Source organism: Buteo buteo, chromosome 5, assembly GCF_964188355.1.
Source record: "Buteo buteo chromosome 5, bButBut1.hap1.1, whole genome shotgun sequence".
Classification (NCBI taxonomy): domain Eukaryota; kingdom Metazoa; phylum Chordata; class Aves; order Accipitriformes; family Accipitridae; genus Buteo; species Buteo buteo.
In genome coordinates, this window is record NC_134175.1 from 35,680,772 (window position 1) to 35,742,328 (window position 61,557).

At 39.9% G+C, this 61,557-nt stretch overlaps 2 protein-coding genes across 2 annotated transcripts in view; one reads left to right on the forward strand and one right to left on the reverse strand.

Annotated features, from left to right (window-relative positions):
* The first annotated feature begins 1,712 nt into the window (after positions 1-1,712).
* On the forward strand, positions 1,713-49,792 carry LY75 (lymphocyte antigen 75). The gene is made up of 35 exons (XM_075028595.1): positions 1,713-2,525; positions 4,843-5,217; positions 6,220-6,393; positions 6,667-6,831; positions 7,361-7,471; positions 9,231-9,371; positions 11,120-11,308; positions 11,999-12,156; positions 13,088-13,198; positions 14,486-14,574; positions 14,930-15,102; positions 15,275-15,471; positions 16,868-17,010; positions 22,350-22,431; positions 22,999-23,070; positions 24,455-24,578; positions 25,460-25,495; positions 25,765-25,940; positions 27,004-27,068; positions 28,255-28,331; positions 29,461-29,597; positions 30,629-30,734; positions 32,714-32,874; positions 33,539-33,668; positions 36,126-36,352; positions 38,112-38,280; positions 39,470-39,631; positions 40,567-40,689; positions 41,118-41,312; positions 41,680-41,900; positions 43,033-43,207; positions 43,733-43,900; positions 45,185-45,307; positions 45,771-45,938; positions 46,954-49,792. Exons 1-35 carry the CDS (start codon positions 1,934-1,936, stop codon positions 47,136-47,138), a joined length of 5,700 nt encoding a protein of 1,899 aa, XP_074884696.1. The 5' UTR covers positions 1,713-1,933; the 3' UTR covers positions 47,139-49,792.
* Positions 49,793-55,641: 5,849 nt separating this feature from the next.
* Positions 55,642-61,557, reverse strand: part of LOC142031695 (unconventional myosin-X-like) — a 95,778-nt gene continuing 89,862 nt past the window's right edge. Inside the window, exons 37-39 of the mRNA XM_075029389.1 lie at positions 59,516-59,965; positions 58,522-58,713; positions 55,642-57,941 (exon numbers count right to left, since the gene is read on the reverse strand). Coding sequence (XP_074885490.1) covers positions 57,828-57,941; positions 58,522-58,713; positions 59,516-59,965 — 756 coding nt within the window. The 3' untranslated portion in view covers positions 55,642-57,827. The remainder of the gene's footprint in view (positions 57,942-58,521; positions 58,714-59,515; positions 59,966-61,557) is intronic.

The window sequence follows — 61,557 nt, forward strand, 5'->3', positions numbered from 1 at the left end:
TCTGCTGCTTGGCTGGGGGCAGAGGGAAGGGATGTACTTTGGTGGGCTCACCAGGGCTGTACATTGTGTATTTCCTCTTATGTTAATGTATGACAGAGTTTAAGTGTAGCGCACACACATGCATGCAAAACTGAAACTAAGAGGCACCAGTGCAAACAGGGATCTTTCCTACCCTTGGGCATTCTTTAATTTTTGAGTCAGGATCAGGGTCTGATCCTATGCTATCCAACATGGTATGAAAATGGACCTCAAATTGGAAGTGCATATTGGAGAGCATATGTTATATATGTTAAGATACCTTAAGAGAACCTCCCCTCTTATTAATGTACGTATTTGCTGATACATGTTTGGTAGATACGATGCCGTTAATTTCAGAGTTGCTGGTCTATGTTCAATAAATATGCACTGCACGCTATTAGTTTCAAAGTTAAGCTCTTTATGACTCTCCATACCAAAACTGGGACAGTCAGTTATTACATTGAAAATAGCATGCATTTGGAAAGGTTCATGGGGATGCAGTGTTCACATCTACTGCTTCTTGTTATGACGTTTTATTTAAAAAGAGACACACCATCCCACCACATATTTAATTTTAGTTTCAATAGCTTGCTTTTGTATCAGGCTCACCAGTGGGGAATTTCTGCCTCCCGCTCTCTGCATGGAAACTTTAAAGGTTTGCTCTTCCAGAAAACGAACTGTTTCTGGTAGCACAGCTTCGATTTTGCTGCAGCTACGGACCCCTCCCTGCCTGAACCTGATTTCTGATTTTTCAAATTGCCAAGGCAGGAGCTGCCAGGTGTTCCTCTGCTGTTTCCAGCAGGAGAGAACATTTGCTCACTTACAGATGCCTGGTTTTGTTCACTGTCTTTCCGTCCAGTTCCCAGCCCAGCACACCCTCAACTCCTGCATTCCCCAGGTGTCCAGATTCCTACATGATGGGCACATTGGAAACGTGTAAAACAGACTGCACATTGCACTTCCCATGAAAATCTAGTATTTCTTTCCCTGAACGACTGCTCCTCCAAGTCTAATCAAAATGGATTTTCCTAGCCAAAAATTTTTTTCTTGTGACTTTGCAAGCGCTTTCTTGCACAGCTGGGGTTCGAGCTATACAGCTTTTCCAGGTCAGTGCCGAACCACCCAACGCGCAGCTATAAACAGACACGACTATTTTACACTCAGTTCCCCTTCTTTCTCTTTTCCTCCTTCAGGCCAACCATTTCTCTGCATCTTTATGTTTTTATTTTTGGTTTATGTAACTTCCTGTAGCCAGCATGGTAATTTTCTCAGCAACAGTTATTTCAACAGCTCCCAATCTCATCCCCTCCTCCCCCTTCCCTGGCAGCAATGGCTCAGGCAATTGCAATTTTAGCTGCTAAAAACTCTTAGAAAGTATGGCAAGGCTGCCCGCTCCGCTTCTGTTCCCTCTTCAGCTTTGCAAAGGTCCAGTTAGCTCCTACGGGCAAATATGCAGAGGCAAGTCTGTAATGGGGAGGGAGGGGAGGGCTCTGAGGCCTGGCCGTGGGGGTCCCTGACGCTCCCCGCGGCGGTGAGGGCCATGGCCCTGCACCGGGCGCCTGCTGCCAGCCGCTCCCCGACGCAAGCGCTGCTGCGGCACGGAGGGACCCTACGGTGACACCAGGCCGCCTCGGCCACCTCCCGACAGGGCGGCGACCCCCGGCCCCTGCCCCGTGGGGGGGACTGCCACGTGCCCCACAGCCCCTGGCCGGGGGCTCCCTGCCTCGGGGATGGCGTCGCGGCCCTCACGCCGGGCCTGGCCGGCACGTGGCCCGGCAGCCAGAGGGGGGTGAGGAACGCAGGGAAACGTTTAGAAATGTATTATTTGCTCCATTTTTAGGTATTTTACTTCAGCGCCTGCCATTACTTATTACTTTTGGTTTATAGTCTCTTCACTTCTTCGCTTTTACCACTTATGCTTTCCCTTTCTTTCCCAACTGAACTCCTAAAAACGCTTCTTTTAGGTCTGCTTTTCTGGTTTTTCTTCTTTTTTCCTCGGGTTTTCCTCCTTTTTTTCCTCCTTCCTTTTTTTCTTTCACTTTTCTTCTTTTTTTTTTTTTTCTCCCTTTCCCTCCTCATTTTCCCATGTTCTCCTCGTCCTTACTCTCCCGTTTTCGCCCGCGACTCCCCGTCCCTCTCCCGCGTTTCCCTCCCCTCAGCCGTAACCTCGCTCCCGCCGGGGCCGGCCCTTCCCCGCCGCCTCGACCCCTCACACCCGGCCACCGCCCAGGCGGCCCGGCCCCGCCCCACACCTCGCCGCAAACCCGGGGCCGCTCTTCTCCTGGCAACAAGTGACGCTCCCCCGGGGCGGGCCAATCCGGCCGGCCGCTCGCCGTCCCGGCCAGCCGGCGGCGGGCGCGACGCTCCGGCAGAGCGAGCCCGGCAGCGCGCCCGCTCCGCGCAGCCTGCGCGCCGCGGGAGGATGGCGCGGGCGGCGGGGCTCTGCCTGGCCGCCTGCGGCCTCGCCTGGCTCCTCGCCTGCTGCGCGGCCCGCCGACAACCCTCGGGTAAGCCGGGCGCCCACCTTGCAGGGAGGGAGGGAGGGCGGCGGGGCGCGGGGGGAGACGCTGCGCGGGTGCGCGGCGGAGCGGGGGGCGCGGAAAGCTCTTTTCTGCCCCGGCGGGCGCCTGAGGGGGGAAGGCGGCGCGGTGACGGGCCTTCCGCCCCGACGCTTCCCGGCGCCTCCGGGCGTTGCGCTGGGTGGCAAAGTCCAACTGCGTGGAAGCAACGTGGGAAACTTAGAAGGAGGAGCGGAAAAGGGAGGAAAAAAAAAAAAACCAAAACCAAACCTTCCTCCCGGACCGCGCGCTTCGACTGGGGCGTCGTGAAAGCCGGCCGCTGCCCCGCCGCCCCCGGGTGCCAGGTTCCCGGGGGTGCCCGGGGTGCCGGGGGCCGAGCCGGGGCAGCGCCGGGCCGGCGGCGCGGAGCGGAGCGGTGGGAGGGAGGCGGGCCTTCGGCCTCTTACCTGGAGGGGAGAAATGACCCGAACTCGGGCAGGTCCCCCGCCGGGCGTCAAGCCGTCGTTTTTATTCGCTGCTTTATGCGCGGAGCGGGAGAGGCAGGAGGCTTACCCAGCCTTTCAGAAAGCAGGTGGAAAAGTTTGACGTTGAGGAAATTCTTGTAAGCCAAAAGCCGCTAGCCTGGGGAGAGCTGCTGGGGAACGAGTTCAGCTCTTTGCTGGATGGTTGCACCTCGCGTGTTTTTGTATCCTTTGACAGTAGCAGGCTCGGGTTTGTAGCTAAAGGTGTCGGGTAAAACTGCGTGGCAAGAGTGTTGAACTGGAGTAATTGAGCACCGGTATTAATAAATTGCTGTATGGGGGGATTTGGTGAGACGGTATCAGCAATTTTTCTCAGGGAATTTTAAAAAGTGGTTTTCTTCCTGATGTCAGAACGAGGTTTGTGGGGGAAGAAGTGAAAGAAGATGAGGAGAGGGAAGATCTGAGAAAAGTCAGAGAACACATTAAAAGGAATTGAAAAGGAGAAGAAAGTCAGGAAGGGAGAATAAAAAGCAAAAAGCAGATATAGTGCTGAAAAAGCACAGGGTAAAAAGATGCCACAAAAGCAGGACTGGTTGTTAAAATCTCTTGTTTAGTTAATAGAGAAGATGAGGCAATTGGTTGAAATGTGCTATTTAGAAAAAGTCACTCCAGTAGGTGGCTGACTGAAAGATTTTTCTTCACAGTTTGACCAGCTCAGTACTATTTAGATACTATTTGGCACTTACACAGTGGAAAATTCATGAGTATACTGGGAAGTAGTGGTAAAAATCACTGCATAACATCACTGAATATTTTCCTTGCTGTTCAGCCAAACCTATTATTAAGTCATATTAAAAAAACGCAGTAGGAATGTGATTGACAGTGCATTACTACTAAATACAAAACACTACTCAGCAGATTCCTTATTTAAACACCAGAGTAGTAGCCTTGTGGGTTTGGGACAGCCAAGGTCCATTTTAGCCTGGTTAGTGAAAGTTTTTTACAGTGGGGCCATCATTATTGTGGTATAGAAATAGGTTTAGGGCATTTTTTTTTCTCAGCTTAAACCTACTGCCACTTGTCATAGAGACGTTCTTGTACTGGCAGAGGTGTCAGCTTGTATCAGTAGGGTGATCCGTATCTTTTAAAAATTGTATACTATGCTTTGTCAACTTTTTTTTCCTTTTTAATAACAAGCTATGTCACAGCTGAAAATGAAACTAGGGTTCCTGTATAATTTTGAAAATGATACTCCTAATCTTTGTGTGGCATCTTTGGTGGGATATTCATTCTAAAACTCTCTCCCGAAAGCAGTGCCAATTATTTCAGTAATACTGCAGTTGCACCCACAAACTGGTTCACGTATGAGCCTGTCATGCTGTGTGTTACTAAGTGATGTTTATTACTTACATTTTATGGTACCTGCTGTGTGTTACTGCATTCACAGATAGGCATGAAGTCAAGATTCTCTACCCAGTAAGCTTGCAAATTAATCAGGGGTTGATCCAATCAGTATGTGTTAAAATGAAAGGACGAATTTTCACTCATAGGATTGGACCTAGAAAACAACCTCGTTTTATCTCCCCTGATTTTATAATAACTTTGAGAGAGGTTCGTTCCCTCCCCTTCCCCCCCCCCCCCCCAAAGTAAATAATACTCTCTAAAGAGCAGGAAAATGGACTTAACATGGATTATATGAAAGAAATAGTATAATGTACAAACAGCAGTTGCTGTACTTTTCTGGTAGCATGTCTCAGAATGTGACTACACTTTTAAAAATGAACTTCCTGTGAAAGTGATACTGAATCATATCCATATGTGAATATTTGTTTGTTCTTATACAGGCAATGAGGCTTTTACCATTCGCCATGACACACTGAGCAAGTGTATACAAGTTAAAAACTCACGGATAGTGATAGATGACTGCAAGGACACAAGTGAAGCTTTATGGAAATGGGTATCCCAGAATCGCCTCTTTCATTTGGGGTCCAAGCAGTGCCTGGGACTTGATATATTCACCAAATCACTGTCTCGCCTGAAAATGGTTGATTGTAACTCAGAACTAATGCTGTGGTGGCGATGTGCTGATGCTTCTATCCTTGGTGCATCTCAGTACAAAGTGACTACCAAGAGTAACTATGTAACTGCAAGCATAAATGCAACAGACCAGTGGAGAAGCAACAGTTCCTCCAATGATATATGTCAGTATCCTTACCATGGTAAGTTTGCACAGAGGACTGGAGGATTTTTTTGTTGTTGTGTTAAGGGCTTTTTGCTGTATATCTGTGCCAGTAAATTCTTAAAATTAATCATATGAAAAGACTGATTAGTAAAGCAATAGAATGTTTTGCTGTAGAGAGATATTGATATTCAATTATGAAACTTTAACTGTTTTTAATAAAAAAATAAATATGCACAACTGCAGAAGTTGTGTTATCCAGTGGCTGGCTTATCATGTTTAAATCCCTCCCCCATCTTTTAGTAAGAGCTTATTTAATTATGAAATATCAACCACCTTGTCAGAACTGACACTGTCCTCTTCACAGTGATGGGAATTTTGCTGTTAGCAGGGTTTGAGGATATTTTCTTTGCTGATAGGCTGTAAAATCAAATTCAGTGTATGCTGCTAGCTTGCTGTCTGTTGGACTGTCAGGAACCATCCGTTTGCTTTGGTCTGGTAGTCTGTCCACTTGTCATGGAAGCCAGTCTCATCTGAAGTCTCATGCTTGCTGGAAGAAGTGGTGAAAACTTGCTTTACCATATCTAAGAGCAGAATTTTCTTGGTATTTGAATTGTTCAGAGTGGCCAGTATGAAGACCCCAGTAGGCTCGAGTTTGAAATGTTTTACCTCTCCTGTATGTGTTGACTCCTAGAGCCTTGTTATGTAGTACGCTGTACAAACCACCTGGATTTCAACAGGACAATGTATTTATCCCTAACTTACCAAGAAGGGGGGAAACGAGTTTATGCTGTGTTATGCCCCACTCAGAAGAAAAAGTACAGAAAAATATTTTCCTCTCGTTTTTTCCAGTTCTGGCTTTGCTGTATATTATCTGTAACAACAAGAGACCGTGTTTTAAGACAAGTGTGATTTGCATGCTTTTGAGTTAACTATGTCTATACAAGCAGTAACATTGATTTGTTGTTCTTTCCTCCCCTAGACACCTTGTATATACTTCTTTGATTATTTTTTTGATATTTTTTTTTTTTTCCCTCTGCAGAGGTTTATACCAAAGATGGGAACTCGTATGGAAAACCCTGTGAGTTCCCCTTTCTGTATAATAAGACGTGGCATCATGACTGCATTCAGGATGAAATGCATACGGGTGGGAAATGGTGTGCCACATCTGAAGATTATACTCACGATGGAAAATGGGGAATCTGCTTACAACCAGGCACGTTGGGTTTCTAAATAGCTGTCCTAAAAGTGTTCTGTCACTTTACGTATGTACAGCTCCACCTTGGTGTAGCACATTGCTGTTAAGCTGAGTAAAAGCAGGTCCCTTTTCTGTTGCAGCATTGACAGGACAATCAGTACACGCTCTGCAGTATATGTGATTACCAATATAAAAATCGGTAGACCTTCAGTATTACAACTTTTCTTTTGAAACTTTCATGATGTTTCAGTATAGTTGTAGTTACAAGTACTTTCTGCTTCCTTTAAACAGAGGATGGTTGTCATGATATCTGGGAACGTGATCCGGGGTCTGAAAGCTGCTACCAGTTTAGTACACAGTCTGCTCTTTCTTGGAAGGAAGCTTATATTTCATGTCAAAGACAAGGGGGAGATTTACTTAGCATCCAAGATGCATCTGAATTAAGTTACATACAAGGTAGGTGTAATTATTCACATAAGAATATCAGGATATCTTGACAAATTAACATAAAGTGAAGACAGCATTTTAGTTTCGGTGCTTTCATTTGTGTAGCAAAAATGCTAATCTCATTTCAGAGATTTTTTTTTAAGTTTATCTGTGTGATTTCATTGTAGTGGTTAGCTGTTGCTCATATTTATAATGAGAAACGTCCCCAAAATCTCCAATACAGGGCAGAGTGGATGTTGGTGTTTCAACAGCCTGTTACCCACTTGTTATGAAATTGTCCTCACTGATGTTCAGGCTTGGCCTGGGGGAATTACCAGTGTGCCTTTGGGAATACAAAACCAAAGGACAGACATCTGAAGGTATTGGGAGGGAAGACGTGTGTGGGTAAATTCCTCCTCAGTTCAAGAAAGTTTGCGTGTCTGATGATAGTAGCAATCTTTCTCTTCTCAAATGCATGGCCTTTCAGATCACATTTTTAACTTAAAGGAGACCAATAAAAGATGAGCATTTTGTACTAATTGTTTTCTTAAAAATAAAGCTAAGGATGGCGTTGCTGAGATCTTTTGGATTGGCTTAAATCAACTGGATGTTTCTGGAGGTTGGCAGTGGTCAGATCACAAACCTTTGAATTTTCTCAACTGGCATCCAGGTAATGATGTTTCTGGTGGTATTAATGATATTCACAACACTAACTAGTATTTTACTTTTTTTTTTTTTTTTTTTTTTACCACCCTTCTCTATCAGACTTCATCAAAACTATCGTTGTTGTTCCATTTCTGTTAAAAGTTTGAAAACATCTTTTCCTCCTAGCCAGTGAATCTTTCTGCACTTGTTCTGTATTTATGGATGATTAGGTTAATAAATCTCTAAAAAGGTAAAATTTAAATAGTATCTTTGAGGTCCATTTTAGTAAAGAATCTACAGCTTCTCTAGCTGCTAAATTTTTCTTCCCACTGACAAAATGGCATTGGCTTCCCTCAAATATTACAATTATTGATGTATGTGCAAGGCCTGACATTACTTAGAAGCCTAACTCATTTTTAAACTTCAGGGTTGCTTAAACTTGTTTTGAGGTGAATACGAAAGAAGTATAAAACCTTTGAAAAACCTTTTTTAATTAGTCTCAAGTTCCTAGTAGAATTGGTGAGAGTCTTGTTTGTTTAGAATTTTCAGCATGTATTTGTAATATTCTCACAAATATGCCACGGATGTGTATATATGAGAATCCTGGAGGAATAATAATCAGCAATACTGAAGCTAATAATGTTCTGTCATTCAAGCTGAATTTCACCTTTTTAAAGTGGAATTCTCTTTTTCCTTCAGTTTCTAGAATAGTGCTGCAACATGAATTCTGTGAAAAGATAAGTGGTTTCTGTTAGTTCTTTGAAAGCTTTACTAAGAAATTTCTGTGAGATTTTCTAAATGTAGTCTGTTGTTTGGAAAGGTTAAGGGCCTTTCTTCTGCTTGTACTACTGGCTGCACCTTCTTCTGGAACTGTGATGATGCTGTGGCACTGTAATGCAGAGCTGGAGTCTAGACTATCCTGAGTTACAGTGGCATAATTTAGTCTGCAGTCATGGAAGACATACTAATGTCTACCCGTCTTATGAAAAATACTTACTGGTATCTAACAGGAATTTTGCTAGCGCAAGTTGATACCAGAAAACTTGATACCCATTACTTCTTGTCCTTTCACTGTACACCTCTGAAAAGAGCCTGGCACTGTCTCCGTTGTACTCTCCCATGAAGAACTAAGATCCACCCTGAGCCTTTTCTATGTGAGACTGAACAAACCCAGTGCAGGGGGGGCTGGGGTGCTCTGTGTAGGACACAGCTCAGGTTTGCATTGGGGCTCAAAGAAAGAGAAAGCCAGAAAGTGTTAGTGGAAAGGAGCTCCAAGGGAAGCTGGGAACTGCAAAAAAGAGTTCTCCTCTGTGACATTTTTAATTGGGGCTTTGTCTCAGGTTTCTGTTAAGGTAAGGGTTATGGTTAGCATTGAGAGAAGGAATGCAAAGCTGTGTTTGGAGTGGGGCTGGAAAGGGGCTGCCAAAGGAAACTGAGGGCTGCAGAAAGGGTTCTCCCCTGAGATGTTTCTAGTCTGGGAAAGTGCTCAGCCAAGGGTTTGTTGTATTGTAAATAGAACATTCCTCCTGGTTCTATGATTAAACATTGGAAGAGAAGTCCAGATTCCTTGATTCTGAAACTTTCTCTCTTACAAAAAACTTTCTGTGGGTCCTATGGTAGGACGGGTACCTTCATTCAAAGCAAGTTATGTTCTTCAAATACAAAGTGCTGTACTATGCAAAGTATATTATTCTTGTATTGAAAACCAATAGGAAAAAGAAGAGTCACTACCTTACTGTTTGATGACTTGTACTTTTCTGGTTTTTATTTGTTCCTGTCTATAGATATGCAGAGTTTGTCCCCACTGGATGGGACTAGCTGTGTGGTGATGAATGCTGCCTCAGGTCAGTGGCAGAGTTACCATTGTGGGACTCCACTTCCATACATTTGCAAAAAGTCACTCAATGAAGTTTCGAGCCTTCCAGGTAGGACAGCTTGCAATTTTTTTTGTATGTTAATATGAGTGTAATGTTCACTTTGGAGTCTTTTTTTCCCTCCCCAAGCCATCTTAGGCATCTCTGCCAAAACTCTTTTGCAACAGCTTTGGATTTTTTTAGCAGAGCAGAAGCAAACTCTGTATCTTCAGTGTTAAGCTGATGCATCACAAACAGCTTCCATTTTTTGCAGCTTTCTCATTCACATGTAAAGCATTTCCCAGCACAGTCCTGCCCTTTTCATCATGTTTTCCTCCATGGCTTGTGTCTTCTTTCATGTGTTACTGAAAGTCTGGAACTGGCAGTTGCACCTCGAACCTTTCCATCTCTGTTTTAAGCCCATTTCTCTCACTCTTGGCGTATATTGCCATAAAATGGGACCTATCTGGGGCTTGGATCAAACTCTGTTGAATTCAAATAGAAGTAGTTAAATGACCTTACTATCCTTTGAAACCAGGCCCAGCGCTGGAAATCAGGGTGCAAGAATTGGTAGCTTGCCCAGTGTGTAATCTTTACTGGATCCATAACAGCTCTTATGAGATATTTATTATCTCCTCCCTAAACACACACACACACACACATATAGAGTCCTTCAGTTTTTACAATGTCCAGCTGTGACGTACAACTGCTTCCATGCTTTTGGCCATTTACCTACACCTGGATGTCCCACCCTTCCCATATCCATGGCCTGTTCTTCCATGTTCTTCTTCTTTGGCCTTACCCACTTTCCAGGGCTCATGCTTGTGGGGCTCTCATGGGAAAATTTTTACTGGAAGGTGATTGTCCTTGGATGAGGGGGAGGACTAGGGGATAAGAGGGATGAAGCAGTGTCGTGGAGGTGGAAAGTGTCATGGAGTGTCTCTGGCTAAGGTCCATTCTCTTCAGCTCCCGCAGGAGGGGTGTGTGCCTTGCAGGGAAAAAAAAGTAATAAGCCATTTAAATTTAACTAAACTGGTTCAAATTTTTCAATGATTCCTTGAAAACTAGCTGTCAATTAACCATCCTTATCTGTTCTCTGGCTCCTCAGTGGGGTATGTGGAGTTGTTACCAGTATTTATACAGTGTTTTATTAATTAAAAAACAAAATTCTTGTGATTGAAGTATTTTATAGTGTGTTTCCAACCAGAAAGGCTATTAGTATACACCTTTTTCAGCATGCATTAAAAACAGTTGGAATTCTTGAATATCTTCATTTTCAGAAGAAAAAAATATTTAAAACTAAGCATTTGTTTCATTGCAAGTTATTCAAAATTGGTCTTATGCGTGATACTGCATATAGATAATAATGCCCTATGAAAGTGCAGACCCTTGCTAGAACAAAACAAGCAACTTTTTTTGAAGCTGCTGTCCTGTAATGAAGTAACTTGATTTGCCTTTAATTGCTTTTGAAATCTTGCTTACAATTACTTCTGAACCTTTCACTTACACTAAGACCAGCTTAATGCAATGCATTCCAGCTTTTTACTTTCATTCCCGCTAACTTCTCTCTCCTTCTGCCAGCTTCACGGCCCCAAAATATTACAAATCCCCATAACGCTGCTCAGTCAAGTCTATTTGCTTGACTAAACTGTGACCCTTTCTTAAAAAGTTAACCCTGAAGAGATGTGAACACATTCTGATTGCTGCTTTCTGGCTGGTTTTCAAGGTGCTGCCAGATTTAAAACATGAAGAAAATGCCAACCCATCACACTAGCCAGTGTAAAACAAAAGCCTCTAATTCCATTTTTCTTCACTATTAGAGTTTTGGAGACACTTGGATACTCGCTGTGATTCAGGCTGGGTTCCCCACAATGGTTTTTGCTACATGCTGATAAACAACCAGGCACCTTGGAGTACAGCAGATGAGTTGTGCAAAGCAAATAAGAGTAACCTCATCAGCATACACTCATTAGCAGATGTCGAACTGGTTGTTACAAAGCTTCATAACGGTGAGTTGAGATACTTGTGAAGGTCAAGCACCAAGTGCTGCACACCAAAAATTACAAACCGCTTTCCATGTTCTAGCATATGATTGTCATAACTTCTAGCTTTTAAATGAAGGTGTTAATGCTGAGCTTGTACACAGGCTGGTGCTGAGTGTTGCTGTTCAGGTCCAGGCCCACTGTGTTAGCTCTTGTTTTGGTTTGATCTATTTTACTTATTTATTTATTTATTTATTTACTGGGCTAACCTACCTCTGGTTGCTTAGTACCTTGTGTTTAATTTTCTCATTCAAAGAGAGTAGTAGATAGTTGGGTGAGTATTTTGACTACTGGGTCACTGAACTAATGAATGTTATCTGTATCCTTTGGTCTTATGTTTTTGTCTGCACTCCAAAAATTACACTTTGTTGAGTTTTTTTGCTTGTGTGTTCATTATTTCTGGGTTGGGGTTTTTTTCTGTTTGTTACCCTCTCTGTGAAACTTACTCATATCCATAAACATAAGTTAAGAAACAAGATAATGAAAATACGTTGCACTTGTCTCAAATCCCCTTTCTCGCTGTAAGAAAAGAAATTGTGGCATTTATGCTGTGCAGTATAGCGATAAAAACCCCTAATTTTGCTGATTTCACATTCCTTTCCAATTAGTTTGAATATTATTTTGAAACTACAGTGTTCTCCTAATTTTAAATTACAGATGCTAAGGAAGAAATGTGGATGGGTCTCAGGAATGAAGATGTACCAACCTTGTTCAAATGGTCAGATCACTCATCTGTGGTTTTTACATATTGGGATCAGAATGAACCAAAAGTTCCTTTTAACAGCACTCCTAACTGTGTGTCATATTCAGGCGAGGTAGGAATACAGTGTTGGGTTTTTTAGGGTTTTTTTTCAATCATACTAGAGGCAACATTGATGTGTGTGAAAGTCAAGGAGGGGGTTCAAGCAGATAACTGATTTTATTTCTGGAATAATCTTTAAAATACAGTTAATCATTTTTCTACAAGCAAATTTCTTAAAATTATGTAGCCAACACTTGGTCGCTGTGTACTGCAAAGAATGGAAGAAATTGCTCACAGCTCTGAGACTGCCACTGCTGTTGACCAGTCGGTTGTCCTTGTCACTCTGCATTTTGGGTTACCGTATTCTTGCGTGTCTGGGGCAGGGAGCTAGGAAGGAGGTGGGCCGAACTATTGAAAGGAAAAGCTGGGTTCAGTCATCTCCAGGACCAGTTTGGGCCACCCTCTCTGAGGATGGGTAGTGAGATACCTCGGTAAGAGAAGAGAGGGTAGACACTGGGGGGATACAGTACAGAAGGAGCAAGGGGTGGGTGGGGGAAGGAGATCACAAAGGTGAGTGAAGAGGAAAGCAGGCTATATCCCATCTCCCAGACTGAGTAGAAAACTGGGGCAAGCGTCTGCTTGCTGTGCTCTCAGGCTGGCAGTGGAGCTCATGTGCCCAGCTCCTCTGAGCTGTCTCGTCCCCATCTCCGCAGTAAGCTGAGCACACCCCCTGCACCCATTCCCTCCCTAATCTGGGAGAGTTGGCACCACCCTGGCCTTTTCTTCCCTTTTCAGATATGATCCAGAATCCATCCATCTCCGCATTTGTCAGCTTTGTCTCTTCCTTCCAAATGTACACCTATGCATATAATCCAGGGCATCCCACCCGCAGTATTTTTGCTGGAGGCATTTTGGCTTTTCCTCTTATGACAACTCAGCCCCCATGCTATGAAAATTGAGATTTTTAGATTTTAAATACTTTTTTTCCCCTTTCCTTCTCACAGCTGGGACAGTGGAGAGTCAAATCCTGTGAAGAAAAATTGAAATATGTGTGCAAGAAAAAAGGAGAGATTTTGAATGAAACAAAATCAGATAGAAGTTGTTCATTGGAAGAGGTAATAGGAAGTCTATTTCTTACACTTTCACTTGGTTCAGAAACCTGCAAAAAATCACTTACTTCCTCTACTTCCCATTTCCTTCTTGCCCGTACAATAAAATCTATGGAACGTTTTAGCTGAAAAAGGGTATTTATATAGCATGAGCCAAATTTCATATTCTCCTAAGCAGGCTTTGGATGTACTACCACTCTATTGATGAAAGTATTATGAGCTTGGACCCAGGAGATGATGTGGTTTATTTATTTGTTTGTTTGGAAAAAAAAAATTATTTTACTAGATATGTAATCGCTAATGCCATTTGTTCTGTGGTTTTTGATTTAAGTATGTTTTAAAATTTAGGATAAGCACTTTGCAACATAAAGATATGCAGAAATTGATAATCAAAATTAGGTTTCTGTTACACTTCATTTGGCTCTCATTTTTGTTCTTTGACTTGAATAAAGGTGGGCGGTTTTTTTGGTTGTTTCAGCTTTTTGTTGTGTTGTGGGTTTGTTGGTTTGTTTTGGTTTTTTTTACAGTATAACATGTTACAGCATAAATAAGTCTTGAAAAGAAGTCTTTTCTGTTTTGAACAATCTTGGGATGGTATTACTAGCTACTTTGGAGTCCTTTGGTTCAGTTTTGTGTGGCATACTGCCTGCAACAGGAAACATGTTTACCTCCTGTCTGTCTTTCTGCACAACCTGGGGGTATTTTTACTCTGTCTCTTCAGAGTCGGGCAGCATGTAGAGTTACAGCTTGCTGTGCTGTTCGGACACTGGTGGCATTGGTAGGCTAGCAAAGAGGTAACACATTAGCGTTCTTTGAAATTTCAGTGTAAATATAGGGGAAAAGATTTGAATAATGTGTGAACTTAAAAAAATTCTCTATTTTCTGTATGAAATATTTTTTTCAGAAGTAAGGAAACACTAGTAATACCCTCTTATTATTCCTCTGTTTGAATCTTGGCATTGGTGGAACAGCATGAAAACTCCTATTGTTTTGAATAGGACTAAGCTGTTGCCCTTGTGTTTCTCTCTTTAAATGCACATAGCAGTCAGAAGACTCTGCACAGTCGAGCTAAACCAGTGGTGTATTTTATTCCCGTGCTTGCTTCATTTCTTAGAGCTGTGAATCTGAGACTTGATGATACTGCACCTTGTATGTGATGCACTGCATTTCTTTCTTTTATATGCTGTGCCAGCTCGTGGGCACTAACCAATGTTAGCAATGATTTATTTTGTCCTGTAGATAATGCCTATATTAGGTGGTTATGTATAAACATGTTTTTTGTTCTTTAACCAGGGATGGGAGAGACATGGAAACTACTGTTACAAGATTTATAAAACAGAAGTTTCATTTGGAGCACAGTGCAATCTTACAGTGACGAACAGGTAAAGCACATCTCTGTACTTTATGGGCATGTATTACAGTACGATCCTGGAGATATAGTCAGAGATTAAGACCTCTGTATGCTAATTAGTGGTTTATAAAGAAAAAATAGAGCTAGAATTGCTTTTGCAGAGAACTAGCAAACCGTGTTTTCCATGGTGTGACAATGGTAAACCTACAGGGTACAACCTTCCTGGAAGGATGTGTATTCACAGCCTGCTGACCCCACATTGAATACGGGACTGCCTGGACAACCGCTTGAACTAACTCATGTAATAATATGCCTGGTTTTCAAATTGTCTCAGTAGTTTCAGATATCTTTCAAATATTGACTCAAATTAATCTGTCAATTTTCAGATTTGAGCAAGAATTTATAAACAGTCTAATTAGAAAACACACCAAAGTTGAAGAAAAATACTTCTGGACTGGTTTGCAGGATATTAGCCAATCAGGAATATATTCCTGGGGTACAGTGGATGGGGAAAAAACTGAAGCTGTGACATACACTAACTGGAATTCCTTGCAACCAGGTAAATTTAACAAAAAAGTATGTAAAAATATTATCATTTTACGTTGAGCGAGCATTGGAGTACCATGTTACAGAACTCCAAGCATGAAATAAAATAGTCATTCAGAATTCTATGGACTTTTTGGAAAATGAGCCAATAGTTTTAAATATGTCTTTGGTGGCTTAAATCTTAGCGTTTTCAGGAGGATGTGTGGCCATGCCCAGTGGAAGTTCTCTTGGAAAGTGGGAAACTAAGGACTGTAAAACCACTAAAGCATTTTCTGTCTGCAAAAAATACATCGGGCTGCCCAAGGAGCCAGAAGTGCTCCCAAAGCCAACTGATCCCTGCCCACCTGGGTGGCACAATGGATCTGGCCTTGCCTGCTACAAGGTAAAATATTATTCCTGTTAGATGTTGTTCATTGCTGTCTTGCAGCAAGTGTGTGATAAGCTGTTTTGTGGCTTAGAGCTGCTCTGAAGGGTATTTCAAAGATGTTTTACACTGGGAGGAGGAATTCGTGTTGATTCAGGCTGACTGCCTCCAAATGTTCTCATGCATCATCCTCTGCCGATTCCTGAAAGATGCAGTGTGCCTCTCCCTGCTTTTTCTGCACATCAGAGCTGAGTGGGGCAATAGCATTTGCCCTGTGCTGCCATCTTGGGAGCCTGATGCTGATTGAGAGTGCCATGTCTGTATCCTAGCCTGCCTGCCATCATCTGGCATGCAGAGACACCTGAATAGGGAAGGAAAGTGCTTTGCATTGCCTTCCCTTTGTCCTTTTTCTTTCCATATTCTAAGAGTGTAGATAGCAGAGGTGGGATTTTCTCTGGTTTAAATATGGATATTAAACTTCATCAAAAAAGTGCAGCCTCAATTGTGTTTTACTGGTTTTGAAGTAAATAGTGGAAGCGAGCAGCCATGGTGTTAGCTGGAATGGCTTAAACAAGTTTGTACTTAGAAATGCAGGTTTTTCTCCTCCTATTAACAATCAAATCAAGTTAAAACTGAGGCTGTTTATTGGATTGTTTATTCATTATTTCTAGACTTCTGCAATGAATTGTCTTGTAAACAGCTCATGTAGCAAAGTGGGGAAACCCAGCTTGAATAACAAGGCTGTGGGCAAGGATCCCGAAGGGATGGGTCTAGCTGATGTGCAGCACAGCTGTCCCGTAGCTGATGGGATGTGACAGCTGGCCCTGGCAGTTTCTCCAAAACTCTTGTTGACCAAGTACAGCATGTCTGTGCAGAAAGATCCAGCTGATGGGAGTTGGCTTGGACTGAAGTCAAGGGGATTAAGTGGACATGTTAGCTGAGGTGTATGAGCCAAGTATGCAACTCTTGATACATACAGGTAGCAAAGGGAGTGCCAAAGAACTTTCTTCCCCTGCAGCACCCAAATGGGCCTGGTTTCAGTGAACATTGGGCTTTGCATTTCACCATAAATTTGAAAGAACAACATCCCCTAAAACATATAATTTGGCTTGCAGTTTTGGAATGAGTTGGGTGTTGTTTTCTAAAATCTTTCTGGTAAAGAAAAACAGAGAAAGTCTGCCATATGGAGTACGTTGCATTTGAAATAAATTTTGTCAGCTAAACTTCAGAGTCTGCCTGTTGTCAAACAAACTGAAAAAAAAATTAAATAATTGTTAAGAAGTCAAGCTCTCTCCCTGTGGAAATACCAGTTATTCATTCCTACCTAGGGTGGCCATATTTGAGTAGTACAGGAGTGTTTCAAAAATGCAGTCACTTGTGTCATTTTCTACTCTGATGTTTGGCTGTTGTAAAGTTCTTCCACAGTGAAAGAGTGCTGCGAACCAGGACCTGGGAAGAGGCAGAAAGGTTCTGTGAAGCACTTGGAGGCCATCTGCCTAGTTTTAGTCACTCAGAAGAAATCAAGGCACTTCATTCTATCCTGAGAAAAATAATCAGGTAACAAACTAGCCATGTGCTAGAAGTTTGATTTTGGTTGCATTCTTCTGCAGTAGATAGCAAATGCTGCTGCTGACCCCAAATGGCAAGTATGAGATAGTGTGCAGTGGCTGTGTTTCCCACAGTAAAAAGGGCTAGATGTGGCATTTGAACTGCTGGTCATGTCACTGCCTTCCTGGAAAATGTCAAGGGAGTACAGCGTGGGCAAATGTTTCACATTGCTAGAGAGAGCACAGGAAAAGAGAGATTTGCTTTGAGCGTCTTCCATTACATGAATTTAAGCCTGTGTTGTTACAATAAGTGTTTCCTTCTTTATGTTGAATTTTGGACAACAGGATGATAGTTGTTCCTATTCTTTACCGATACATTCTTTAGAGATTAGTTATTTCTGTTTTTCAGATAGGTCTCATCTTTATTCATGAAATGCTTCCTGACTAAACTGGGTTCTGTCTTTTGAAAATGTGAATAATGTAGTGTCCAGCAATCTGGTTGGCATGGATCCCATTTGGCATAACTGCAATAACACTATATGGGCATTAGATGGGTGTGTTGAGTTTTCTGGTATCAACAAATTAAATGCTACATAATTTATGAGTCTAAGGCTCTATTTTTAATGAAAGGAACTGTCACTGCAAAGCTTTATTAGGCATTGGTGTGATGTCAGATCCTTGTGTAATATGGTTTTTTTGATTGGCAGCCTGGTTTTTCAGAACTTTTGCCAGCTTAAACTCAAATGCTGCCAGTTAAATGTTCTAATTTTTTTTTGATCAACAAACTAAATCAGGATTATTTCAGAGGCTGCCAATGTACAACACTGTGATTAAATTTTAAAACTTGATGACTGAAGAGATGCCTTCTTGAAAACCCAGTGAACTTTTTTTAGAAGTGCACAAGTCATGAAAATTACTCAATGTTTATATAGTAAGAGACAAAAACAAACTTGTATGCTCTATATATAGATGGTTTAGCTTGTATAAAAGCCACTTGTGATTCCTTTCCTAAAGTGACTAAAGTCGATGAGATAAAAATTAGTGCACAAATTATTTTTAGCTATACATCTTATTATACTGTTTTGCAATTACAAATTTTGTTTTAGTATACCTAATCTCCTATGAAACATGAATAGAGAAGTAACTTTATTTTCCTACAAGTACTTGGAACTGCTTTTCAGCTTGCAGACCATCTGAGGTACTAATTATAGTTAATGGCCATTTTTTGTTAGGAGTTTAAAGGTGGAGACTTTTTCTGTCTTTCCAGAAAGTCAGCTAACACATGATGCTACTGCAGTTCCCATATTTCAGAAAACTTGAACTTAGCCTGGAAGAAGGAAAGTCCTAGTACTTCAGTATTATTCTAGCAGAACTTAAATAAGGGGCAGTATATTGAGCCCAGTATAAATTGACTTTGCAGTCAGTGTTGCAGTAAGTGCATGTGTCAAATATAATGCAAAACACACTATTTCCATCCAGGTTAACCCCTTTTCAAGCATTGCAGAACTTCCTGAACAGAAATACTACATACTTGATATTGCCCAAAGTCTTTTAAATAATGTTTGTTTGTTTAGATAATGTAATGAAGTGTTTAAGTTAGTTATGCTCTTAAATTACTCAGAGGTGGTGCTTGTATTTTGGAGATCAAAAGTCAAGGGTAGCTTGTCTGAAAATAAGCTCATCTGAGAAAGGAGAGAAGAAACCAGGTGAATTACTTAAGGAAGAACAAATAATTTAGGTAACTGGGAGAAATCATCCTAAGATAATGTTAGATGTGATTAGCTGCTGGAGTGTGCTGGCATGCAGTTTGTCTGTGCTCCCTGCATTTACTTAGTACAAACTCTGACCTGAACTATTCATTCAGTGCACTCATTTCAGCTTGGGGAAGGAGCCACACCTTAGCTTTTTTAGTTTCGGGCTCTTTCCCCTTGCACAGTTCTCTGGTGACTCATTGTGAACTGTTTGTTTTTAAATGTTAGCAAAAGTCAGTTTGGTTCACCAGGAAAAGGGCAGCTTGCCTAGTCCATTCTGTTCTTTACTCAGATTCCACCTTAGAGGCAAATAAGAGCTAGAATTGCTTCAGCCAAGTCGGGTGATTGCCATTGGAAAGGAAAATTAAATTTGCCTGCCAACCTTCCCCTGTCTGGAAGAAATAGGAGATAACCTCTTTTCATTTTGAGGGACATCATACAGGCAGAACAGATCCGGTTCAGTTACTTCCATTCTTTTAGGATTGTTTTTGTGAGCATTCCGCAGCTTATAGCTGGCAGCAACGCTGGATGCAAGGAGAGTAACAGCTTGGATTGCTTAGAAATAACATTTCAATGAGAACACCTTACTGGAAAGAAATCAGTTGCCTTTTATATGCACAGCTCTGCTGCTGTAATTGTTCTGAATCTAGAAAGCCTCACTAACACCTGAGTTTGCAAGAAAAAACTGATCTTATTCTCAATGCACTGACCAAAACAGCAATACAGCTTAGATGCAAGTTGTAGTAATTGCATTAATACAACTTCTCTTTTCTTCTGCTAAAGAGTAGGTGATTAGCAGAGTGGGAATTCAGCTAGTGGCAGTAGCCTGTTACAGAGGGAAGAACAGGGTATCAGGTGGGCTTCATATATACTTTTAGGCCAGCACTGCCTAAGATTAGATGGTACCTTAAATTGCACCGTTAGGGAGTTGGCCCATGGAGATGTACGCATGTTACCTCTTGTCAAGAACTAGGTTGAACTACAAGCCACTTCACTTAGGCTCTTAATCTTGTGTTGGAGCTGACATAAGGGACAGAAAAAAATCCTTTTTCTATTTCAGCAGTTAGAATATGACAGTAGAAAAATTACTGTTTTATATTCCCTTCACATTGGTCTAAACTGTATTTATCCACTCCTGCACAACATTGACTTTTATGAAGTTTTACTTCTGTGTGAGAGAAAAGCCACTGGTATTCTGCAGGGATTGCTGGAGATTTAGAGTCTTCCATTGTTAATCAGCATGGAGTCCACTATAAAGCACAAATTGCACCTATTTTTTAGGTTGAAACTCAGGATAATCTAGGTTTTAGAGGCGGTTCCAGGAATGTAGCTCAAAGAATACTCCGGCACTGATAAATCCATTTTGATACCAGTCCCTATGATGAATTTTAAATGCTTTGCAATGAGGAGACAGATACCCAAAGTACAAACAAATTCCTTGCTGCAAGCTTAGTTGCAATAGAGAGTCTTAATTCATATTTGTCTTAAATAGTTGGTGGAATTCTTTTCTGTGATGAGATGATAGTGTAATTTCAGAGGGCTATCAAAAGACTTTACTTAAGCTTAAAAGTGCTATCAAGGATACTGTAGCAGTTACTGAATTACTCATGGTCATGTCTGAACAGTTCCAAAAGAAGCAAAAAATGTACATTAATGTGTAAGTGCCCAGTCAACTGGAAAATGTTATGTTTGCAGGCCAGTAATTGTAAATTAGGAGATAAGCTGGAGAAATTCTTGACCTGGCACACTTTTTAATGTATTTATTTATTTATTTATTACATTAAAGCCAAATACAAGTTGAAAGACACTGAAAAATTGCTCTAGTTCCTCAGGTAATTGCTGCAGATCTTTCTGGAGTGAGTGTCTCAAATTTTCTTTTTAGTAGATATTCCTCTGTGATGATCAATTGCTTAAATTGCACTAAGCCTGTAGGTGACAATTAGGGGGGTAGGGTTAAGCAATGTCTGATTCAAAATTGGAAAGAACAATCACAGAAGACTAAAATCCTAAAGGCAAATTGCCAAAAGCCACTTAGCTGCTTGACAGCTGTGAATGTTTGGCTCCCAGTTTTCCCTCTGGAGTGATACAGGGCATTTAGGCTCTTTAAAGGCTCCTTAGTGATATCATTAAAAGCCTAAAGACTATTCAGTATGATAAGATCACACTAGTGTGATCACACTATCACACCGATGTCGGAAAAGTAATACTGGAGTTGAGCAAAAGAGCAAAAATGAGATTTGTTGGTGGCTGATGCTTTTCTTCCTAATGGGAACCCTACCAAATAAAATGCTGTTGCCCTTCTTGGATTTCATGTACTTAGCCCACATACTCTGGGCTAGCTGTTGTTTGTTGGTGCTGCACTGTCAGCCATTTCAGGCTCAATTTAGCATCTTTATGGTGATATGTGTGGAAAGGTAATGGCATAGTCTTACCAAAGAATTTATTACCCTGTGATTTCATAACATTGCTTATGCAGGTAAGCCCGGGTCTGAGTCCATCCCTCCATGTAATAAAGTTATTTTCATAAACTGTCCAAGTTCTGTCTTAAAATAAGTTTGTCAGCTCTACCCTTTTGGGATCCTTTTCCAAACTCTGACCTCTGCTGGTCAGACATCTCTTTCCAATTTTGAGCCTAAATTTATTTCTGAGTTGTGGTTCTTTCAGACACAATATACTTTTTGCTCAAATAGCTCTTCTTCTTGGGGGTCTAGTCTCCTAATATATTGTAAAGAATAATTATATCCTTTCCCTGTCTTTCTTTGTCAAGGCTAGACAAGAAAATCTGTAATTCTTGTTAATAACCTAAACTCTCATTTCCTCAAATATCCCATATTCCTTCTCTGTATTTGGTACAACATGAATTTATGGAATAGTACTCCTGATACAGTTTTACAAGAGCCCTGTACTGCAGCATCAATACTTCACTATCGCTGTCAGACCACCTCGATGAGAGTGCCTTTTCCACAGCTCTATTGCAGTAGGGTTTCACGTAGTCTGTGATTTCACAGAAGACTCATGGTCTTTCTCCCCTCTGCTGCTTCCAATTGATACCATTAAGTACCTAGCACAAAATTGATACTTTGAGAAGTAGAGGTTGCAGTACAAAACTAACCTTGCAGTTTGACTAGCACATATTTCATTTTTTTATAGTATCTTTAGATTCATAAGCAATAGTAAAGAGTATGGTAAAGACTGTTACTGTAGATTTAAGTATTTACATTGTAAACCTGGTTTTTTTGGCAACTGTATCTTGGAGCATAGCTGAAATTTTGAATTTAAGCATCCCCTGCTTATGAAAAATGAAGAAGTAAAATCTAGAAAGAAATAAAGTTCTGACTGTAACTGCAGTGAACAAAGAAATTACCTGATTTAGTTAGTTTTCTCTGTGGTCAGGGAAAGACTACCTACAGATCTTAAAGAAAAGTGCAGAATTGGTCCTAGCTTTATGCCCATTTTCTCTTTGAACTGCTACAACTTGCAGTAGTAAACCTTTGGTTTTGCTGCTTGATCCTACGTAATGCCGTGACATAGGTCAGTCTTCCTATTAAATGAGCTGAACCATAGACTTGGCTTAAGATTTTACCTTGTTTATTTACAGCAATGACAGATGGGTATGGATTGGAATGAATAAGAGGAGTCCTGATTCTTTGGGAACCTGGCAATGGAGTGATGATAAACCCGTAAGTTAACTTTTAATGAGGAAACGTCATGTCCTGGTTTGTTTCAGCTTGGACTGGACTGAAAGTAAATTGATAAATATTTTAATTAAAATATGGCAAATCCTTCAAGAGATGAATAATTCAGAAGAAGATTGTGCACTTAAGAGCTGCCATCCAGGCAGATTTCCAATTAAAAGCCTATCTTTAATAAGGTTACCTGATTTCTGTCTCTATTGCATTATAATATTTTAACAGAAATACAGTAGTAAACATCTAAGAGAGAACAAGATGTCTTCATGCCACAACAGAGGGGAGGGTTTATTAGTTCATGTCCTTGATAGGCCAGACTTCTCCAAAAATATCTTCCTCATTGTAATTGATGTATTTGCGTGAAATTGTGAGTTCTTCCTCCCCACCCCCAATAATAACAGGTATGCAGACTCAAAACTGCTCCAGTAATTGCCATTTAACACATATTTTAATAGTGATAAACATAATAGGATCCCAGGTTTGAATGTTTATCTCTGGGGATTACCATAGCAAATATAGTCATAAAATAATGATTCTTTTATCTTGTCCATCCTGTAGGTAACTAGTGTTGTTATGCCACTTGATTATCTGGAAGATGAATATGATACAAGAGACTGTGCTGCATTAAAGGTTAGTTTTAAGGTTTTTAATAACAGCATGGATATTTTACATGGAAGTACTTGCAAAAAATAATTTTGCCAGCCATACATTGAATTTAGGTTGACTGCTGAGATGTTTCCTTTGCATAGTGAAAAAGTTGTTAGTGTTCCCTTTATCAATCTACACCTATTACCAATTTTCCCTTACTCAAGCATTTTTTTATGAACAAAGCACTGTGCTAATGATACCCTTTCATAAGACTTCTTTTGAACTACAAAATATTTTAGTAACAATGCTACTCTCTATTGCATAATGTCATACTATGTATCTCTTGTATATTACACATAACACTTAAGGATATAACATGGAGTCTAAAACAAAAAAGCAAACAGAAATGAAAATCTAGATTAGTTTTCTGAACTGCAAATTAAGAAAATGTTTGAAACATAAAGTAGGGGAATGCAGTAGCCAGGATAGAGCATGTGTTTGTGTTTATTGTGTGTATTTCCTTTTTTACTTGTGAAAGAGACTAAGTGCTGTCTTGGTTTCTAATTCAAAATGTTAGGCCTCTGCTTAATTCCTAATTATGTTCTTCATTGCTTAATTTAGTCTTGATGGCATGAGTTTTAAAATGGCCTTTAACTTCTCTGAAGCATCACCTGACATTTTATAAGATCATTCCAATATGATCCCTTCTTTTAACCTAGTTAGAACCACCTCTGCTTTTAGGATTTACTGAAGGAAAGGATAGTTACATCCCTTTGCTTCTGTTCACAACCGTTTCCCCTCGTTCTCTCCTCCTGTGTTCATGACCCCAGGCTGAGAAGCTGTCACCATTAAGCTACTAAAAATTTTAGACAAGAGGAGAGCAGTTTCAAGGTGACACTGTGAATATAGTAACCTCCCTCCACTACCTGCTAGGTATAGACGTGTTCTTTCACTAAATGATAAAAAATTATCCTTGTTGCAGAGACCAGCAAGAGTGAAGTCAGATTTTAAGCTTGATTGTAAGAAATAATCTTAAATAAGAAAGACTATTTCTGTGCCAGTTCAGATGGGTTCCACTTTGAGCAGAAATGAGCATCATTTCAAGGCAACAAGTTGCAACAAATAATTCAATAATAAGCATCAGTGAGATCCTGTGTGCTACAAAAAAAAAACAAAGAACGAACATTGCAAGAGACTTTTGTATGTAGACTTATCTTAAGCCCTTTACCTAATTGCTTCACAAGCTTGGCTAGCAGGGGGAGTTATAATTGAAGATTTACAGTTATATCTGCTAATTTTTTGCAAAATAATTTGTGAGACTAGCACCACAGTAAAATACACTGATTTTGCCAAAGTACCTTTTTCATTTCACATTTCGGAGGCCTATGCTATACTAACTCAGTTCTCTGTTTCTACTTTTATACAGACCTCTCAGTTTTCACGGAGATCATTTTGGAGATTTTATTTCCACGAAGGCAGAGACCTGGAATTTTACTTCAAGCCTTTTGATTGTGAAGCTAAGCTTGAATGGGTCTGCCAGATAACAAAAGGTAAACTGCAGTTATATCCATTTATTCATAGAAAAGAGTTTATTACTTGTTACCACTGACTTGTCATTGTTGCCCAATAATAGAAACTTTGCAAACAATATTTTATCATTTCCTCTCTGAACTGTTAAGGGGACAGTACATGAGATGTCTCACCTATGTCACATACAAACAGCTGTGCACTTAGAATATTCAAAGATCTATCAGAAAATGACCATGAGGAGGATGCAGTATCACTGCTCCCATATTCTTTCTTGTCCCGTGAAGTGAGAAGTGGCTTCTTACTAAGTGAGGTGATATAAGCCACTGAGTTGCAGCATTTGTGGACTTCACTTAATCTTTCTTAGTGATATTTGTAACTATATGACCACAGACATCTTGGGTGTACGGTTTGTTTCAACCTGAAGTGAATTCTTCTGGTAAAACTGGTGAACTAGCTCCTCACTGTAGTGAGACAGGGGAGTGGGAATACAATAGAATGGCATGGCGTATCTGCCACGTCAAGATCCAGGTTTTTCCATGCAGTATGACAAGTGCTGTAATGCAATAGGCTTTTACATTTTGGTCGTTCATTAAAAGGCATTTCAGGAGATAAAATTTTCTTCTTGTGGGGAGATAGGGGTAGATATACTGCTTTGATGCTTATATTCTGCTTGGCAGAAAAAAATCCACAGGTGTTTAAAACTGAGGTATGCAAAACTTCCATTAGTTTTACACCACCTTATTTCAAACTATTAAACCTGTGTATGATTTCCTTCTCCTTTTATTTTTTCCATCATGCATACTGAGAAGCATGAGTACAATCCATCACTTCCGTTACTGGTGACCACAGTCTTGTTAGAAGTTGAACTTGAAGTAACTATTCCTTTTTTTCCTCTGGACAGGTAGCACTCCAAAGACACCTGAGTGGTATATACCAGGTAAATGGACTTTTTGTGTATGCTTCTGCTATGTGTTTATAGTTGTTAATACTCTATATCTTTTATTAGTTTTGTTATATTACTACTGTAATACCTGTTTGATACCAGCAAAGGTCATGACTGATAGAATTTGATTCTGAGAGAGCTCAGAATGCAAGGAGTGTTGCTTCTTCCCAGTGTCAAACTAAAATTTCTTAATACGTGCAGAAAAAGAAAGGATTTGGTTTTCAGAATTTATTTCTTACGCATGTGGTATTTCTTCTACGTAGATGAAATTGGAATTCATGGAGCCCCACTTGTAGTTGATGGAGCAGAGCTGTGGTTTGTACCAGATAAAAACCTGACCTTCCAAGAAGCTATTTTCTACTGTCAAAGAAATGATAGTGATTTAGCCTCTGTGGAGTCTTATCCAAAACTCAGGACAATACTGTCTCAAATAGAAAAGGTAAGGGAGTGTAATCTGTCTAACAGATAGTTTCCACTATAGGGAAATTTTCTTGCCAGTTTTTCCAATATAAGAAAATGTTAATCCTTAATTTCTTTCTTTTCCCTGTTGTCCTTAATAGTTTTTAATTGTACTTTAAAGGAGAAGATGAGTTGAAAGAGAATTACTTTAATGTCAGTTTGTAAAATAATTTTTAAATTTAAAGGTAGCCTTAACAACATGAAAAAAAACCCCCACCACCTCCAAATGGAGAGAAAGTGTCGTAAAAGGACCACCATGTAAGCACCCCATTACCTGCTAATACTTCACTAACAATTCTGCCAGTTCTTAATTTTATGCATGGGACAGCACATAATTTTTCACCTGATGAGAGGCTTTAACCAGAAATGCGTGGTCAGATAGCCTTTTCTGAAAGGGGTTTGTGGTGCTCATAGCATGAAAGTACATTCTTTTAAGGAATCTTACCAAAATATTTCAAGTTTCAGCACCTCTGTTACTACCTTTCTTCAGTGCTAGTGCTTGTGACACAATACTTTGTGAAATTAGCAGCTCACAAGCTCTTTTCATGAAATTTCTCCTGACAAGAAGTTACCTGGAAGGAGAAATTACAAGGCAGGAGAAATCGAGGATTTGACCTGCTACACCTCTAGCCTTTTCATGAACTATTTGTTCTTAGGCTATCTACTGGAAGAACAGGATTATTCTGAGGAAGGAAGGAAGGTCGTGTGGAACCACTTCAGCTTTAGGCAGCTTGCAGCTAGTTCCTGGTTGTCTGGTAGAGTTTGTGGGAATGGCATATCTAGCACACACTTAAGACAGTGCTGCAAGATTTCCTGTAGCTTTATCCAGCACAGTGGAAAATATGGGCTTTTTTTTCTAATGGGTGCAGGGATCCATCAACATGGCATATGAGTCTCAAACCACTGAAGAATAGTAATTCCTGCATATTTTAGAAACATTTTAAATCAAAATTAATTTTGTCATTGATTTATCCTTGGTAGAGTCTGGAGCTCTTTCTCCGTGGGTTGTAAAATACTGGGTTTTTTGTTCTTTGTTTCCACAGTTATCAAACAGCGAACAGAAGTGGTGGCTGAAGTTTATTGATTATGGTTACAGCTATCATTCACCGTATGTAGAATAATTATGGGATACTTTACTGTAAGCTTTTTTTGATGTGCTTTTTAGGAATATAGTTAACTAGAATAGTTTCCAAAGGAAAATATTTTATCCTCACATTTATAAAAGGTTACTTTTTCTTCATCGTCCCAAAGAAGCAAAATAAATAATTCGAACTAAGCTAGATAAAAATATAGTATTATTCAGTGACCACTGTTCTCCGCTTTTGTTCACATGTACCTGCACCTATTCTTCCCATGCTAAACTTAGACCATAGAGTACCTAAACCAGAGAGACTAGAACTGTGTAGTGCTCAGACAAAGCAAATAGTAGTTAAGACAGTAAGGATGTACAATTAGAAAGTGGGAATATTTCAAAATACTATTGAAATATTTTCATTAGCTGCCAAATTCTGAGTTCTATTCCCATTGCAAGCATTATTGACATAAAAAATTTAATTCATAGTAACTTAATAATAACTGAATTCATAATCCATTTCTTATGTGTCTGTCAGAGCCTCTAGATTTCAGGCTGTTGGGTTTGACATCTTAGTCTTATCACGTGAATCCTAATGTATTCTATTGATCTTTAAAATGCTTTTACTGGATTTTTAAGCCCAGTTCTATGTTCTGTTAATAACTGGGGAACTGGAAAAAAAATTCTTAAAAAACCCCTGTCTATTGGCTCTGAGGATATCTGAGAAATACCTGAGAACAGGGAATGGGAAATTGGAGGGCTTATAGTATAGCCCTGTAGAGCTGACATGACTCACAACAAACCTTGCATCATGCCATTCATGGCTGCAGCAAAGGATCATGGGCTTCTTAGAAGGAAGATTCTTCACCTTCCAAAATACTATAGTAATATAGTACTGTGAAAATAAAACAGGGGCTATTGCCTATTCTTCTCACTCGTCCTGACAATGTGCTGCAATTGCAGCATGGTGATAAATAACCTCCTACCCTGATTCTGAACATCCCTCAACAAAGTTAATTTGGGTATGGTACATAACTACTGAACCTACCACATATTCGTTCCTAGTCTAGTTTTTCCCCCTCTGTCCTTTCTAGTGTGGCAGGGCATCTCCTAGAAACAGCTACCAGCCCAAATTTTTGTTTGCACTGGCTCTGTTGCTATCAGAGTTTCCACTTGAAGATCACATTGGATTGGAGATTAACTCTGAAATGTTTATTTCCAGTTTACAGTTATTTTCACGCTTCCATGATCGATTCCTGAGAGATTGCTGGTATGTTTCTAGAAAGAACTGGTATAGAGGTAAGGCTGTTTTTATTTTTTTCCTCTCTGTCACTATTATATTTAAAAAAAAAAAAAAAGTAGTAGTAATTACTGTTCTGCCCAAACTCTTATATTGAATGCAAATTGATACTGAATTAGGAGTGAATGGCTTCTTGGTGATAATCTGATTGAATTTTGAATCACTTATTTCTTCCTCATGGTAGAAGCCATGGTAATATTTCTTGATGACCAGAGGCAAACCTGAATTCAGATGACAAATTTTTATCATTGATTGTCACTCTTTTTACAGCATAAATTAATTAGGTGAAATCTGGTTTTGGTGGTTACCTTTCTGTGTTTATGCTACATACTGTGAGATCTGCAAATTAAGTCTTAGTGTTATGTTAGTTAGAGGAGCTTAACTGAATACTTGCAACTGCATGTGTATCTGGAGATGCAAATTTCATTGAGCAGTGGAGTCATACTGGAAGAGGTACACAAAGTAATGGAAATGTCACCAGGTGGTACTTGAAGTTTCTTATTTCCTTTTTTCAACGTTGTTTTATATTGAGGGAAATGTATAACCCCTGGAGAACAAATAGTTCCTCCTGGCTACTACCATTTCCACTTTAAAGCACATTTCCCCTGTTATTCTGTTGTATGCTGCTGAGCTGTTTTCATCCCTATTAGCCAAAAATTGTTCTTGACTAGGAAGCCAGTCCAGTTACTGTAGGAGTCATGTAAAGTAGTACAGGCCAGACATTCTCCATATGGATGTTAAAGTATTCCTTTGGACTTTAATGACCTTTAGGTCACACACCCTCTATGCCAGAATATGGGATTAGTCCTCGTATTTAAAATCTTCTTATTTCATGATTTTTATCTTTTTTTTTGAAGTTGTCTCTGCTTATATGAAGTGTTACCACTGGAAGTAAGGGATCAGATTCTGGATCTTTAGGAATATTATATTACTGTCTGATATAAATATTTACATTTTTTTCTTTTGCTCTGTTGTTATTTTTAATGCTTTAGATTGCATAGTACTTCACTGGTTGCACTGGAAAGGACTTCACTTCAGATTGGCCTTTGTCATGTCATAAAGTATGGATGGCAATTGGAGTGTGACAGGCATTACCATAACTGTTTTATAAAACTTCTGTTTCTGCAGACTACCCAGTGAACTGTAACGTGAAACTGCCCTTCATCTGTGAAAAAAAAAATGCCTCTTTACTAGAGAAACATGATCCCAGTTACCGTCCTGTCAGAGGAGGTTGCCCTAAAGGTTGGCATCAGTTCCGGAGTAAGGTACAGAGATAATACAAATCAATTATCCTTACCTATTTTTCATAGTCCAGTAAGCTGGAGTGACCTACTGAAAGAGGTGAAGAAGTAGCACCTGTGTTCAGGAGTGAACTAGAAGGTGGCTTTTGAAAACTGTGTGTAGTGATTAAAATCATCTCCCCCACTTCTCTGTCCCTTATTCAGGATTGATGGTTTCTTAATTTCAAAGCAGTAGTTTTCAGGTTTTTTGCTTTCCCATCACCACATGTTTAGGTCCAAGAACGTTGGTTGTATTGTCTAATCTTGGGCTCTGCTTTGAAGGAAGAGAAGGATTAGAAAGGGAGAGGATGAGACTTCTGTGGCAGAAGCATCTTGATTCTCTCGCTGAGTAATCATAGGCAGTCAGCAAGCTGGCAGACACTTTGCTTCCTAAGTTGCCTTAAGGACTTAAGTCACTTAAGAATTAGAAGCAGCTTTTAAGAATGAACCAACAGGTCAGAAGCCACAGTGTATTATGTTTCAGTACTATTTTTAAGGCAGTCATCTAAAGTCTTAGTGAGACTGATTCCTGTTATTTGGCCCACCATTATTCTGTATATGAGAAGGACCAGATCTGCACATTACATTATGCCAAGGTTTGCAAATTTACTTACACGTCATTGCAGAATATAGCTTTTGAGTTCCCATGTAGTTTCTCCCCAAAAGTGACGGATTACAATACAGGCTCCTGGCCCAACCCTATCTGACTTTAAGAGTTCATGTGTGAATTCTCATTCTTAAAATGGTACGTGATCCTGATGTAGCCAATTAAAAATTGCTGAATTCTAATCCTCAGTAAATGAGGACTTAGTCAGTGGGATCATTTTATATTTAGCTATTCCATTGAATCTAGTAAGAAATGCATGCAGCTAGTTCCCTTGCTTTCTGAGAACTATATGTTATTGCAGGAAATGAGAAGTGAGTTTTTAGGGTTGGCTGAAGAACCTTTTCTTATGAGTTATTTCTTAGGAAGCCATGGTGTGATGAAAATCAGTTTCATTATGTTTATTTTGCAGTGTTTTCTAAAGATGAAACCTGAATATTTAACATTTAATGCAGCTAATGAAAAGTGTGTAACTTTTGGAGGCTCTCTTCCATCTATCTCAAATCAAGCTGAGCAAGGTATGATGGTGAACTGGGGGCACTTTTAGTATGTAGTTTCTCTTCCAAATTCAGTATAGTTCTGCTTAAGAACTTGAGCATAAAATCACTTGGTTATCTACAGGCATACTGGGAACATTCTGAAAATCCAAGACTGGTTAAAAATGTGTATGTCTATTGTTGATTGCATCACTGGAAACATAACGTGGAAATGCAGTCAGCAAACATTTGAGCCAGTTTGAAGAGCAGCTTCTCTGTATGATCTTAACCTGTTTGCAAAAATTGCAAAACCTTGCATTAAAGGTTAAGGATAGAAGGGTCACCACAGAATGAAGAATTCTCCTGTTTTGCTTTGCATGTTAAAACATAACTGAGACTGTAGACTTGGCATTGTGAAAATCACCCTGTGAGCTGCTTCCAAGACAAGCTCAGCTGTCTGTATGGGAACAAGATGGCAAACACAGTGCCCACTGGAGCACATAGGACCCTCTGTGTCTAAGTGTGCTGAGCAGCTTAATGTGGCAGTCTAAACCGACCACCTGCAGGTTCTCCAGGACACTGATAGGAGGATAGAAGGCAGGGGGACTGCAAAACAGAGTTGTTCCACGTTTGGGACCTGCCTCTCAGCTGTCATGTAAACTAGAGTCATTGAGGTAAAAGCAGTGAGGAAGAAATGCGTTCACATTGGCTGCAAGTAATGTTCAGTGATAAACTGCTGAATGAGACAGCTGTATTTGCATCTATATTGTGGATAACTAACAGTTCTGTGCAGGTATATCTGAAGTAGCTCAGTTGAATTCTGCAGCGTGCACAGTGCATATTTTCTTTATAAGCAATTAACCTCTTGCCAAATGGAATATGGAAAGTGGACTAGGGAGGCCACTAGTGTACCTGCAGGCAGCAGCTGAATGGTAACTTTTTTTTTTTACTGCTATTATTGGGGAGGAATAGGGTTATAACCATACAGGAATATGCATGTCTGAGACTGTGGTTTTGGATGATTTTAAGATCGCAAAAGCATAGCCATTCTGAAGTGTTACATAGCAGGATCTTTTGTCTAGTTTGGTGCATATGGAAGTGTTTGTTACTGTTCCTTGTTTGCTTTTTCTTTCCCCCCTGTAGTGAAGGCCACCTATATGGAAAGAAGGCACAGTCCTCTTAAAGCAGCATGCCTCTTTCTGTAGGCTGCTTCTACTCCTCCCAGTGGCATTAGGTGGCTGGCTAGCTCTGACATGTAAATCTTCAATGACTTTGTCTAGCTCAGAAAATAGGCTGTGGCTAGTCTGGCATGTGGCCAATAATTAAGACATGTCAGCAGTAGCTAATTACATAGTTTCAATTTGTCTTCCTAATCTAGACAAACTCAGAGAATGCCTTTGGTGCCTGGGGTGTTACCAAAACCTGTTGTTTTGTGCCAGAATGCTCACCAAGAGGGGTCTGATTTAAGGTTTTCCTGGCTGAATTTTTTTCCAAATAACTTTACTTCCTTCATCCTGTCCTGCTTTCTCTGATGGTGGAGTGGGCAAACTCTGCCAGAATTCAAGAAATGGTTCTGATTTATGGTATACATCAGTAGGAGAGAAAGATGGGAGATAAGACTTCCCCTGTCAATTCAGAGAAGGCAGGAGGGAGCTCTTCTATTATCTCTGCAGGGAGACAATAGAAGATCTTCCGGACCTGTGGAAAAGCAGGTTCTGAAATTCGGATATAAGTGCAAGAATACAAAGTAGTGTGCAGAGAAACAGGTTAAACCTACTACCTGCTCCTCAGCTGAGAATTTGGAGGACAAATACCAATAGTCTGCTCCTTCAGATAAAATCAACATGAAAGGTGTTATCTTATGGAAGGAAAGGACAATAAACATTTGGCAATCATAAAGGTCTGGGAAAATTAAGTTAAATCAAACAGGGGCTGCATTATCTTCTTTATGTGAAGTGTTTTTTTCAGATGTTTACTGTTTTCTGAACCACAATATCTACATTTACTGTTCTGCCCAACAGATTATATAACATCCTTGCTTCCTGGTATGCCAAAAGATATTTGGATTGGTTTGCAGTTTCTATTCAGCACAAGAGAAAACAAATGGATAGATGAGAGTAGACTGTTGTATAGTAACTTTCACCCACTCCTGACAGGAAGATTAAGGAAAATTCCACTCGACGTAAGTTCTGACTTTTGACTTCTCTTGACTGTTGAGTAATGAAACTTGGAATATTGACTGTATAAAAAAAAAAAAAAAAAGCCAAAAAATACGTAACAGACCAAATCCCCCGGTTAGTGGTTTTAATTGGCAAACAAGGTGACCGACAGTAATGGAGCTCTGTTTAGTTTATTTGGATGACAGCTTCTGAACTGAGATGGGAAACACTGAAGGGTGAAGGAGAAAAGCTGAAACAACTATTTAATGACTCTTCTGGAACTTCTGTTTGCAATTTAAAGACTACATGAAAACAGTCATTAAAAAGATGTCGTCAATAATTCTTGGTTCAGTTACACTTAGAATGTATCTGCAAACAATTATACATTGGTATTTTGCTCCCTGCTCTACCCAAAGTGGAGCATAATAAATGTAATTGAATCACACCTACAAACAAGATTTATTTTAAGTGTTGGATCACTTAATTTAATATTCTCTCCTGTATTTAACTTATGAATTCTTTTTGAGTCCAGGCACCTGGTAGTGTTTGTAAAATAAGTAAGCTGTTTGAAACTTCTTAAACAAGTTCAGACAGCTCGAGTTCCCCTAACCTCGTGTTACTTCACCTTCTCTACACAAGTATGTTTATGCCTCATTTGAGTCTGATAAGTGTATTTCTGGTTTTCAGCTTTTTGATGAAGAATTTAACAATCAGTGCGGTGTAATTCTTAATGATCCCAAATCACAGTATGTTGGAACATGGAATTTCACTGCTTGTGCTGACAGGCACTTCTTGGGTATATGCCAGCGGCCTATAGGTAAGTCTGAAGAGTCAAAATAAATTACAGCCAGAGTTTGCAGTTAAGATGCGAGTGCCAGGAGACCTTTTAATGCATGTAAATTGTTGCTCTTGAAGAGCAAGATTCTTGTGGAGACTGAGCAAGTACATTTTGGAAAAGCAGAGTGTGAAGGATGATCTGGGACCTATTTTGTCAGCCATTCAGAATTTTCCCCTTTGTTTTTCATAGCCCAGTTCAAAGGGAATCTGTTTTCCTGAGAGACTCTGTGTAGTTTCAGTGGAACCATAACTTAAGCAGACAGGGCTTCAATGTTCTGTGGGTATAGAGGTCAGGTAAATCAAGGGGTGGAACAAGTTACTCCTTTTTCCTCTTCAGAACTGTGGAAGTGAGAAGCCCTGGGAAGGAATCTCACAGTATTTCCATCCTCCTTAAACATATCCTGTGGTTTTTAGCACTATCAGAATATGAGATATCATATAACCTTACTGTTGAAATTGGTCTCCCCAGAGGAAACCTTGAGGGCATACAAGAAGAGTGATAATCTGGAGTGATGCAGCTTTCCCTAGCTTTTGTACAGATCTGTTGGCGTGAGTGGGTTTTCTTAATCTGAACTAAAAATAATATTCTGATGTAGCCATGTGGGTTGGTCGATACCAATTACTGGAATCAGATCAAATGCATATAGCTATTGTACACATTTAATTACTGCTATGGGCTAATGTTCAGCATACCCACTTCTGAGTATGTTCCTCTATGTAAATAATCCTTTTAAGTAACTAATGTGCTATCTTCAAAAAAAACCACCAACAAACCCCACCCCAAAAAACCCAGGTGTGCAAAACACCCAAGAATATGCCCACCTTCTTCATTCTCAAACAGGCAGAGATTTCCCTGTCCCCCACCCCCATTTAACACAAAAAAATCTTTATTTCAGTGCCAAATACTTTAAAAATTCCAAGTGTCCAGATTAGAAGTCTGGATGGAAGAGATGTCATAAATATTCAAAAAGGGGATTTTTATTAATAGGAAGTTGACAGTATATCTGTGTAGATCAATATATTATTAGTCTGAGCTGACTAAAATACTAAGCACTTCTTCCTTACCACAGCTGTAGAAGGTGTAATGAGAAAGGTTTTTGGACTGCCAGAGATTGTGTTCTGGTATGGTCTGGTTTTGTATCATCATTGTATTAGGGATCTAAGGATAATTCAGGTTGGAAGGGACCTCAACAGGTTGCAGGGACAGCTGTGAGAGAGTCCAGGTTGCCTAGGGCTTTATCCTAGGGAAAAAGACGATTCATGTTCCTTGGAAATCTTGGCATGATTGATTTGCAGAACTTCTTGAGATGTTAATCATTGGCAATTCTTTCAGAAATGGACACTTTTCTTACAACCTTGTTTCCAATTTGGTACCCCTTGATGTGCAATGGCACCCATGGTTCCCTGGTTCTTTTTTGTAGCCATTTACTAAGTGAAAGCATTTGGCAGCAGAGACAAACCACTTGAAACAATCTATTTCAGCTTTGTCACTTTTCTCAGCTATTGAAAGCTGTAAATATCAAATTAATACTATGTTTCTGTCATCTTGTGTTTTGGAAAATGGCCCTGTCAGCCTGTCAATCAGCCATTCTATAGAATGATTTTTTAAAAAAATCCCCTCCCCCCCTCCCCCAAGCCTTTTTCTGCTTGCGATATTTTAAATGTCAGGGGTTTTCTCCCTTTTGGAGAGCCAGTTTATTTTTGGTCATGTATAAAATTTTGGGGGTGACCATGTTTGCATGCTTTAATTTACCATCCATGGGAATGTTTGCATCTTTTATTAACTGCAGTTGCTATGCATCACTGAGCTGTATGCCTTCAAGTGTGATGCTGATAACTGTGATAACACTCAGTGCTTAGAGCACAAATAGTGAATTATACCCCTCCCTATGCAAGGTGGATTTTCTGCAATTAGTTAAGCACATGTGGAGGCAAAATCAATTCCCACTATACCCATGGATGGCAGTAAGGAATTCTGGGACTGTGCTGTACTAAGATCTGCATAGACAAGTTTCATAGCCCATTAGATTTGCCTAAGCATAAATCCACAGGCTCCACAGAGATGAATGAGTCAAGTTTAGCTGTTGCTATACTGCAGCAGAGACCAGTCACTCTCTCACATTCATGTATTTAAATAAAGCTATAGAATTTGTTTTTAATTCAATAAATAGAATTCTTAACATTATTTAGCAGTTAGTTAAAAATAACAAATATAAAAAGATGTGAACCTAAGTTGAGAGAAAGATATATAAAAATAGATTGGCTGAAAATAATCCTTATTATTTTTTTTGTTTCACATATTTTCTATCTAAAGTGTCAAAGATACTTCCTTCTAACTGTAATTATTAGCATAATCTACTGTTACAGAGAAATTGGGAGTTTAAAACGTATTCCAGTGTTTAACCACCTAATAACTGGATTTCTTTCTTACATATAGGAGCTGCTGATAACCAGACAGAACAAGTCCTTAATGAAACATTGAGCTATCAAAATGTTCAATACATGGTAATTCCGAAGAATTTGTCCTGGGATGATGCAATGGCTGCATGCATAAATAACAAGATGCAGCTGGTTAGCATCACAGATCAGTTCCAGCAGGCTTTTCTTGCTGTTCAGGCTGCCCTTCGTAATTACCCACTGTGGATTGGACTCTTCAGCCGAGATGTAAGTTGGTTTTTTTTCTCTTCAGACTGTGTCTTGAGGTAATTTTCAGAGTTGTGTGAAATAGAAACTGAGATAAAGAAATGCAATGAAAAATTAATTTCTGGGGTAACTGTTTTCATTTAGGGATAACCATCTGAAGGGTCTCAAGATCAATGTTCTAAATCTTCAGTTCTCCAAGTTACCTAGTTGTTGAACTCCTATGGATGGATTGATGATGAGGAGACAAGTGGTTTAAATGATTATAGGATGAAGGGATATATTGTAGGGTGGCAGCAACATAGATCACTGAATCATCTTTGCCTCGTTTTTTAATGAATGAGTAATTAGTGTTGCCATTTAATATCATTGCCACTGTTTACAGTACTACTCCAGAAAGAGAACCCAAAATCTGTTTTAAAAGGGAGAAACTAGAAAGGGCAAATAAAATCCAAAATGAATCATTGAACACTTCTGGAGATACATTTCTAAAGCTTAACTTAGACTCTGTTGTTACTTCATGTTATTTGCACCTGTGTTTTGAGTTAGAGGGAGACATCCCTGAGACACGTTAGTGTTTTTTTTCTTTTTTCTTCTGTTTGTTTTGTCTTTGCAAAAGTCAATGCAGGAGGTACTCTTTTGCCTTTTTTAGCCAGAGGACCTCTTGAAGATCTTCACCATGGATTGAGAGCTTTCTCAGCTGTTCATGAAATGGCTTGGGCTTGGTTGCAGGGTTTATCTCTTTTGTTGAGCACATGAGTCCTGAGATAATTGCAAGAAAAAGGTTAAAATTTATTTCAGAAGTGCCTTACCTACAAAGGTTAATGGTGTTCACCCAGCATCTGTGGTGTTACAATCTTCCTATGTCAGTAATGGGCTACTGAGTATTCTAGGCAAAGTAGAGGAGGGGGGGAATAGAAATTTGAGTATATACTTTATGGAGAATGTTTTTAAAAGGAAATGGGCATTTAATCTTAGTGAAGATGGGGAAACCAAAACAACCTATTTTCCCTTCTCTTTTGAATCTTTATCTGTAAGTGAAGATCAAGTGATTCATTTTGCTGCATGAAACTCAGGCATGCGCTGGCTTTTCACTATTGCAACACTTTGTTATTTGGGCACAATTAGAGTCACATGAAAGGAAATTATAATGAAACTGGTCAACAGAACTTGTTACTCCAGTGCTGGAATCATAGACAAAAAAGAAAGATAGAAGATAAATCCAATTACAAAGCTGCAGGGGGATTTCCTGAAGAAAACTTTTAAATGTAAGATTCTTAAAGGATGGCGTGCTTGTTGTATGTGGTTTTTTTCTTATTCCTCCTGCATCCTCCAGGGCAGGAGCACATCTGATTTATTAAATCAGTTAAGTATTGAATAAATTACTTTCAACTCAGTGTGGAGTAACCGAGACTGGGCCTTATTCTCAGATATTACCAGTTTTCCAAGACCAGATAATTATATCCACCATTGATTTGCAGGTGCAAATGATGCAATTTGGACACCTCATTGCCTTCCTCCATAAGCATAGTAGTTAAACATCACTATTTGATAATTTGCAATCCACTTCAGCTAATTTATATTTTTGCAACTGCAAAACTTAAAATAACAAAGCTTGATATATTTGGAGCAGCAGATCAGATCGCAAGGGCAGTGGAACACTTATAGTTCTTGCCGGAGACACTGTAAATGTCTAGCCAATGTAAATATATTATCATGTCATTTTTTTGTACCTAATATTTTTTACTATGTAAGCTCATCCCTTTTACTTACACAATGCTAGGGTGGAAAACACTATGGCTGGCTGGATGGGAAACATGTTAGTTTTAGTCGCTGGTCTGAAGATGATGAAGAAACAAGCGAAGAATGTGTGTTTTTGGATACTGATGGCTTCTGGAAAACTTCTGACTGTTCCTCTGAAAATCGAGGTGCTATTTGCTATGCATCAGAAAGTATGTATCCTAGCATAATATTTATAAAAGCTGAATTTTGTTTTATTATGAAGCATATTTGATAATTCCAGATTGTAACTTCAAAATTATAACTTTTTAAAATTACATTTCCTCAGACAGGCTGATTTGCATGCCAGGAAAAAAAGAAACAAAATTCAGATAGGGGAGCATGCACTTGTTGGTCTTAATCCACATGTTACTCAGAAATGAATTTGGCATGGGTGCATTGGGCCAGACTGTACCCTTCGTACTGCCACCTGATTCTACCTTTGCACTGTTTCTGTAAGGTTGTTGCATACTAATCTCTCCCACTTGCATGTGGAAGAAGATTCAGCTACCTCTGTGCTATTTACATCTTAATATTGGGACCTCCTGAAATCTCTTCAGACAGGGAAGTCTCTACAGGGAGAAAGTACGTGACTACATGGAGAAGAAAGATAGCAGGTAGACACTGAATTGAAAGGTGTAAATTAAAGTAATCTGCAGTTCACAAAACCTTTCTAAATATATGCCAATTATAGCAAGACAGGTAGGGATATAGCAGGGTGCATTTTGTGGGGGTATACATATGTAGCACGGCCCTTTTCTGAAAAACAAAAAAGATCTTTCTGAGAGATCATCACAGATTTCTTCCCTATGAGACCATTATAATTTGTTTTGGTTTTTTTCCGTGAGGGGGGACAGTTAAGCCACTGTTTTACATACTGAGTCACAGTAAAGTGTATACTTGGCATTATGACATCCTTAACTATTTTGTGCTTGCAATCTAAGCAGCTGCAGGAAGAGTCCTTCTCGCTCCTCAAGTGTTAGATAAAGCCACAGAACTAAGATGTGTTGCCAGCTATGAAGTAGCTTATTTGTTATGGTGATCTGCCTTCATAGAAAAAGCAATAAGAGCTATTAGTTATTGGCCCACACTTCGCACTTTTATGTAGGGATTGTATTCTTAAACCTATGTAACATAACAATTGCAAAAAGTTGTAAGCATCTGTGTTCTTTGATAATGCTTACTGCTGGGTTTGTTACTTTAAAAAAATCACTGTCATGAGGAAACTGAAAGCAACAATGTATTACACATTTAGAGGATGGCACTTAATTTGTCTTGCATGTTTTAAGTGGTTTGTGGTATGTCAGGTTAAGTGTTGTTATTAATAAGTCATGTCCTGAATGTCATCTTTCATTTCCTTAGAGAAGATTGAAAAAGAACAAGTTACACAAGTTAAGTGCCCACATAAGATTAAAAATACACCCTGGATATCATTTAGAAACAATTGTTATACTTTTATGATAACAAAAAATAGATGGAGAGAACTGAAGTCTCAAGAAGCTCATCATTTATGCAAGAAAATGAGTAAGTACTTTGTCATATTACAGGTATTTATGGACTAATATCAGCTTGAGGGAGATGAGTTTTAGATCTGAGTCACCGTCTTAAAATGACAGCAAAGTGAGTGTTGAGAAAAGGTTGTAGCATTTGGAAATGTACGTTAGTGTTGCACTGGCTAATGCTGTTTGCCCTTGCAGTACTCTGATAAAAAGTGCCAGAGCACAGGTAGGAGAGTTTGAGAGAGAGAGAGATGGGTAAGAACTACTGAAGTCTGAGATCTCTGAAAAATTGGAAGGTTGGGAGTTTTTTCTCTTTATAATATGCAAATTTTAAATAGGTTGGGTAATTGTTATCCCTTTGGCAACATTCTAGCTTTACACTCACATTTACTTCATGGGGTTTTTTTCAACACCCCTTGCTGTGTGGAACACCTGGCTGAACGAAACAGAATAGTCCAATTCAGAAAAGCACATAGGCTTTTCCTGTCCATCCTGAACAAAGTCTAAGCTTAGTAACGGCTTCCCTCTAGTATTAAACCATTGCTCGTGGCACTTACTTAGACATAGGTCTTTCCAGAAACTGTTCTTATTTTTCATGAATTGATTTCAATTCAGTCTTTTTCTTAATACTGTTTCTCCACTAGGCAGTTCAAGAAAATCATGAAAGATTGCTGATATTTTTATGTTCTATGCAGAGAATTTTTACTACATACACTTTGAAGTGACAGTAGGACCCACAACTATCTCTGGAGCTGATGTCTTTCACTTATCCACAAAACCAGGGGAAGGACTGTTAATACCTTTTAAAATTGTTTTCGCACTGTTCATTTAGTTATTATGTTGTAAAGGTCTAGCTGTTACACATTCTTGACCTAGCTGTAATAATTATTAACAATACTAGAAAAAAAAATTAATTTCTTTGAATTTGTAAGAAAGTAATTTAAAAAAAATTTTTAACAGACCCAGAAGCATTTGTTCTGAGCATTCGAGATGAAGAAGAGAATAACTTTGTTACTGAGCAGCTTCATTCATTCAGCGGTCTGGCTATGTGGGTCTGGCTGGGTGTGATTTATGATGACAGTGGTAAGATTTAAGGTTTTTTTTCTTAATAACTGGATTGGAGACAAAGTTTGCAGCATTAAGTGTATGTTTCTTGCGTGTTTCAGTATACAACTAAAGTCAAACTGAATGCAAACCTATAATAATGCTTTATATTTATCTTCCAGAAGAAAATAACTGGACATGCTTTCTGTTTGAGTGATAATTAGATGCAGTATGTTCTGTTTAGTCTAGATTTGATTTCCCTGGAAAGCAGGACTTACTTAAAAGGGCCTGGATGAGTAATGCTAACATACTTAGCATCGTATATGGAACTGATTTACAGTAACTTAGAGTATCACTGCCTTTTTTTCCAAAGTGAATATCTGTTAATGTCATTAATATATTCAAAGTTAAATGGTATTTGTACACATAATGCCAATGTTTTGATAAATATGCTATGTTTTCCACAGATAAAGTTCTCAAGTGGTATGATGAAACTCATCTGACTTACAATAACTGGAGGCTGGGAAGACCTAACATAAAGAAGAACAGTTTTTTTGCTGGTGTAAATCTTGATGGATTTTGGGATATTTACAATTATTCTCAAAGTTGGCATGCTCATCACTATAATGTGTACAGTATACTAGCCTGTAAAATTGAAAGGGGTAAGTAGCAGAGAAGATTTCTGTGTAGTATTGGATAAGGGTCATAATTTCAGTGCTAGTTCTGCAGTACCTGCTACATAAGGCAGTGAAACATAAGGCACAGCTGTCATGGGCTTCTGGGGTTATATAGTCAGTCCATGCATCACTGCTGTAATGTTCTGGGCAGGAGGAATGTGTTTGCTGTACTCCTCCATCAACTGCTTACAGTGTTCAAAGTAGTGAAAGATAACTTATATCAAGTAAGTGGCTTGTACTGAACACTTTAATGCTTGAGTTGCATTGATATAGATGGATTTTAATGCTTTCTGTATGTTCCTAGTAATGTGAATGAAGTATACATAACTTGTCATCTTACTCTTTGAAACAGGACCCCAACAGCTCAAGCCTCCATTGCCTGAGTCTATTCCACATGGAAACAGAACATACAGGATCCTTCAGAAAAAGTTAACATGGTATGGGGCATTGAGAGAATGCAAACAAAATAGGAGTGATTTAGCAAGTGTACACAGTGAATCACAACAGTTATTTCTAGAAGATATTGTCAAGCAGGATGGCTATCCTCTGTGGCTTGGGCTGTCAATTCATGATGTAAGTATATACTGTTGGTGACATCGGTAACAGAGCTTGTAAATAATTTTCTGCTCAGGATATGAAATAATTTCTGATGCTTTTTTCCAGTTTCTTGGAATCTCTATTCCATGTAGTAAATTACCTACTTTTTCAACCCTGTGTAACATATGTTGAAGTGTATTAATTTTAGTGTATGTAGCCACAGATATTTTTCCAAATCCTTGATGTTTTAAAATAATTCAATGGTCCCACATAATTCCTTAGAGCAAAAGGACGTGCAGTTTGCAACGGTACCTTTAGAGGCTCCAGATTTTGTGGCCCTCTGTAGGATCAGATTTTGCTAGCAAATACATTCAGACAAGGCTGTGTGGAGCCTGATTAGTCCAGGTCAGGACTGTCTTTCCAAAACTGCTGGCTCTCTAACAAGTTAGGTGTTCCTTCTCCCAGGAGTCATAGCAAGAAGCAGCTGCAGATCTTCCTCTTCCTCTGTCTGCTTATCCTTGGAGCCAAAAGCCAGTGTCCCCAACCCTGCTCCCCACACTATTCACCAGACCTGATCATGGTAGTTAATTGGGAGGAATACCCCTCTGCAGAGATGTGTGATTTCTATGCATGGCTTTGCTACCTCTGCCTGCCCTTTGGTCTGAATGGGTCCCTCCACTTCTCACAACTGACTCTTTGTTGTCATGGGTTTCCAGCAGTGTCTCTGAAGGAGGAGATATCACTGCAAACCATTCCCGAGCTGCCGAGCCTTACTCACTGAGGCCATCTTGACAGTTTAGCAGTTTACAGTATATCTAATAATGTTCATAGCAAGGAAGGCAGACTGCTTAAATGAAACAGCAGGATGAAATGAAGTAAAATGTCCCCTGTAGGATAAAACAAGGCACATTGCAGGTTTAAACTTACAAATATGCCGCACTTTCTCAGTTCCCACAAATAATCAGGATTTCTATGTTAAGAACTGATTGGAAAACACAAACAATGTTGTACATTTATTTAGTATGGATTTAGAAAATGAGGCCACCTGCATTTTAATTTATCACTCTACAAGGGATAAATACTGCTATATGACTTACTAATGACTGACAAGATTTAAACCAGAACCATATGCTGTGGTTTAAAAGTTGTGGGTTTTTTCTTTAATTAGGGAAGTAAAGCTAATTTTGAATGGTCAGATGGAAGCGACTTCGACTACTATCCTTGGGAATTAGAAAATTCAAATACTACCGAGAACTGCATTCTCTTGGATACTAAAGGATCTTGGAACCGTACAGAATGTACAAATGTTGCTGAAGGTGCCATTTGCTATAGCCCTCCAAACAGTAAGTGTTATTTTTGATGTTTTGTGTAGTTGTCTTATGTATTCTATCTTTACATGTTGTATTTAGAAGTAGAAATGAAGGCTGAAATACTACACATGATTCCCTCTTTAAGAAGAGTTGTCTATTAGGAACGATAAAACACTTCATAATACTTAAGGGAGATTAACTCTCTCCATTCCAGTGGTGAAAATCTAAAAAAATCCTGGTCGTTTTTTGATCACCTGTTGATATGAATATCAAACTGTATGTATCTTTTTCTGAATAAAAATCCTTAAACACATACGACAAACTTGAAAACCCCCTAAAAGGCAAGAAAAAAAAATGGTTCCCAAGCCTTTGGGACTTGTCTTATGCTCGTTTTCAAATAAATTCATGTATGACACATGAAGAAGGAATGTAAGTTAATTGACTCATGGTTGTTGGTAGCAGAAGTAGTCCTTGTTAATACTTACTGTCCTGTTACTACGAAGAGACTATGCACAAACTCCTTCAGAAGAAATAATGTCAATTTCTTTGTCTTTGCAGAGAGACAATTACAGCCAAAGCAAGTGAGCAGAGCCCCGGGATGCCCGCAGATCAGTGGTACCCTGAAGTGGATACAGTATAAGGATCATTGTTATGCATTTGATATGGCGTTCTACAATTTTTCAGTATATAACGTGGAAGATGCTAAGAAAGTCTGCCAGAAACTGAGTATGTTTAGACTCTTTACCACATTACAACTTATAATTAGTCCACTATTTCAAAAGAAATAAAACCCAACAACCAAAAAACCTACACTGGTTATACTTCAGCTCTTCAGCTTTTATGCTGCTTTAGTTTAAGAAAAGTAATAGCAAGCTTTATCTTTGAGCATCTGATAAAGGTTCTTGATAAAATGCTGCAATGTGCTGACAGATTGTTTGGCACACAGATAACTGCAAGTAAAATGCAGATAGCCATTGATAGAGGATTCAGAAATGTAAGGCTTACAGTTTGGAGGAAACCATTTTATTTGCATACAATTAACATTATTATAAATTAAGTTAGTGCTGTTAGCAGTGTTTTCTTACTATATCCTTGCATTAGCTGCTTGCTAATAGGGAGCTTGCTAACCTATCAAATGCTTCAAAGTGTGTACTTTATAGATATTATTAAGGCAGATATCACTAACAAACTTAATTTTATGTCAAATTAAAAGATTTTCTCTCTTTTTGATAAGCTATGTGGGGAATTGTATTGCTGAAGATGATGTTAAGCAGTCTTGTGTACAGAATTTTTAATCACTTCCTTAGCTTGGAAGCTAGTGACTGTCATAACTTTCATTGAATTATCTTATGATGTGAAGTTAACTCACTATGTAGGATGAAAAAGAAAAGGTGCAGGTAGTCCCAATCCTGGATGCAGTTTTCTGTTGAGTCCTACCTGGCCTGGTAGCTAAAAGAAAAAGTGATCTTTCTCTAAATTAAGCTTCTGGCTTATATTTGCATATACATGTAAAGAAAGGGTACACCCTGAGCCTGTCTCCAGTATAGCCTTTCCTCCCTCTTATTCCTTAATTGCTATAACCCTGTATATAAAAACCTGAGGCACAAAGAGGGACTGATTTAGAAATTAACTTGACTCAGCAAAATGCTGAGCTTTTGTTCAATTTTTTGGAAAGAGCTTATTACTTGGACCAGGCTACTAATTCTGAACGTGGCCTATCTTTTGGTATCTTCCATGTATGTGATAGTCCACAGCTGCAGTAAGTTTACTCCCATTTTGTTTTGTATGACCTGCTTGAATAACCAGTCATCTGAAGCAGTCTTGTATAATATGCTGCATTTTAGGGAATGGGATGTCTTTATTCTGCAGATTACTTCAAGCTAATTTTACAAGCCCAGATCAGCAAATCTTTTCCTGTAGTAATTGTTCCCACAGAAAACTCAATGTATAAGCACCATGAAAAATCTCTGAAGTTGCAGTTCTGACCAGTTAGTTTCCTCTTCCCCTTAGATCCTTCAGCAACCCTTCTGACTATAGTGGATGCTGAAGAAAATGCATTTGTGAGCACACACATAAAGGAAAATGATCTCATCACCAAGAATGTATGGCTTGGCCTGGCTCAGAGCTCTAAGGGTAAGAAGTAGCAACCATGTATGAGCATGAATGTTTCATCTGGTAAATAAAAATGCATAAATCCTCAAATAAGAGTACAGTTTTGTAGTGTTGATAGCCTACAGTAACTTCTGCCTGAGGTTGGAATCCCTCATTTAGCATTATAAAGCCCTTTGGACTTCATTGCAGCTTAAGTCTCTTCCTGTTGCACACTTAAGATAATCAGGAGTCACTGAAATTTGTTTTCCCGAACACTGTAATTGGTGCCTAATGGTTAAACTGCAAATGCATCAAATGCTAAAGGTTTGGAGAAGAGGTGTGGCTAAAAGTGATGTGTTCATATTTATTGCTTTTAATATACAGGATAGATAGTCAGCCCTGTTTCTTTTAGCAATGTAAAGAAATCAATAGATAGTGAATGATACTGTGTAACATCACAGCATGTTTTGGTGATCTAAACTAAGCAATCTTTTTTCCCCAACAGATCAGTCCCTGAACTGGCTCGATGGCTCATCAGTTAATTATGTCAACTGGGAAAATAAAACTGCAGCGGTCAATGAAAAATGCAGTGTTATCCTGTCCACAACTGGCACATGGTCCAAAGTTGACTGCAGTCGTAGTCAAAGCAGAGTGGTTTGTAAAGCTCCTCTAGGTACGGAAGCATTGATTTTAGCAGAGACTTAATTTTGTAGTGACTGTAGTCAGGATATTCTTTTTTTTTGGTGGGGAAAGTCTGTGTTGAAATAATGAAAGTGCAATTCACAAAAGAATCTATCCAAGTACCTCTGCCTAAGCAAGAGCCTTCTGTTGCTGTTTTGCCGTAAAATTGCATTCAGGGACAAATTCTGTAGGAATTTACTTCGCCTGGCTCCCACTATCCACCTAAAGGGTGAGAACTGAAATTTCCACTTAGAAGAGAGCATAGAGTAGCTGCTATTGCTTCTTACCACAGGGTATCTCTCATGGATGAGTGTGTAGGTGGGAACAGAATGACTTCCGCTTGTTAAGAGATGCTGAGTAAGCAGGTACTGCAGATTGTTTTCAGTCTTGATGAGGCTTCTGAAAATGGTGCCCCACAGCTCCAGAAGGCTCAGGCCTCATGTTACTTCCTCATACTCTGCTCTGTACAGGAAAGAAAGCAGTTACCTGAGCATTAAGCAAGCAAGTTCCTGAGAAGCAACCGAATCTTTCTCATTTTGTATACATTTTCATTGAAGTGAAAGGAATAGATTGAAGTGCAGGAATAGATTTAACTTCATGCCACTAAGGAAAATATCAACAAGATCTTGTCAGTCCAAGGGAAGCATAATTCTCTTCCATTCCAAGAGAGTCCAGGATCTCATTAGATTTCTGACATACGCAAACCTTGAAATGAGTGCAGCATTTACTAGTAGGATTTTTTGACCTCCAGAGGTTCCTTCCAACCTAAGTATGGTTACGAAATTAACAACAGAATGATCAAAAATAAGCTAATAGGTTCCCATCTGAATCAGCATCTAACTTCCCATGTGATGAAGTGAAGACTATTAATATGATGAAGCAGTTTGCCTTATACTGCATGCATTTAGTTGAAGTTTAGCATATAGCTACCTAAGCATCAACCCCATGACAAAATATTCTTACCAAAACTCTTAAAGAATAACTATTTGTGGTTTGTTCTGTTACAGGTTCTAATCATACTGGTGTGGCTGTAGCATTTGCCCTGCTAATTATCTTAGTCTTGATTGTTGGATTAGTATGGTATCTCTATAAAAAGAAGCGTCTTCACTGGAGTGCCTTCTCTTCAGTACACTATCAAAGAGGGATGAATGATGATGAAACTGATGATGTGTTGACAAAGGACAGCTATTGAGAAACTGTTCCTTCTGGGCAATTTAGCATGAACTTCACTATGTGAAGCCATAAGGAATGAACTACTTGATGTTTTATTACTTCATTTTGGAAAAGTAATAAGAAGGTTATTAATGGGGGCTAAATTTTGTTCTTTTATACAAGTGCAATTTTTATGCAAGTCCATGGTAATTATTTACATTTGGCCTCAGCCTTTTAAGGTGCAAGGTTTCTAGAGTTCTGTGATATTTTTTAATTTACTATTTTCTCTCTTTCCTGGAAAGCATTTAATGGATAATTAATGCCAACAGTACTTCATGCAACATCACCTTAACAAATGTACTTAAAATTGCTACATGAATTCTGTAAGTTTGTACAATTACCCACCAAGAACTTCATGCCAAATGATGTACCATTTTGATATGCTGTAAAGGTTTTGCTGCTAGCATTGGGTTACCCTGTAGAAGCAACTTTTGTAATAAGCAGTTATAAATTTTGATATAGCAGGGGAGAAGGGAGATACCAGACCACTAAGTGTTCATTCCCATCCAACTAAAATTTAAATTTTCTTGTTATAGTGGAAGAAGATCATATTGTGATTTGCCCCCCACAAAGACAGACAAAAAATACCATGTTATAATGGTGAGAGAATAATCTTCCTTAGGCTGTAGAATGTACATTTTGAATAAAGAGTTATAGGGAATACCTTGTGCTAAAGCCATGCAATTTAGGAGTAAAACTTAAATAAACATAGAATATTTGAAGCCTGAGACGGGCAAGAAGGCAGATCACTACTCTTATCCCCTGAAGGTGGTAGTGGGGCTAACAAAAATACCCACTAAGGGCTAACTGCAAACACAAGCAGAACTCAAGATATAATAAAAGCCTTAGCCCTGTAAAAGCAAAGGCATGAATGTTATGTTTTATCTTGTGATATAACTGCTCTTTAAGTAAATGGTTCAATTTCTTTTCACAGCTCCTTTCACAAAGTTTTGAAAGCACAAATAGCAGGAATGTTTACGGTGAAAATCAGTATCTGGACCTAAGCATTAATTAAACAAGATTTTAAAAACTTGCACTTGGAGTAGTATTTAGAGAATGATATACCACATTCTATCACACATCTTCAAACTACTCTGAAGTTAGACTTCAGTGATTTTCTTGTAGATCAAAACACAGAAAAGTCATGCTTTGTTTTATGATCTGTTACACTGTGACACCCAAGGACAGGAGTGTTGTAGTGACAGTGTTCTTTGTTCTGTAATGAGATCCTCCTGACACTTACTTCCCCTAATACTCTTATTTATACTGGGATTAAATGCCTAACATTATAGGTGAAATATGTCATCTGTCCAAGAAACAAGATAAAGGTATATCTAAGGAAAGAGTAAGAAAGAATGTATGGTGAATAAACTCGTGTACATAAATGCTAAAAGTACTGGGGTATTTTACATAAAACTTTAAACTTGATTTTTGTATGTGATGTGTCACTGTGGCCTTTTCTATGCACTCCAAAGCAAGCTATAAAGGGAAAAAGGGAAGACATAATTGTATATATTAATTACTCTAATGATTTGATGATTTAATGTTTTGAGAAAGTCTTTAGCCTTTTCTAATGCACAATACAAAGAACAGGCACATTTACTTTTATGAAGGAGGTTATGTAAAAGACCAAATCCATTCCCCATGTAATGGTGGTATGATACAGTAAATAGGAATATGTTTGGTCTGACATGCTGAGAAAAGTACTACTGATTTCTCTGAAGCAACGGTGTGAGGTCATGATGTTCAACTGCCTCCCCCTCCCCGCAGTTTACTTATGTTGATGGCACTTTTCTTTGTTCCTGTTTGCACTATTTTGATAAGCAAGTGTTTATCATTTGTATTGATAAATAGGGAACTTCTTGTAGATAGCGCTTTAGAGCCTGTTAAAACAGCAGCCTGGAGGGGCACAGTCAAGGAGCCATTGTGTTATTTTGCTGATCAAAAAAGTAAGCACTTTTGTTGTTTATTTGGTACTTTAGGCACAATTGTGAACATTTTCTTTCTTCTTTCTTGAGGTAACTTGTAGAAAAAGTAGTTACAATGCTAGTTACTATGTAATTAAAGTAACCCTCACCCCCTCCCCCCTGCTTCTTAAACTTGCCCTGGTATGAGAAGTGTTTGAAGTGTTAACAAAGCCTGGTTCCTGTCATCTTCTGGGTTAGCTTATATGCCTAAGTGCTTTGCCAAATGACTTCTAACTTAATGGACTAAAAAAAAGTGTTTGTTATTGTCCTTTCCTAACAACAGTAATAAGTGGGGAAAAATATTTACAGATTCTCATGTTTTGAGATTTACTAGTTTTATAGATGTTTATACTTTGAGCATTTTTAGGTGTGAATCTGAAATGGAAAATGGAAATTAGTAGTAAAATCCTAATTCTCCAACACACATGAATATATACTTTTTATAAAAAAATTGTATATTTTATTCTTATGAATGATGTAAATAATTTTTAAGGCCCTTTTTCTCATGTTTGTTTCATCATACCCAAGTTGTCTAATCACTGGTAATTCTTATTTGAGTAAGCACAACTGCCTTAGTGCAGGTGAATAACCCACTTTATTTGAAATACACAGAAAGATTATTTAGCAGTATTGTTATTGAAAGAATAAAGTTAAATAAAACACTAAACTGCTTACACTGGTTTTATTTCCATGGAAGCAGTTATCAATCAGAGCTAAGGTACAGCTCATTAATCACTGGGTAAAAAAAGCACATAGGACAGTGGCTGTGATCACAATTAAAGCAGATAAGTGTTACAATGATAAGAAAACTTTAGAGTTAAAAAAAAACCTTTGATGTATTTAAAAAGAATGCCAGTAACTTTCTTTTTGCAGTTGAAAACATGCTTTATCATGGAACATGGTTATACCTAGCTTTTATCAAACTGCTTCTGGGCTTACACAGAAAGGGAATGTTCCTCTCTGCCTTTATTTTTTAATCAAGGTGTAGTTCATTAGTGCCTCACGGCCCAGATTAACTCCAAAGCAGTTTATAAGGGCTCCCAACACAATTCCTTGTAAAATATGGGCAAAGCTGCATTACTTCCAGCCATGTAGCATTTTCAATTAAAGCATGAGATGTATTCATTTTAAGTGTCATCTGAACTCTGAATTCCAGACCTCCAAAATCTGCAACTGCTGGTCAAAGGGCAGTGTTATTTTTAGCTACAGTAATGGCTTGCTGGGAGAAACATCCTATTGTGCAAGACTACAAACAAGGTCATCTGCTTCAAAAACATTAATCTAAAAATGGAAGATGATGAGCAGGGAAATAAAAGCACAGCAATGAAGTGCTTTTCCTGGGTGCCAGAGCAATGGTGTTGGGAAGACATCCTGAAACTCCTTCATCTCAGAGGACAGACTGGCTGCTGGACTGTGGTAGCTCTAGACAAAAAGCATACAGCTTCAGGTAAATGCACAAAAGTTTTTGCGCACTTAATTACAACTTGACATGTGACTCTGTCTCACTGGCCACCCTCATGTCAGGGCCGAGCTCGCTCCTGTGGGAATGAGCTCCTCCCATGGCAAGTGGAGCAGCATGGGTTTTGGTTCCTCTTCCTGAATTTTGCCCACTCTCTGAAGACTCTGTGTCCTGGAAAGATTAATCCACATCTGCCACTAGACCAGCCAGCATTTTTATTTTAACCCTGTTTCTGCATCAATAACTTGACACAGAAATCAACCACAAGTGCTTATGCATGAGCACTGTTTGGGCCTCATGCGTTTGTTGTATTTCTTACCATTCTTTCCTTTAAACCAAACGCACCATCTGCTCATTGCTCTGGACATATGTTAGACATCTAAACATTTTTGAAAGGAGGAAGTAAATTGCATGGCCTGTAAGTGATTTTTTTTTTTGTGTGTGTGTGTGGCTGCAAATAAACAAAGACCAAACATTACAATTTTTGTTGCTAAAAGTCAGAATTACAATTTGGACCCTTTATGCATCTGCTGTTGCTGTGTGTATGGAGCACAGTGGGATATGTAACACCCAGGTTAATAAAAGTTAGTCAAATGCATTCTGTTGTCAAGAAGTACATAAAGTTCTTATTGACCAAATTAAACAGACTTTGCACAGTTGTAAAGCGAGAACTATGAGCAATATTGAAGAACGAAGCTTAGGAAAAGCAGGAGATTAGATACTGGAAAGAAAAATTCAATTGTCACTCTAATGGACCTTTCCCATTTAGTTCTGAAGAGTTTTAAGATGAGAGTTGACTAGAAAGCACTAGAAAAGGTAATTTTCTGTTGATAGCAAATTAACTTGCAAATGGTGCGTAGCATAAATGCCATTATGAAATGCTGTTATCTTGTGTTTATTCCTTTATGGTATTCTCACATTGAAAACTCCTGTGCACTCCATTGTAATATCTGCCAGTAACTAAGATTTTTAACAGATTTGAGGGGGGTAGGGGAGGATACCAGATGAGGTTTTTATTGTGATTACACAGTAATGCAACACAGCCTGTAAGTCCTTCTGGATTTCAATTTGCCAATGCAGAAGGGACTATAGTTATAAACAGAAAAACAGTTGTTTGTTAGCTTTGCTCCTTTTCAGCATAAATAGAATAATTTACTCCAAGGTGCCTTTTAAGAAAGTAGAATTTCAGTGATACAAAATAATCATTGCAAGATGTGCTTTCTTCATTATCCTGGCTCCTTATGTGCACATTTTTTGTTGGAACAAATGAGAACAAAGATCTTTTTCTGCATGCTCTATCTCAGGACATTCATATGGATAGTAAGTACCACTCCTACTTTCTATAGAACTTCTCTTTTCAAGTGTCATGTGTTATAGTTCCCCTTTAACAGATGATATAGAACAGATGATTATACAAAAACGTGGTGCTTATACTTTGTAAAACTAGCAAGTCTCACATGCATATTCAAATTAAGCTTACAAATTAGTTAGTTGAGATGATTTCACAAATATGCATGACTGAATGTCATCCCCAGTAGCAACCGATCTTTCTGCTTCCTTGAAATGTCTTTATTTTCATAAACATGATCTGGGTATTTAAAGAGCACGTTGTGTCAAGTGAGAGTGTGAATTACACATGTATGTGGATAGTAGGAGGGCACATTTACCCAGGCTGTAGATTGTGAGCTACTTTGAGGAAAAGGGCTGGGTTCCTGGAATTTTCATCTTGTGTGGTCTCCTGCGGCCACCCTTCTGCTTTGTACCTGTTCTGTCTCATACCAGCTTCGCAGCACTGACAAATAAGCCACCAAACGATGAATATGCCACCACAGGCACAAGAGCCAAGCAGACAGCCTTACACCAGCGCAAGCTGCTTGCTGGGAAAGGAGACCAGAAAGCACCGTTTCCTAATAGGCGGCAGCCAGCCGAGCACAACCACGAGCCTGAAAGGCGTGGGATGAGCACTGCCACCAGCTTGACAACACCAGCACAGGGTGCTGGGAAAGCACCAGAACAGGCGGCGCGGACAGCCGGACCATCCTGTAACACCAGGACACCACAGCCTTGGCAGGGGCTGGTCTGTTCCCCTCCTCTGCGAGCGACAAACCTACCGCAGTCGGGGAGAGAGCAGCGCTCTCGGCCTCATCCCAAGCACTCACAACACAACAAGGAAGAGTTTGCTGTGGGCAACAGCCGACACTCCCCTCTTCCAGCCCCCGGGGAGTCCCTCCACACCTCCAGTCCTTCTTCAGCCAGAGCTTCTCCTGCCGACACAGGCTCAGTGCCTTTACACCCCACACCAGTCGCACCTTGCAGGACTAGCTCTGTTTCCGAGTGCTTAATCAGAGGCCTTTCCTCCACAGTGCTTTGCTCAGAGAGGATGACTTACCAAGACGCAGCCATCTTAGGGGAGCTGGGAGGAGAACGCTCCGGGTTTAAATACGGCTGTGCCTGTGGGCATACCCTGACAAGGCACAACGAGGGACAGCCGAGTTGCCCTCACTTAGCCTCGTGCTGCAGCAGGAGAAAGGAGCAAGACAGGTAAGCTGCTGCTACAAATGTGTGTGCTTCATTAGTGAACTTGCAAAAACGGTGCCTAATGCCTAAGCCATTACAGAACCAGTTGAGTTTATACTGACAGGCTGTCACCATTTCATTAAGAGTCACTTGGGAGTTACAGGTGGTTGCTTTTACAGGGAGGACACATTTGTATTGGTAATCCTGAGCCATCCCAGCGTTTTGGGGAAGGCCTAGGGTACTGCCATGCCAGGGGGGCAGTGCCTGAGGGCTGCAGGAGGCCGCAGACACGTCCCTGGGTGCAGTGTTGGCAGGAGATGGAGCTGGCTCCCTACTGGCAGCTGCAGGCTGCAGCCGGCCGGGCTGCCCCAGCCACGGGGCAGCGGGCGGTACTGCGTGTCTGGCAACAGCCAGGAATCGCCCAACGTGGCGCGTTTGCTCTTGGTTGCATCCAGACCTAAACACTGGTGCAGAGTCCAGGTACGCCGTGAGATGGAGTCCTCCCGGCTGGCCAGCGCGCGGCCGTGCTTGAAGAGCAGCGCTTCACGGGCGGGTAGAGGTAAGTGAATTTTACTGGTAATCAACTCCGTGTTGACAGTGGCACAGGGCCAAAGCGTAGATCCAATTGTAGCATTAGGAATCTGAGGTACAAAATGCGGACAAGAGCTTAGCAAATTTGCAGTCCGCAGATTTAGGAGCTTGTATTTTATGGTAGGGGCTGGAATTCATGTATGAGGGATTTACTTAAATGCCTGAGGGGAGGAGGTAATTTTGAAGTCAATGCACAGAGTAACGATAATAGGTACAGCCTGCATAGAGCAAGGCTGTGTGTTTTAGAACAAGGTGTAAATAAACAGTTATAAGTTTACAGTCAGACTGGTTTAATAACTAGAAGACTGTGTGTTTTAGAACAAGGTGTAAATAAACAGTTATAAGTTTACAGTCAAACTGGTTTAATAATTAGATGCATATGCTTGTGATGTAACTTACAAGGGCCTGTGATTTTGCATATAAACCATTTTACGTTTACTGTGTAGGTGCTGATTATAAATTATACCTTGTTCCAAAGCCTAACACCCATTGGTGTGAAACTGTTTCATATAAAATAAACATTAGAACATAGAAACTTGAATTAACTTCTAGAGAAATACTGGGTTGGAGGCCAGAAGGGACTGCACGTCACACTAACAGAAAACAGAATTAGAAAGGAAGGGAGCGAACACCATTAGTCGGCCATCGCCGTGGGTGGTTATTCACTGCAACCCGTCATAACTGAATTCGTGCGTCTTGTCGTAGTCGTGCTGGACCTGCAGCGCTGCATGTCTGGCGTCATGATGGCGATGTACTAGCTGAAGCAAGCAGAGTTTGAAACTCAACAGCTGCAAACAAGGGAGACCGGCTAGCTAGCTCCTGCTTTAATCTGTGGCGACTGCGGTTGGCCTCTGTGTTTGCCACCAAGAAAAAAATTCAGCGTCAGTTAGTCGGCGGCCAGCAGGCAGTGAGTGAGGGAGACACGCCGTGCCAGACCCTGGTGGAACCGAGAGGTGCTCTAGCACGAGAGGGCGGTTCAGGGGGGACGTGTAGGCCACACAGCCTGTGTTGGTTTTGACACCCTCCTCCACCCAAACAAGCGGTAGCTGCCTGTGTGTGACTTAAGGCTTCCTAAGCAGAAAGGAGGCAGAGACAGTGTGTTTTTTGGAAGTACACAGAAGGGAATGGAACAGCTGAGGAAAGAAAAGCAACTGCTGCAATAAGCAGAGGCAGTTCCAGCCTCAAATGACCCAGAGAGACTGTGCAAGGTGGTAAGGATGGAGAAACTAAAAATCTGTGAACAGTTGGACATGAAGTTGTACAGACTTATCTCCAGGGTCTCAGAGCATCTGACCAAGGGATATATGAGAGCGTATTAATGCGGATTATGCATCACTGCTTGGTTTCTATACCTGTGCATGGATTGAGGGAACATTGGTCTGCTAGTGGATAGTCTGTGTTGCTGATAGCTCAGCTGCCCCGCCCCCCCCCCCCTTCAGATTTACCACTTTAGTGACACATGCTTTTAGGTGAACACCATGCCTGGGTCATGCTGTGGTATGAGAAGTGCTGCTGGCAGTTTATTTGAGCTAGAAGTGATTTTCTGTCACTAGTGACTTCAGAGGTGTCGAAGAGAAGGGATGAGCTGGTCCTGCAGATTGGGCCTTTGGAGAGGATTCATTCCTTGCTCTGCTTTCACCACGGCAACTGTCTCAGAACCAGTTCCTTGAACTCACATGGCACACCTCCCATTGACCAAAGGTGCGACTCAGCCCCCGAGCGAGCAGCAGAAGCTGGAAACAAACCTTCCCCACTGTAGCGGCAAACTATTTTCTATAATTCACCACAAAGGCAAAATTTGCTTCTGAGAGGAAGGGCTGTTGTCTCCTCACACTGCTGATGCTTACTTTTCACTTACAAATTCTGAGTGTTAGGTCTCCAAGTAAACATCTTAGCGTGAGCAACACAACGCCTGTGTGTGAATACAGCCCGTATGTGAATACAGCCTGTGCAATCCAATAATTTATTAAACTTTCATCTTGTAAAGCCAGTTACAAATTAAAAAAGACAGCAGAAGGAATTCTGTAATAGAAACAAGCAAAATTACAACAAATAGTAATGGGAGTTACATTTCCAAGTGGGTTCAAGCTGCCTGCAGCAACCCAAGAGCCAGAACACAGAGCTAGTGCAGAGTTAGGACAGGGATAATCAAGGCTATTCTGATACATAAAGAGATCTAGTCAGTGTACGGACCAATACAAAGTGTTGCTTCTCAGGTTGCCTCTGCATTCCTGTTCTCTCTCACTTGTGACCTGGTCATCTTCTTATTCTTCGTAACAAAAAGGGGACGTTTATAGGATCTATTTAAGGCAAAACTCCAGCTGAACATATGATACACAGTAGTGGCTATCCTCTTAGGCTGGTTGTGTGGCAAGTGGACAGGGTGTTTGCACATGCTGCAGTCCAGTGGTAATGAGAGAAAAGCACGCATTACGTACAGTGTTTTTTCTTGTACTGTCAACCTCAAAACTACAGTGTTCTGCAACGCAGTATTAGTGACATGGCACAATTTGGTGATGAACTGGAACAGAACCTGTTGCATACTGACTCCTAGTTTTCTTTTCTATGAAATTTCTATTTTATAGCTAACAGGCCTTAGCTGCTACTTCTTCAGAAATGGAGACACCCGGTTTTAAACACGGAACAAGGCCGACATTACATACAGCTTCATTAAGAAACTGAATGGGCCTCTGCAATCTGGGATCCTGAGACTAGACAAGGATCATAGAAAATGGCTAGCCAACAGGTTTCTTGATTGCTAATGCAACCAATTTATGATGTGACTGATACTGAATATTGTTTTAAACAGTGCAGTCAAGTTTCTGAAGTCGAGACTGAAGATGACTCTCACCTTTCACTGAGAAAAACAATATTCTGCTTCTGCAAATTGCAAGTAGCTATAAAAACCTCCAAGAAGCAGTTGTTTTGGCAAAACAGCGTTGTTTTCAAGTTTTACTGATGACTAGGGACCTAGAGGAGACTGGAAGGGGATTTGGGGATTTGGTGATGGGACCAGTTCCCATTAGAAGTTGGAGGATGAAGGGTTTGGTATCTGCTTACAGTAGTACAGAGGAAGTGAAATTCTTGCCTGTAACAATTTATTTAGGCACCTATTCACACAGTAGGAAACAGGTCACTTACAACTAAAGTTCAGAGATCCCAGTCATCCTAGAATCCCCGATAGAGAAAGAAGGAAGTTAACACAAGCAGGCTGCTCGCCATAAAACCCCCTGACCTCCATCTAAAACCTGGAGTTTGTGAAGAGCAGCTCTTCTGGAAATGCAGCTGAATCAATCTCACCTCCTGGGCTGTATAGGGGAAAGGTAGTCATTAATTTTTAGGCAACAGGTGCTGCTTGGAATGTATGCAGAATGGCACCTGATGATCTACTTCAGTGGTGCTAGTCCTAAAGATATTCTCCTGTGTTGGAGTACTTAAAATTTTAACTTAAAAGTGCCACTTTTTACAGTTGTGTACCTGTGAACTTCTATTGGAAGGTAAAGAATCACCTTGGGTGGTTTTATTTGTTTGTTTAATGCTCTCTCATGTAGGGTTTGACTTCTTAGTTGGACCGCTTGGCTTCAATTACACAAAGGCATTTTCTCTTAAAACCAGATCAGATCATTAGTATATCCTGAAGAAAAAAACCAAAGTGACTTATACTTTGGAGTTGCTTGCAAAATAAATAAAAAACAAGTATTCTTTTAGCAGACCATGTTGCAATCCCAGATGCTTGTGTGTTGGAAATTCATACGGAAGCTTAAGTCTGTCTCCTGTGCTGCAGACATGATTCTTGTGAATTTTACTGCCAGTATGACAGGTAATGGTGAAAGCAGCAGAGAGAACAATCAGGAGAAGGAGGATGCTTCTGACTTTGCTTCTTTAAGGTACATTGTTCATCAAACAAGCAAGGGGAAAAAAGTTTTGGGTTATTAATATTTAACAACAGTTGTTACTGTTTAATGTCTTTGGGCAGAGGTGCAAATCCTATGGTACTGTAGATGTCACTTCAGTTTTTAAATACAGTAGTCAGTCAAGTGGAGTTCTTTAAAAACATCTTTGCTACACTTGTGCTGGCAAGTTGCAAACACCAATCATTAAACAACTGCCCCTTTCTTGTGGCAGTTCATTCGTATCACCTAGTCCAGATGCTAGCATGACTGTCCACGCTGGTGGCTGATTTGACGCTGCAGCGTTTCTTCACAATCATGTTGATGTACGCTTTCATGATCTTTATTATCTCACCCACCTAGAGAGAGAACACAATAACAGACGATAAGCACATTAAAAACCTAATTCCATTGAGGCATACCAGACATGTTTCAGAAAAAGATTCCCCTTGTCCAAAGTCATGACACTATAAACTCTGCATGTAATACTAAATGTCAATGTGGCAGTAAGGAAAGAAATGCTTGACAAGTTTGTGCTCTGTTGTAGCAACATTTAAAAGGCTTGTAGCTCAAAGTAAAGCAACTTTTATGCTACTCAACTTTTTTTTTTTTTTTTTTGAGTTTGTGAACTCCCCATTCATATACTGGAAGGGAATGAAAAACCAAGCACACTCATAAGCACCCAAAATTCCCAGTGCATTGGAAGACCATTCAACCTCCTTCACTTGCTAACTAGCATTTTTTTTTTTCTGTTTATCCCTGTATTCAAGAAGAGGCACCATGGCACTTTAGGCTTAAGCTCCCTTCATCTTTTTCATTGGCTGTCCAGTCCATTCAGCAAGAGTTCTTGCATATAAGCTTGTCTAGTCCTTGGAAATTAGAGCTTTACTGAAGTGCCAGTAAAACTGCACAAACAACAAGTCTTGCGCTTTCATATACCTGGGATGTTTCAAAGAACATTTCTCTCTCATCCACTGTAATTTTGAAGGTGTTAGGCTGTGGTGCTCCGAAGAAAACAATGTGCTCATACTGGAAAGTTTCCAGTGGTTTAGGATCCCCTCGTTTGTAGACAGACACATTCTCTGTGCTGACTCCAAGCCAAAGATCATTTGGAAATCCACCCTCCTTGCACTGCAGAAAGAGAAACATGAACTTTTGCATAAATGCAGTGGAGGATCATCTTTGATTCAAGGAAAAGCCCTCCATTTCTGGCTCCCATACCACATTTCAACTCTTCACCCCAATAAAAAAACTAGGATGTCTGCAGAAGGAAACTTGTAGGCACTTCTGCTGCAAAGATTTAGAGGTGACATGGCTGTGAGTCAAAGACTAGTTGAGTAACAAATAATTCTAATACCTGATAGCTTTCGTCAGATTTTAAGGTGACTTAGGAAGGCAATATTCCACTTACTATTTTACAGATAATATAGTGAGTGCAAGCAACTTCCCATGGTAATCCACCTAGGCAGCAACAAAACTGATAAAACTGGAACTGTGGATTCCTACTCTAGCAGGCTAAGCACAGTGGTCTAAGTGACCCAGTCTGAGCAGTTTCTGTTGTACTGCTGCAGAACAGGATTGCACTTTTTGTCGGTAAGAACACCAGAGCTCCATTTTACTTTTGATTTTACTAGCCACCACCTTCTTAAGCCCTCAAAAATTTCCCCCAATTCTATTGCTCTTCTAAGGAAGTGGGAATCCATTGTCTCCCTCCATTTACCAGGACGCACCAGCTTGCTTGCTCTGTGCTCTCTGTGTCACACCTCTTTGGGTATGTGGTACTGCAGGCTTACCCTAAGCTTGCCAAAGCAAAATGCAGCCAGTTCCTGAAATTCCCTTCTGCTGCTGAGCAATGTAATACACACAGCGGTATCTGTTCTCCAGACTGATGCCTCTCCTCGGCAGCAGTTACATGAATTTATACATTACTCACCTCAACATCAAACAGGGTTGACCCGTAACCTGGCCATTCCTTTACAATGGACATGTATTTCACCATGGCCTGATGCTGAGAGAGTCCCTGCAGCTTGGTCCATTTCTGTGCTATGCTTGCCCGAGCAGCTGAAAGCTCTTCCTTTACCCACATCTCCATCATCTGCTCCTCTTCTACCTTCTGCTTCTTTACAGAGCCTGTCTTGAAGCTACGCTTCAATGTCCCTTCAAGGAAGCTGGTCCGTCTCCTCTCCAGAGTGTGACTAGTAGTGCCGCTGCTCTTTGTTGAGTGCAGTATTTTGGATTTTAGTCTGTTAACTGGGTAGATTCCATCAAGGGTCCAACTTATTTTAGAATAATCTCCATGAAGATACTGCAGCCGTAGAGCTGCTAGGCGCTGCAGAGTGTCCTCTGGTGCAGGAAAATGACCATCTATGAGGCTTTCATGAGCCTACGAACAAACAAAAAGTCCCCCAAACTCATTAGAAAGCAGAAGCACACTTTACTCACAGCTGGGTCCATGTACAGATTCCTATGGCATCTGCCGATCCCAGCACAAAAACCAAACCCAGCAGGAAAGACACAATTCAGGAGGTCAGAGCAGACATTACAATAAAGAAGTCAAAGTCTGCAACTGGTTGATGTCGGGGGAACACCTCTTTCTGCAAGCCTGGACAGGTCAGAGATCTCTGAGGGGGTCCTATCCTCTGCTGAAAGTCTTACAATGAGGACTTTTTAGGTCTGGAACAGATGGGAGAGACCAGAATTGAGGCAATTTGTTTTGTGCTGCACCAGCTACAGCTCCTGTGTGGAGATTATATTCAACAACAGGGAGTTAGGTATAATAAACTCATGACTCTTAACCTCAGTCTCATTGCACACCAGCACCTCCCACTTCCTCCTCTTTCACCTGATGTCTCCCCCAGTCTTCTTGCTTCCCCTCTGGCCCTTTTTCTGTGAAATATACTTAGGGGGGTTTTTTTTGCTACATCCATCTAATATGTGGATAACAACATCTACTCTCCTGCTGTTACTTCTCTTCCACCACTCTTTGCCAGTGAAAGCTGTGTAGACTGAAAGCCTTGTCAACAGGGAGTTTGGTACAACTCAATTTCCACAGAGTACCACGATGCCTTGTTCCTGACCATTTCCTAGACATTTTGTAGTTAACAATACTTAATCTTCATTTCAAGAGAGCCATCTTAGGGAACCTTTGTCTGTGACATATATGCCATCCATTTGACTATAAGCAAGTTTCAGTCTTCATGACACTGACCCCCTTTAACACATATTAATTAATTTTCAACAGCTATAATTTTCTGAGGCAAGATCAAAGTGTTCATTAGAAGTAATAAAGATGGGACGAATCACACAACTGGGTACTCCAGTCAGTTTAGTTTTGCATCCCTAATTGCAAGGTTATTTCATACCAGTTTGACCTCTGGACTAAGCAGCATCATTGTGCTATGGAGTATGGTGACTTTAAAAAAAGATTACTCAGCAGACTAATATTGTCAACTACATTCTCTTTCCCTTTTTCTGTAGTACTCTTCTAGTGCCTCTCTGTTAATCAAAAGAAATAGCCGAAAAGATAGGGTTTTTTTAGTCAATTCCTACAACACCACAAGGATGTTCTGTTCTTGTAAGCTGATATGCAGATAGCTAGATTTTCTAGTTTTCCTTATACCTTTGTTCTGCAAGCAGCTACTTCTAATGATTCTTCTTGAATCATTATCCAAATTTCTATAGCTTTTAAAATTAAAGATAAATTTTAAAAGCATTTTATTATCATTGGTCTTCCATTTTTTTTAAGCCCTTGTTCATTTTTCTTGCTTTTCTTCTAATACTTCTATTCCATAGAGAACTTTGCAGTGTATCTGCTTGGTAGATTCCAGGCAAAAATTCAACACACTAATATCTTCTGTTCCAACCAGCATTCCCACTTCCAATGCAAAGGTCAGCCAGCTTTCTGTATACTCTTGTGTGCTTCTGCCACCCTGAAAACCAAATCATTCCCCCAGAGCAAGCTTACCTGCTCAAACA

Coding starts and splice junctions, on each gene's coding strand:
- LY75 (XM_075028595.1), top strand. CDS start 1,934: ATGCTTTCCCTTTCTTTCCCAACTGAACTCCTAAAAACGCTTCTTTTA. Junction 25,496..25,764: donor ACCTGAGTGGTATATACCAG/GTAAATGGACTT, acceptor TCTTCTACGTAG/ATGAAATTGGAATTCATGGA. Junction 41,313..41,679: donor AGCCTGTAAAATTGAAAGGG/GTAAGTAGCAGA, acceptor TCTTTGAAACAG/GACCCCAACAGCTCAAGCCT.